Below are 72,089 nucleotides of genomic sequence, written 5' to 3' on the forward strand. Positions count from 1 at the left end.
ATAGTGTTCCAGTAGAGATGGTTCCTGGTCCTCTAAGCAGGACTCAGTCCACAGTAGAAATACAGACTGCAGCTGTTATTCATGTGCAGGTGTTTGTTAAAGAGGTAACAGGCTACAGAGAGGAAACACTGCTGCTCTGCCACTGAGAAGAACTGAGTGTCTTTATTAGTATTATTAGTACAGTTCAGACATAAACTCCATCTAAAGTCTCTACAGCTGCTGCTGACATCAGAAACGGACGTCGCTTCACGTGACGCTTCAGAGGAAACGACGTCTCATTTCTCTTAAAACATATTTCCCCAAAAGACGCAAGTGAGGGAAACATGGATACCCAGTACAACCACAGTCCACTGAGCAGCGCCACTGGATGTAGGTTAAGGGCCTTGCTCAATGGCACTTCAGTGGAGGTAATGAGGGATTGAACCGGCGACCTTCCGCGCACAGGCTCGTCTCTCTAACCTTTAGGCCACCACCACTGTCCAAAAAGGCTGAATGAATACTGGGAGATCAGGGAGGATTCATGTGTGACACAGAATGTTTAGGGAGTTTTCCTCATGATGATGGTCATCATATTTTCTGTGCTTAATAGTGCACGATTGCATTTATCATCACAGTGATAACCATCTACAGTACCACAGTAGTGCCATCAATAAACTGAAAGCAATTAATTCAGTCATATTTGACGTGCAACAATAATTTCTGACAATCTGGGAATGAAGATTTTTTCTGCTTAATTGTCATATTGCTAAATAACCGTGATCTCGGTCATGACTGATCAATATAATACTCTTTTGTTTCAGGGAACAAGATATCTAAATTTAACCCGAACAATCTCTATCACATCATCATCATAATGCTCATCACTGTCACACACTCGTCAGGAAGATGATGCGTGGTTGTCAGGTGTTTTTTGGATGGAGACACCGGCTGAAGACTGGCAGGAACAGGTCGGTTCTGAGGGAGTTATTAGCAGGGAGAGGTTTTAACCGATCTACGATTTTTCATGGAACTTTGTGAGTTGTTTATAATGCGTCAGTCTCCAACGTGCCTGTTGCTCTGCAGTAGAAACTGTAGAATAATTAAAGCTAGGGTTGGTAATATTCTTCAAATCATTTTGGGTATATATGTTGAAATTCTCTTCACATGGCGACGAGGCATTCTGCCGTCTTCCACAAGCTGCTAGCTTGACAGCTGTGAGTACTATCATTAGCCATGTTTGTTGTTTAGACGGACTGTCAGTGTTGCCGACTTTGCAACTTTCTTGCTAGATCTAGCGACTTTTGGAGCTAATGCTGCTAGCTACTCTAATTGAAAAAGAGTTGGTTACACCAGGCTGCGTTTTTCAGTTGGATCATTTTTACGGTTGTCAATCGATTAAAATATCAAATCGCGATTAATCGCAAAATAATCACACATTTTTTATCAGTTCAATGTACCTGATAGCCTGGCTCTTCTTTGCTTCTTTGGTGCTCTGACAATATTACCCAACTCTGAGGAGTGTTTTTTCCAGCAGGACAATGCTCCATGCCACACAGCCAGGTCAGTGAAGGTGTGGAAGAAGGACCCCCAGATCAGGACCCTGTCATGGCCAGCCCAATCTCCAGACCTGAATCCCATTGAAAACCTCTGGAATGTGATCAAGAGGAAGATTTATGGTCACAAGCCCTCAAACAAAGCCCAGCTGCTTGAATTTTTGCGCCAGGAGTGGCATAAAGTCACCCAACAGCAATGTGAAAGACTGGTGGAGAGCATGCCAAGACGCATGAAAGCTGTGATTGTAAATCAAGGTTATTCCACCAAATATTGATTTCTGAACTCTTCCTAAGTTAAAACATTAGTATTGTGTTGTTTAAAAATGAATATGAACTTGTTTTCTTTGCATTATTCCAGATCTGAAAACACTGCATCTTTTTTGTTATTTTGACCAGTTGTCATTTTCTGCAAATAAATGCTCTAAATGACAATATTTTTATTTGAAATTTGGGAGAAATGTTGTCAGTAGTTTATTGAATAAAACAGAAATTTTAATTTGACTCAAACACATAGCAATAAATAGTAAAACCAGAGAAACTGATAATTTTGAAGTGGTCTCTTAATTTTTTTCCAGAGCTGTATATATAACCCTATTCACCTGGGGTGTCTCCCCTTAAATAATTGATGAAATGATGAAATAAGAAATATGTGGAATAGTCATTGAACATGAAGCTTGAGGGACTTTTTCTTTCCATGTGAACAAAACTGAATGTGTGTGGGCCTGAATGAACGTAGAGTGTTAGTACTGTGTGCTGTGTGGCAGGGCTGTGTAAGTAGCACCCAGGACCATCTTACCGTGGGGAATCATACAGAGAGATATTATGCTTGTGTTTTTTTTAACGTAAACTGTAAACCCACAAAATATAGTTAGCAAGCACAACTAGCTTACTGTAGATAGCTAACAATTGCAGCTTTAGAGCAGACAACACTTTTTCTCTTGTTATTGGTTTTGTAAAGGGGATATAAAAAAAAAAGACAACCATCCAAACTATTCACAGAGTATTGGTCTTCCTACCACCCCGTACACACTGCTTCAACATGTGGCCCCTGCTGTTACCTGGGCCAGAGGCCTGTACTACGAAGCGAGTTCAACATACCCAGGGTATCTTCTCGTTATCTGGCTTCACTAACCCTAACAAACGAGATCTCGCTAAACTGTACTACGAAGCTGGTTATCAACTCGGTAAATCAACCCAGGGTTTTCCAATCTCCTTATGAGCGCGTTCACATGAACAAGGAGGTGTTTGCAGCATCTGACCAATCACAGACATGAACAAGTCTACTGACAGGCAGAGCGGCACATTTAACAAAGAGTAAACTATAGTAGACAAATACGAAGAAATTAAACACTTAATCTAGACTAAGAGTAACACAGTTGAAGCTGCCAGATGCAGGAAGAACAGCTGGTAAAAGAAAAAACTCCCGATGTGTGAATGCGTAAATTAACAGACTTATTAATTTAACGGAACACTCAAAAGTCCGATCTAGTCGTCTAAATATAAATAGCTTTAGAAAGTGTAATAGATGAATGGATTACACCTATTTTAACCTTGCATGTACAAATTGGCGTCTATGACTATTTAAACATCCTTTCACTTGCTTCCCCCCTCTCTGACGGTGTGAAACGGACTCAAGAGCAAGTAAAAATAAATAAATATAAAATATAATTCAAAGCGGTAAACACCCACAACATAAATCCAACTGTCCTTCTTGCATCTGTCAGTTTAAACTGTGTTGTTTTTAGCCTGGATTATGACGGTAACTTCTTCATATGTGTGTAATATTATCATACAATCACCGCACTGAGCTCTGATTGGTCAGTAGGAGGTGCTTTTATACGAGTTGATCTCTTATCTGGAACATAACCTGCTCCGGAGCAGGTTAGCCGTTCAGCATAAATTACCATGGAGATCTGCCCCGGTAAGAAGTGAACCAGCTTTGTAGTACCGAAAACCAAGGGTTAACCCTGAAGTTACCTTGATAACCACAAATCCTGCTTCGTAGTACAGACCTCAGGTGTTCCCAGCATTGATTACATGCTGATTGGGCTCACTGGGTCCAGCTGTGTGTTTGGTGATTTGTTTGCCAGGCGTTATTGAGAGATGCACCATGCAGTGGTCCCTTTTCTCCTCTTGTGTCAGATTGTCAGGTACCAAACAGAAGGTAGGTGTTGCTCCCCTGTAATGTTTGTGCACACACTTCCTCTTTGTCTCTCTTGTGTCCTACAACAGCAGAATGCAGCTCCGCTCGGCTCTACACAGATCTATATTTGGCTTTAAGCTCATTGTTTCGGTTTGGTCTGGCTTGCACCTTTTCTGCTTTGTATTTGTTACCTACACATATTCTACAGTGCACACTTATCTTCAGTTCTGGCTGTCAATCATTAACAGTTTTTGATTGTAGGATTCTTCTGTTGCTTTTATCCTGTATACTCTGGCCCAATTCTAATCTGGTCCCTCCAGCCTCCCACTCCGTGACGGAGTGAACTCTGTTTGTAGTCACACTCGCAGCTCAATGAAGCACCCTTCTTTAAGGTGGAGGGTAGAAATACAGCAGCCTCTTCGGGACGAACTTCCCTCTCCGGCAAGGAAATAAATAAAAATCAGAAATACTTTATTGATCCCCACGGGATGTCTGTCTGTCTGTCGGTCTGTCTGTCTGTAATATGAAATATGTTTAACAACACTGCAAATAATAATGTTGAAAAATAGGATCTATCATTAAGTGTGTAAAAATGCAAGAATAGTATAAATAAATATGAATATTAGTTTAAATGTTCTGTATAAATGAATGCGGTTAATGCCAGAGTTTTTGTTTTTTTTGATATTATTTTTAATGACAAAATTGACAAAACACATACATCAAACAAAAATCAAAACCCGCAACCAAACCCGAAAGTTCACACACTCACACACACACACTTTTACACCCGGGGAGGAGTAATACAAATCCCTAAGAGAGAATTATCTAAACCGCATGTCAAGGACAAAACATTATCATTACATACAGTGTCATCCATGTGATAGTTAAATGCAGGCCATCCATAGTGGGAGTATTCAACAGCAGAACAGAGAAAAGGAAAACAAAACAATCAATATGAATGGAATATTGTCAAACTGAGTCCAAATATTGCAAAAAGGGGCCCCAAGATTCTTCCCATTTATATTGACATTTTAAATTATTGGCTCGCAATTTCTCCATGTGGATAACTGAGACCAATTAATGCAACCAGTTTCTGAAGCACGGTGGAGTTGGTGTCTTCCAGTCTTTGAGAATAAGTTTTTTTGCTACTACCATGCCCATCAATAGAGCTGTTTGAATATGTAAAGGGAGAGTTGAGGAGTCCACTGAAGATCCAAAAAGAGCCAAATCTCTGTCAGGAGAGAGAGTCCTTCGATAAACCCCAGAAAAAAAGAAGATTCTTGACCAAAACTGATAAATTAATGGACAGTCCCAAAATAAATGCAGCAATGTACCATTATTTGATTTACATTTATCACAAATTGGAGACATAGAGGGGTAAAATGTATGTAACATGACTTTAGAATAATGAAAACGGTGAATCACTTTGAACTGAATTAACCTATGCCTGCTATTTATTGAACAACTATGAATACGGGAGAGTGCAGTCTTCCATAGTTTATCAGGCAACACGTCATTAATTTCCCTTTCCCAAGCCTTCTTAATACAGTTAACAGATTCAGAATCTTTGGAGAAATAATTCACAAATTTGGAGATAAGCTTCTTACTCTCTGGTGAAAGAGAAAGCAATTCTAGAAAAGCATTTCTCTCGCAAGTAGATTCAAAATTTTGAATATTTTCCCTCACAAAGTGCCTAAGTTGCATATAACGGAAAAGATTGGAATGTGGTAAATTATACTTTGAGCTTAATTGACCGAAAGATGCAAACTTGTTGTCTAAATAAAAGTCCTTTATGCACTTCAGCCCTTTTACACACCATACAGCAAATGTATTGTCCAGTAATGCTGGGGTAAAGGCATGGTTGTGGCAAAATGGTGTATATATCGAAATACTAGGGACTTTGTAGATATGTTTAATTTGACTAAGAATTTTCAGTGAATTTCTGACAACAAAACTATGACTTACTGATTTAATAGCAGATACAAGATTAGTGTAGAGTAAGGAGGATAATGAGGAATATGGTTTTATTAAAGACATAAGCTCCAGTTTTAGCCAGAGGGGGGCAGAAGTGAGTGATTCGTGGTCTGGAGAGCCCCATTGCCAGTATGCCAGTGCCCTAGCATTGGCTGCCCAGTAGTAGTCTTTAACTACTGGAAGACCCAGACCACCATCCAAAGTGGGCCTGAATAGATGTTTTTTTAGATAGTCTGTGTTTTTTATAACCCCAGATAAAATCTAAAATAATTGTCTCTAGTTCCTTAAAAAAATCAGCTGAGATCCATATTGGCAAATTTTGAAAGAGATATAAAAATCTTGGTACCATCTTAATGGCATTTACTCTGCCAATCATAGATACGGGCAGAGTCCTCCAGTTTCAATTTTAACACGCGACGCACATTGAAAAAGGAAAGCCTGCCTGGGATAAAGCCCACTTGATCTGAGTGGATAATTGTTGCTATATGTTTATCTAATCTGGTGGCCAATACTTTTGTTAAAATGTTATGATCTAGATTGAGCAAAGAAATGGGCCGGTAATTAGCAGGATCCATGGGATCTTTTCCCTTTTTCAATAACAGACATATATTTGCCTCATAGAGGGACCGTGGAAGCGTTTTTCTTGCAATTGAATCATTTATCATTCTAAGTAAGAAAGGTGTTAATATCTCATGAAATGCTTGGTAAAACTCAGCACCAAACCCATCCGGTCCAGGGCATTTACTGATGGGGAATGCCTTAATTGCTTCCACCAACTCGGCAACAGAAAACATTTCATCCAAAGAGCGCTGATTGCTCTCATTTAGATGTGGCAGAGTTAAAGGACTAAAGAACTGGGAATAATCTGTCTCTGTTGCTGTGGACGTAGAGGTATAGAGATCAGAGTAGAATTCTTTAAAACATTTGTTAATATCTTGTTGGTCAGTGAGTACTTCACCGGTTTTGGACTGTATTTTATGAATAGCAGTCTTTGCCTGCTCTCCTTTAAGTTGTCTTGACAGTAATTTTTGTGGTTTATCACTCAATTCAAAATGTTTTTGTCTCGTCTTCAGTAGTAGATTACTTATTTCCCCTCTAAGGACAGAGCTATATTCTGATTTTAATTTCAGGATCTTGTTATAGTCAGACTGTAAAAGAGATGTTTTATATATTTGTTCTATATGAGTAATTTCTTGTTTGATTTCTTTCAGTCTCTTACATTTTTCCTTTTTCCTTGAGGTCTCAAAAGAAATAATAAATCCTCTCATTGTAACTTTAAGTGCTTCCCACAGAGTAGAGTCTGAAACTTCTCCGTTATCATTGATCTCTAAAAAGTGAGTTTATTGGCCATGTATTCTTTAAATCCTGGTGATGACAGTACACTGAAAAAAATGGTACTTTGGATTAACTTAAAAAAATTACATACTAATTTGTTACATACGTTTTTCGCAAATTGTATTTATGATTTGGTTGAAACCGTAAATTATGATTTAATATAAATCAAAATATTTGTTTGGCCAAAGTCAAAACCTACCATTCAAACAAAGTAAAAAGATTATTCATTATGAAGACCATACACTATTTTTTTTACTTTGTTACAACTTAATTTTTCATTTTGGAAAAACCTAATATTTACTATTACATCCAAGTAGAGTTTTTACTTTGGAATAAACTAATTAAAATACTCTAATTTGTTACATGCAATTTTATTAAGTTTTCTCAAGTCAAATTTCTGATTCAGTACAAACAAACTAGAATTTTAATGATACCTTAATCAATATATTTTTTTTTAGTTGCAAGCCAAAATGTTACTTTATGTGTGTCAATATAATAGCATTTTTTGCTCTTTTACAACTTAAATTTTCCCATAAACCAAAGCTAGTAGAATTTTCACATAAGATCAAATTAAAAACATTTTGTTATAGACAATGTTTAGTTTAGTTTACTATTAATAAAGACAGGAATATTCTCTTTAAATACCTAAATGTTTATTGTGATGTCTTTTTAAAATATGCATCACCTTTTCTGTTATGTACTAAAAAAAGAGAAAAAACACCAAAAAAAAAGGAAACCTACAATGAATTGTGCGGCCAGTAAAGCTAGCAAGTATACTCAACACTTGAGGAAAAATACATAGTAAGTATAAAATCAAATAAATCATGGTCTTTTCAATGTTTTTTTAAACCTTATGCAACCTTTCTGTAACCTTAACCACAGATATCTTAACATGTAAACGGGTTTGTACATCTCTCCTTTAAAGGTCCCATATTATGCTCATTTCCAGGTTCATAGATGTATTTTAATGTTGCACTAGAACATTTTTACATGCTGCAATGTTCAAAAAACCCTTTATTCTTCTCGTACTGCAGCCTGAGTCTGCCTGCCTCAGAGCCTAATTCAGCCTCTGTCTGAAAACCCCTGATTCACAGCCTGTCTCCTCCCACTCTGCTCTGATTGGTCAGCGTTTTCTGTCAATCAAACATCCTCAATAACACACCCTCCCCGCCCCCCTCACGGTCTGAGAGCAGGGAGGTAGAAGCAGAAGAGTAAAATAAACTACTTTAAAGTTTATAAACCAGAAACTTCACCCAGCGCACGTTACCGGAGGAATCTGATCAGAAATCAGCGACACATGATGAACATCTGCGGTCCAGACTCCAGGTTTTCCTGACGGTTTTTCTCAGGTAAATAATGCTATTTATAGCTCTGTTAGTTAGCTCAGTGTTTACCTCATGCATCAACTCTGTAAACCGTAAACATACACTCTGCTTTACGTCTGTCTTTACAGATCCATCTGTGAGAAATGACCGACAGAATCATCCCAGAGGAGAGCAGACAGCTGAGAGCAGATGGCTCTGTTTACATGGAGATACAGAGCTAACCCGTTAGCATGTAGCTACATGCTAACGGGTTAGCTACATGCTACCGCTATGAGACGGTGTGTAAACACAGCGACCATCAGGGTGGAAAATAGAAGATGTGAAACAGTAGTCAGTTCATTATTTCTGGTAAAAGACACCTGCTAAATGTATGGAAGATGAGTAATGGTGTATTAGTTACTGTAGGAGCTGTCTCTGTGCTACCATGACTACTGACCACCGGAGCTTAGTTTACTGTAGTTTACCGGAGCTGAAAGACTTTCTCCTGTACAATGTCATCATAACTAACTAACAGGTGGGATGATTACAAATGCTGTGAATAATTAATATTGTCATCTGTCTACTCAAATAAAGTTTGACTGTGAAACAGAGATGTGTTGTGTTGCTTACAGTCACTACTACCTGTACTCTTCTACATGCATGACATCAAATATGTATAATATATAAATATCATCTGTTTAAACAGTGTAATTACATAAAGCCTTTGTGAATGAACATGTTATATTTAGATGATGGGAGTACATGAAGACGGTTCTGCTGGTTCTTGGAGACTAACAGTAGGAGCTACTTTGCTCAAGTTCGGTTGAGGAGGAGAGACAGTGACGCGCTGTGGGGCGGGGTCATCTACTGAAGGTTCTCTCTGGTTCGACCAGGAAACCCTTACGTGGCTTGCAATTCTCTAATGACGTCAGAAGAGAAGGAAAAAAAGAGAAGTGATTTTCTACACCCATTTCCAGACAAACGGAGCAGGAGAAAAAGAGAGAGGATGGTCTTTTATGATACTATGGTGACTTGTAGACACACTGGGGACAGATATTGATGTTTAAAAGACATGGAAAAGTGCATTTTGCATAATAGGTGACCTTTAAAACCTGAGATATGTAATGTAATAGCCATTAAGAAGTGTAAAATTAGTTTCCAACAGTGTTAAAACTTGACTATCCTTTGATAAAATGACCAGAATATATGAATGTCACATTATTTTGAACCATTACAAATGTGAGATCAAGAGACCCAAAAACATAATCAAGGAAAAGTGAAGTTCAATTGCTGGGGGTGATATCTATGAACAGAGCTTGGTCTTTTGTGCATAAGTCAGTTTAAGAACATTACCATTACTAGTACTGAATTGCTGGTCATTGTGAATTTAGCATTATTCACATTTTCAGTGTTAATACCAGTGCCACAATATTTATACCACAGAAAGAATTCTGTCAACAGAGAAAATCAGAAATTAAGGCCATCTATCTTTCAACTCTTCCACTCCTGATTCCTTTCCCATAATGTCCTGTCTTTGCAGTGAAAAAGTCTTGTCCATTTTGTCCTTTATCACTGCACAGTTGTTTCACTTCTTCACATCACTTAAAAGTGACAGTATCTGTTAGGTATTTTGTTGGCCTTTCCATTTTTTTTTTGCTGGCAATGCATCCTCTGGAGCCAGTTTTGAATTAAAGTCTGTTTCTCTCTCTTATTTACAATTAACAATGAAACTCTTCCATCATCTTGGAATGTATTTGAATACAAGCTATAAAACAGAACAAAAACATGCTGTACCCAAATGTCTTTCTTCCTTGAACCTGCCATTAAATGTTCATAATGTCATGTGCCATTTCCATTGCATTACTAATTCAACTGAAATTATTGAAATTGCATTTATATACTACATTAGTAAGTTGGCCTATACATCTGTGGTAACTTATTCTCTAAAGTGCTGTATTTCTATTTTGGGTTTGTCATTCCTATTTAAACATACATGAAAATGATGTTCACTGTTGTTCATTTTGGGACTTACCAAATTCAGCAATGTGGCTAAACTGTGACCTTTTCATGAAACAACAGCAAACCTGTAAACACAAAGCAAAAGGTGAGATTTCACATTCAGTTTTTTGTTGGGATAGTTAACATTGTCCATAATTGTCACTACAGACTCTAATTTAATAATTAGGCCTTAGACATACTGGTGGTATTACAGTATACTGCATTAACATTGACAAATGAGAGAATGTGATATGAATTCTTCCTCTTTAATCGATACTCACTGTCTAGTACTTAATCCATTCTCATCATTTTTGATTATGCTTAAAAAGAGTAAACGTAATATTCATATGAGTTCACAATATTTATATTACAAGATGTTGTTCCAAGAGCAAAAAGAGCAAAGTAACCATATAAACTAACATATTCCTCTTAGCAAAACGGTTACTCTGGATTAAAAAATGTGTAGGGCACAGAAAATTGTCAATCACCTGTCGTACTATCAATCCCTCCCTGTGTTGCTAATCTGAGTGGATTCACTGCTTTGAGGGTACCCTGATAGAGGGAGGTGGGGGTCTGGAGGGTACCCTGATAGAGGGAGGTGGGGGTCTGGAGGGAGCTGCATGGTTTTTCTGGCCTTTTTCAGACATGGGATACGTCACTTTAAGGATAAAATGACCAGGGTACATTTCATCAGACATGAAGCTGATAAACAAGGGGTGCATACAGCGGGTAAAATAAGTATTGAACCGTCACCATTTTTCTCAGTAAATATATTTCCAAAGGTGCTATTGACATGACATTTTCACCAGATGTTGGTAACAACCCAAGTGATCTATACATACAAAGAAACCAAAACAAATAAGTTCAGAAATTAAGTGATGTGTAATAATGTGAAATGACACAGGGAAAAAGTATTGAACACATGAAGAAAGGGAGGTGCAAAAAGGCATGGAAAGCCAAGAAAACAGCTGAAATCTATCAGTAATTAGAAAGCAATCCGGCCCCTTGTCAGTGCAAATTAATATCAGCTGGTTCAGTCCCAACTGATGGCCTATGAAAAGGTGTCTCATTACCAAGGTGTCACACAAGAAACATCTCATGATGGGTAAAAGCAAAGAGCTCTCAAGACCGTCGCAACCTTATTGTTGCAAAACATACTGATGACATTGGTTACAGACGCATTTCTAAACTTCTGAATGTTCCAGTGAACACTGTTGGGGCCATAATCCGGAAGTGGAAAGAACATCATTCCATGGTACATTTCATCAGACATGAAGCTGATAAACGAGGGGTGCATGTCTGAGATGTCTCTAAACTCAACGGTTGTCAATTTAGAATTCTTACCTTGTTTAAAAGAGTTTTCTTGAACAACAGTCGGTCCTCTCTGTTGAAGCGAGGTAATGGCGGACAGTAAACTTCACGAAGGAGCGAGCTGATGTGACGTCATGTGGTCACGTGACATGAAAATCTCTGGTTTGAAGTGAAAATACTATTTGAGCAAAATTATTGCTTTTACTTTACTCCAGGGGGAGTATTATTTGCTTTTAGGCAAAGTGAACAAAACAGGTTTAAACCGGAAACCATGATTTTCAGATAGACCAATATAAAAATGCACTTTAAATGAATGACACAGTCGTTGCACTTTTTTCAGTGTATATTTCGTTTTGCTTACTTTTTGATAGAGTAGCCTATTGGTGTGTGAGAGATTGTAAACGTATGTTTTGATATGAATTTACTTCAATTCATCAAGAATTTTCTCACGTTTTTCTATTCTCCGTTAAGCGTGAAGGCATGAGAGAAAAACTAATTTTTTACTAAATTTCATCATAAAACATCAAGTCAAACAGCAAAAGGAGCAAGTCTCTTCAGAGATATAGTTAACAAAATTATACTTATGTATACTTAGCTTATACCGACAAGTATACAGAAAAGTCCAAGTATACTTGGCTTTTACTGAAAGGTTTGCAGAAAAGTAGATTTGTTAAAGTACTATAAGTTCAATTTAAGAAAACTTGCATGTATACTTGCAGTAAAAACTATTAAACTAGTAGTTTACTGAGAGTATACTTTAAAGTGTACTTTCATAAACTAAAACGTGGGCTAAACATATATAACTAGTAATCTAACAGTATACCTATAAGTTCACTTGAAGTATAGTTCACATTATAGTATAACATGCTTTACAAAATACAACTTAGATGTAAACTAGTTGTGCACTCAAAGAATACTATTCTTACACTTAAAGTACACTTAAAAGTATGGAAAAACATAAGAGGCGGTGCAGAGCAGCTCAGGTGGACGGCCTGGGGGCAGGGCAGAGAAAAGCAGGGAAAATGGACTTGGGGCTGCTGCAGTCACAAAATGACAAAATGTACAATGAATGGCTAAAATAATGTGTTGTAGTTTTGAATCACTTTAACCGTCTTTGAAATGAAGGTGAATGTTTTCTGATTGTCTCAGTTAATTTATTTCTGATCCTTTTTCTCCATAAAAGCAATACCATGACAACCAATACTCTCCTATTTTAAGTTTAAAAGAAGTACACTAATGGCACACTTGAATAAACGTACAAATTGATTTTGTGTGATGTGTATGAATTATTACTTTTTGTAGGTATAGCTACGAATGGTGTATGAGACCAGCATGCCCAGAGTTGTGTACTGCATGTTTTTTTTTATGTTTGCACTGATGTGTGTGTTGTACCGTCACAGACATTCTGTCTGTCTGCAGATTAAGTTAAGACACTTCCCGTAAACCAGTCAAATAGTTCAACTAGCTTGTGCAAGAACATAAACAAATTCATTTGCCAGTATGACATTTCTCACTAACCACAAATTTCTAAGGTACGGAAGGCGAGTAACAACACATAAGCCTCGATCGAACAACATAAAAGCAGCCACAGGGATCCAACGAATCACAGCTTTGGAGACGGAGTTAAGTTCAGTGAATACCAACTGGAGGGAAAAGGTAAAATTAAACTTTCTCATTTAAGACTTTAATAAATGTATTAAGGAGCAACTTTTAGGTCGTACGTCTCTGTTAATTAATTAGTGGGAAAAATATGTAGAAACTGGATTTGAAAAAGAGGCATTAGCATTAGCGCAACTTGGGATTTTAGGTTGTAGCCGGCTCAGTTTTAAAGCTAGAGTGGTATCATATGAAACTAGAAAACCTGTTGAATCCATCGGTACCAACCATGTCATACTAGCTTGTCATGAAGGAGGTTAAATAACGCTCCAAACTTGCGTTCAATTTTGGCGAGGAAAAACTGTCATGTTCATTTTCAAAGGGGTCCCTTGACCTCTGACCTCCAGATATGTGAATGAAAATGGGTTCTATGGGTACCCACGAGTCTCCCCTTTACAGACATGCCCACTTTATGATAATCGCATGCAGTTTGGGGCAAGTCATAGTCAAGTCAGCACACTGACACACTGACAGCTGTTGTTCCATTATATTGTACATTACATTATGTATATTGATTACACGGTGTTGTTGAATACTCGATTCTGATTGGTCAATCACGGCGTTCTGTGGTCTGTTATTTCTTTATAGTAGACCGTTGCTATGTATAACAGACCATTGCTATGTATAACAGACCGTTGCTATGGGCGCAGCTCTGATGTCAGACTCTGGCGGACCGTTTTTGTGTCAAATTATTGATTAACTAAGTAAGAAGCCATGTAATAAGCGGGATAATGTACAGCTAGCGGGTCATTGTTGTGAAAGAAACCCCTTCAGGGCGATGAGAGACCCCTCCGCTTCACATCAAAGTACAATAGTATTAGCATCAAAATATCTCTCATGAAAAAGTAGTATACTTCAAGTTTATTTCATAAATTATACATAAGTAAAGTTCAAGTATATATTTCCCATCTATACTTTATGTTGTAGGTGTACTAATTTCAATGTACTAGTTGTAAAAAGAGCAAAGTCATCATATAAACTAACATATTCCTCTTAGCAAAACGGTTACTCTGGATTAAAAAATGTGTAGGGCACAGAAAATTGTCAATCACCTGTCGTACTATCAATCCCTCCCTGTGTTGCTAATCTGAGCGGATTCACTGCTTGGAGGGTACCCTGATAGAGGGAGGTAGGGGTCTGGAGGGTACCCTGATAGAGGGAGGTGGGGGTCTGGAGGGAGCTGCATGGTTTTCTGGCCTTTTTCAGACATGGGATACGTCACTTTAAGGATAAAATGACTAGGGGCCTCATGTATAAACGGTGCGCACGTACTAAAATGTTGCGTACGCTGTGTTTCACGCTCACACCGGGATGTATAAAAATCAACGTGGCGTGAGAATGTGCGTACCGTGCCGCAAACTCTAGACCAGTCGTGAGAATGTGCGGGCCGTCCTACAAACTCTGTCATTTGGCAGCGTCAAACTACAAAGTGCTGAAACTCGCCAAATGTGTAAATATAATTTTTCCACTCAACTTACTGAGCTTTATTTATGATGTTGGATAAAAAAAAACCCCACATATTTCTTAACTAGTTTGCGCATAATGTTTAACATCAGAAAGGCACAACAAAAACACATTTAAACTAATTTCCCAGAGATGACATGTCTTAACCACCGTGCCAAAAACAAAATCGCATGCTGCACAATGTGGCAAACCACCGTGGTGAGCCTGTGTCCCCTGGAGCTACAGATGGATGAACCGGACCCTGGCACACCTAACAATGAGCCAAATGCAGCAGCTATACGGCGCCGTTTAGATGAGATACACAGAATGTAAAGCAACGAGGTGAGTTGAGACAAACATTTATTTTTCAACAAGGTCTTTTAATATATGACTTATCCCACCAAGAACGTCATTCATTCTTTTTAATTCGTTGCATATATATATATATATATATATATATCCTTCATTGTATTGACAATCTCTCTCTGTGACTCCAGCACAGCGTATAGTATATATTTAGTGAGGACGCGGCCAGACCGGCGCCCCTCAGCAGCCGAGGCACGGGGCGCAGCTGACCGTGCGCCTTCGGAAGCCTTCGGGAGCCTTCGGGAGCGCACGGTCAGCTGCTGTGGAGACGTTGCGTTTGTTACTGGTTCCTGATGAAAGACCATCAAATAAAATATGTTTTCTAGCATCCACCTCAGTAACAAACATTTCAATTTCACACTCTGTGAAATTCTTCTTTTTTTGTTCCTTTTCCAGCGTGATTTGCCGTTGTTATTTGGACAATAAGTGACAGCATGGCGCGTGTTTATAGTCATTTGCATAGTTATTAATGGGAGGAGACAAGGCGGACCAAGTGGCACGTGCAGCTGCGCTCAATTTCACGTCAATTGGGATGTATAAAGGAAAGGTGCGCAGGAACAGGCGTACGCACGGTTTTATACATGTGAACATTTCTGTGCGTACGTACTTTTCCAATTTTGTGAGTACGCCATCTTCCAGTGTGAAAGCTGCGCAGTCTTTTATACATGAGGCCCCAGGGGTCTCATTTATAAAACAGTGCGTAGGATCCATACTAAAAATGTACGTGCGCACAAAAGCCGAAAATGGCGTACGCCAAAAAAAAATCTGATTTATAAACCGTGCGTACGCACATCTGCACGCAATGTTCCCTTTATAAATCACACTCCACCTGGAAATGTGCGCACGTGGATCCGCCTCATATTCCGCCCTCTACACGCCCACATTCAACCATAAATGGTCCATGCAAAACACCTAATTAATGTTTCTGCATGTGAATGAGCCTGTTTGATCTTTACGGTAAATCACGGCAACTACCGAGAGGAAGACCGAGAAAAGGACTTTTTCTGACAAAGAGATCAAGGGTGCTTGTAGTTGAGGAGGTCTCCGAACACTCGTTCCCTCTTAATTCTGTTATACACGTCATTTAGTCCTCAGTGCCGGTATATCCACCAGCACCATGCAGCATGTTACCAGTGTCACTGCAGTGTTTATATCTTTACAGCAATCGATTTCATCGATTCATAACTTGCCAAAATGATCAAGACAATCAGTAAAATCCACCACGCTGGATATCATTAGAAAAAAGAAGTTTAACAGGTGAACACAATTTATTTATTATTTAAGTTTTTATAGTGAACTTGTCCTGTATTATGATTAGGACTGATAATGATAATGAGGATATGGAGAGTAACGATTGTGTGAGAGCTGTCACTGGCTTTATTTCCACACTTTATTAATTTACACAATCCATACTGGTGAAGATGTGCCGGGTGGAGGTGACTGGTGGAGATGTGCCGGGTGGAGGTGACTGGAGGAGGCAGAGTGGCGCACCGCGGTGGCGCACTGGAGACAGTCTGATAGTTGCATCGGATAGCCGTTTTTTTCATTTTGTCTATATGTATACTGTATCTGTCCCTATCTAATAAAACATAAATAAATTAATAAGTCATGTCATCACTGCAGCGATTTTACACAACAACTTTATGAAAACGAATATGGTACTTGATGATATCTGCACACTATTAGAAGATCTTATTAAAACTATTGGCGCTCTGTTCTGCCATTCTTTAATGCTATTTGATATAATCTTGGATTTCTACAACCCATGATGATGATTTCATCAGCTGCTCCACAGCTGACTGCGAGTGTCGGTAGTCCGATCCTCTCCTCTGCGCTCTGGAGGTGGAGGGACAGTGACACAGCGCTGATGAGATATTGAGCAGAATTTGATTTGAGTTGGCTGATATATTTTACATTTGTAAGGTGCTTGTAGAATAGTTATGGCTCAATAGCACAAATAACACTGCTTTTAAATGTTTATGATGAAGTGGATAGGGCCTATAAGTATGAAGTGAAGTTAAATGTGTGAGAGGCATCATTATACGTATAATGACATTTAATGTCTACAGTCTGGCTTCAATTCACCACCTCACCATCTGCGTCTCCAGTTTCCTCTACCTCGGTGCCTCCATAATGTGCGTACGCACGGGTCAAAGTTTCCGTACCGGTGCGCACATTCTCCCGTCAAGTTTGTTTTTATAGATCACAACTATTGCGTGGGAAGTGGCGTACGCACATTTCAGGCCCCGTTTTGTGCGTACGCAACGGTTATAAATGAGACCCCAGGGTACATTTCATCAGACATGAAGCTGATAAACGAGGGGTGCATACAGCGGGTAAAATAAGTATTGAACCGTCACCATTTTTCTCAGTAAATATATTTCCAAAGGTGCTATTGACATGACATTTTCACCAGATGTTGGTAACAACCCAAGTGATCTATACATACAAAGAAACCAAAACAAATAAGTTCAGAAATTAAGTGATGTGTAATAATGTGAAATGACACAGGGAAAAAGTATTGAACACATGAAGAAAGGGAGGTGCAAAAAGGCATGGAAAGCCAAGAAAACAGCTGAAATCTATCAGTAATTAGAAAGCAATCCGGCCCCTTGTCAGTGCAAATTAATATCAGCTGGTTCAGTCCCAACTGATGGCTTATGAAAAGGTGTCTCATTACCAAGGTGTCACACAAGAAACATCTCATGATGGGTAAAAGCAAAGAGCTCTCTCAAGACCTTCGCAACCTTAGTGTTGCAAAACATACTGATGACATTGGTTACAGACGCATTTCTAAACTTCTGAATGTTCTAGTGAGCACTGTTGGGGCCATAATCCGGAAGTGGAAAGAACATCATTTCACCATAAACTGGCCACAATCAGGTGCTCCTCGCAAGATTTCTGACAGAGGAGTGAAAATAATTATCAGAAGAGTTGTCCAAGAGCCAAGGACCACTTGTGGAGAGCTTCAGAAAGACCTGGAATTAGCAGGTACAATTGTTTCAAAGAAATCAATAAGTAATGCACTCAACCGCCATGGCCTGTATGCACGCTCACCACGCAAGACACCATTGCTGAAGAAAAAGCATGTTGAAGCTCGTTTAAAGTTTGCTGCACAACATTTGGACAAGCCTGTGAAAACTCGGACAATATACTCTGGTCAGATGAGAGCAAAATTGAACTCTTTGGATGCCATAATACACACCATGTTTGGAGGACAAATGGCACTGCACATCACCCTAAAAGTGGTCCTTGGCTCTTGGACAACTCTTCTGATAATTATTTTCACTCCTCTGTCAGAAATCTTGCGAGGAGAACCTGGTCGTGGCCAGTTAATGATGAAATTATGTTCTTTCCACTTCCGGATTATGGTCCCAAAAGTGTTCACTGGAACATTCAGAAGTTTAGAAATGCGTCTGTAACCAATGTTATCAGTATGTTTTGCAACAATAAGGTTGCGAAGGTCTTGAGAGAGCTCTTTGCTTTTACCCATCATGAGATGTTTCTTGTGTGACACCTTGGTCATGAGACACCTTTTCATAGGCCATCAGTTGGGACTGAACCAGCTGATATTAATTTGCACTGACAAGAGGTCGGATTGCTTTCTAATTACTGATAGATTTCAGCTGTTGTCTTGGTTTTCCATGCCTTTTTGCACCTCCCTTTCTTCATGTGTTCAATACTTTTTCCCTGTGTCATTTCACATTATTACACATCACTTAATTTCTGAACTTATTTGTTTTGGTTTCTTTGTATGTATAGATCACTTGGGTTGTTACCAACATCTGGTGAAGATTTCATGTCAATAGCACCTTTGGAAATATATTTACTGAGAAAAATGGTGACGTGTTCAATACTTATTTTACCCGCTGTATCTGGGATGTCTCTAAACTCAACGGTTCCATGCAATAACCAGACAGAGAGCTGAGGCTGTAAACAGACCGGCTGTGGATGAGAGACGGCCGGTGAACGTGCGTCACCTCCGTCAAATTACGTTTTCTTTGTTAAACACAAGTTTTAATAAATTGCTTTCGTTTTTACTCCAAAGGTTTATGATACTTACAGTAACGTTCATTTCGGTCGTCAATTCAATAACGTTAAAGTGTCCGGAGTTTCACCTTGTCCTCCTCACCTGGCTCTGCTGCTGCAGCTCTCTGTGTGTCTCTGTGTGTGTCTCTGTGTGAGAGCGGCGGAGGAGCCCAGCCCCGCCCTAGTAGAAACATGTTCAGACCCGCCGGCCCTCTACCCTTCTCCCGGTCTCCCGTTATAACACAGCCATGCCTCTCCCGAGCCCTTTTCTCATGTGAAGAAAATAACTTTAGCTAACAACATTAGCTTTAACATTAGCTACAGTATTGACTTTGCACTTGTCAAACGTTGGTAAAGAAAGCATCCCTCTTTGCATGAGAAATTAAAACAACACAATTTAGAATTTTTACCTTGTTTAAAAGAGTTTTCTTGAACAACAGTCGGTCCTCTCTGTTGAAGCGAGGTAATAGCGGACAGTAAACTTCACGAAGGAGCGAGCTGATGTGACGTCATGTGGTCACGTGACATGAAAATCTCTGGTTTGAAGTGAAAATACTATTTGAGCAAAATTATTGCTTTTACTTTACTCCAGGGGGAGTATTATTTGCTTTTAGGCAAAGTGAACAAAACAGGTTTAAACCGGAAACCATGATTTTCAATTAGACCAATATAAAAATGCACTTTAAATGAATGACACAGTCGTTGCACTTTTTTCAGTGTAGTAGAGGGTTAAATCTCCAATTATATTTTGGTTTGGAAAGGGAAGACTGTAGCTGCAGCGTAACAGGACTGTGATCAGAAATCCATATATTGTGATAAAGTGTGTTGCTAATATTGGGGATTGAACCAGCCTCCACTATTAAATAGTCAATTCTAGTATATGACTGGTGCACCGGTGAGTAAAATGAAGATTCTTTTTTGTCAGGGTGTTGTATTCTCCAAATATCCACCATATTTCTTGATTTTATCAGATTGTTTAGTGTTTGAACAGAGTTAATAGTTGGAGGAGATTTAATGGATGATCTGTCCAGGGATGAATCCAAATAACAATTAAAATCGCCACCGATGAAGACATTGGACGATCCATCCTCTGGAAGTAATTCAAAAACGTTATGAAAAAACGTAGGGTCATCGGAATTCGGGCCGTATATATTTAACAAGGTAATTGGGAATGAGTTAATACAACCAGAAATCAAACTAAATCTCCCATTTGGATCAGTAATCTTGGATTTAAGTAAAAAAGGAATATTATTACGAAACAGGATAGCTCCGCCCCTTGCTCGAGATGTAAAGGGTGCTTGGTACACCTGTGAGATCCAATTAGGTTTTAATTTATATCCAGTAACTTTAGTAGTGTGAGTCTCTTGTAGAAATAATATATCAGCTTTCAGTGAATTCAAGTGAGAAAAAACCTTCCCGCATTTAACATCAGTTCCAAGACCCCTAACATTCCACGAGGTTAGTGTGATTTTATCATTTAGAATTGGGGACATACTTACAAACAAGTCAGATAATCAGAAATCAAATGCCCATTCAAACCTTTGATACATGGCATGGATGATATGAAATAAAACAAAGTAGTAACTGAGTATGCAGACATATTTATGTAGTGAGCTGAAACGCCAAACAGCACACCTCTCCCCGTAACACATCCACACTCGCACACACACGCATACCCCCAAACCCTCCCCCCACAGAAAAAGAAAAAAGAAAAAAAGGGAAAAAGAAAAAGGAAAAATTCCCCATAGTATTGGGGAAACGCATGGCAAATGGCCAGCAGCCGAGAGTCCCTCTCAGAAAAATATTAAATGCGGACAATGGGCTACACCACAAATCCAGTCCCTCCGCAGTGGAAAAAAATACAAAGAATAATATAGCACTTAATCCGCCGTCTTGTTCGTTTTTAACTTAGATGGAGTAGAATATAGGCATAACAAAGTTAATGTTCTCAAAGTTCCCAGTTCGCAAGCCTACTTTTTCAACTCAGATTCTATGAAGGACTTGATGTCTCCTGGGGAGGTAAGCACCTTTACCTGGTCGTTGTGCTGGACATAAAGCTTAGCTGGAAAACGCAGAGTATTTTACCTCCCTCTCCCTGAGCGCTTGGGTTATCTCACGGAATCCTCTTCTCTGTGCCATCACCTCTGCAGTATAATCAGGATAAACGTAGACCCGATGGCCGTTGTAGATCATCTGTTGTTGCCGACTCAGTCGTAGAATCAATTCTTTCTCCTGGTAGAAGTGAATCCTGGCTATGATGCTCCTTGGTCTTTTTACATCCGTAGGTTTTGGCACAGGTATGCGGTGCGCTCGATCCACTACCACGGGCTTTGCAAAGCTGGTCACCCCGAGTAACTTCGGTATTAATCCAGCGATGAACTCCGTAGGTCTGCCTTTCTCTTCATCCTCGGGGATCCCCACAATCGTAATATTGTTACGTCTCGAGCGCCCCTCAATGTCGTCAATCTTCGTCAGAAGCCTTTCATTTGACTTTTTCATATCTGTCAGGCACAGCTCCAGCGTCTGAATACGCCGCTCGTGGTCAGAGCCCTGTTCCTCTGCAGCAACAATTCTTTCAGTCAGAGCCAGATGAGTGTTCATAAGAGTTTCAAATTTGTGGTCTAGGAGGTCGAATCACTTATTGATTGATTCCAGAATTTTGTCGGATATCTTTTCCCACAAATGCGTCGATTCTTCCTCCGCATCAGGCCCATCATGCGCAACAGCTGTGCCAGATTGTTTGGCGTTCTTTGTTTGACGCGTGTCAGGCATTTTCACTGATTTCAAAGTTGGTATGGGTGAAAATCACACAATGACTGTTAAAGTGGTCAAAACTATAAACACCACTGACTTCTTCAGGCAATTTTTAAACTAGACGGCAGGATTAATAAAGAAATAACTATTTTTCCACCCGGAGCTCTGAGAGACCCGACTACTCCATATGCGCCTCTCTCTGTTAATGCCAGAGTTAACCAGATTATTGAACAGCTGAATTATTGCACTAAATTATTGTACTGTTAAATCAGTATTGCACTGCTGATAGGGGTAACACAATAATAAATATACAGTAGGTTTTTATATATATATATATATACTACAACGAGTACTTTAGAGATCTAAATCATATCTGCGTCATTAGTGAAACGGGGAAGGAGAAGTACAAGGCATGAAAAGCACGTTGGAGCAATTTTTCAATGTATGGTTGAATCGTCTCCTTTTGCTGTCCATTTGATCTTTTAGCACTTCATATTCATGTTGTAAAATTACTCGGCCTGCTCATGATCCCTGGGGATCATACACTGCTAGAGTGATAATCCTGACGGTTGCCTGTTTTAGCCGCCACCACACACACACACACAGACACACGCGCACACACACACTAGATTCAACTTTGGAGAAAATCAATTGTCTTAGATAGAACTACGTCTGGGTTAAACAGCATGGAGCCCAGCTTCACCTAAAATTAGTATTCTGCTTCTATGCCCCCCACAATAATCTTTTTTTAATTGATGGAATAATTTATTTGACAACCTCCTATGAAATGGAATATTTTTTTTATTGCAATTCTACTTTTACCTTGAATTATCAATAGCTATTTTATGGGCACTCTTAAGGACGGATGATTTTTTTTTTTATCTAAAAACATAAGAGAATGCGACTTGCTAACACAGTTTACAAAATTAACGGGCACAATGAGAACATAAAAATCAAAAAGATTAAAAATACTCTCCTTCCCTTAAACATTCAAGCCAACTGCAAACATTTAGGTATGCATTCAAAATCATTCCACACAAGTTTACACATAGAGATGTCATTCTAACATCCATGAAAATGATTGTTTTTCCATGCTAATCGATGATTACATCCTTGGCTTTGATGTGGATGAGTTGAGATTAAAATGTAATGATCCGGAAAATTTGATTCAGAGGTTCACGCTCCAGCTAAGAGGTTATATATATACGTTACCGTTTTCTAGACTGGACAAGGGTATATCTGATCCTAAATATAATCAATGATAATGTCTGTATGACAATAAAGTAGAATAAATAAACATTTTAAATGTTTGTACAAGTAGCCGCAAGGAACTGACACTGGATCCTGTTCCATGATGAGCACACAAGGGCGTTGCACGTCGTCGGTAAGGTTGGCAGATTAAGTCGGCATCGATGCAGGCTCGCTGTTGGAGAGTTTTATAAACCTGTTAACATGTGATGTTTAGCGTTGAGGTCCCATTTCAGGTTATTGCTGATGTGTGTGTGCCAAGGAACTTGAAGGATTCTGTTACTGTGATTGGTTGGCTGTTGATGATGATGATAAGGTGCTTTTATTGACTCATGAGTCACCTGAAGGAAAGGACTTTGCCCCCTCATAAAATGTCCCAACTGCCATCTGTTAGCTTCACTCATTGGAAAGCAGGTTGGTCAACATCCCCGCAGACTTCTTCACATTTCGCTCATCGTGGTAAAGGTTACTTATTTGTGTTGCATGAACGGAACGAGGGGAAACCCCGGTGGGCGCAAACGGTGAGAGCTGTAGTATTTCCATAATATTACCATAACCTATAATGTTTTGGTTCTCATGCAGAGATTCTTTGACATGAACGTTCAAAGCAGTATTTGTGCTATAATGAAAAATACTCCTGTTCCTTGCCTTCTGTGTATTTTATAATGTGTACGAGGTTAGGTTTTGTTCATAGGAATCAACTGGTCCTGAACAACTAGTATGGCCCATTGTTGTATTTTTTTCTTTCTAAAATTCATCAATTTATCTTTTAACATTACATTTAAATAAAAAATGTTGCTTCTTCCTGATGGTTGAACAACAGCAACCATATGGATTTTGAAAAATCATATTTTGAAGCCCTTTAAGGTCCCATATTGTAAAAAGTGAGATTTTCATGTCTTTTATATTATAAAGCAGGTTTAAGTGCTATATAAATACTGTTAAACTATAAAAACGCTCAATATACGGAGAAATACACATAGCCCGTATTCAGAAATTGTGCGTTTGTAACAAGCCGTTAGGATTTCTGTCCATTTGTGATGTCACAAATATACAATATTTAGACCATTACACAGTTTTAAACATAAACATTCTAAATGTTTCCCAGTTTATTTCCTGTTGCAGTGGATGTAACTGACATCAGCTGACAGGAAGTAAACATGGACCCAAGCTGTTGCCTAGCAACGCAATTCCGTTGAAATGCACTAAAACGGAGCATTTCAAACAGAGGGTAAATACAGGTATATTCAGACAGACAGTATGAGGAAAATAAAGTTTTTTTTTAACATTACAGCATGTTAACATGTTCTAGTAGAAACACAAAATACACGTATGAACCTGAAAATAAGAACGATATGGGACCTTTAACTCATGTAAGATCTTTATGAATACCCCAAAATTGAAGCATTATAAATATAAATTATATAAGATTCCCTTCTTCATGTTTCAATATATTGAAGCATGTATATTATGTTGTTCAGAAAACATGTTGGGTCTCAATCATGACGAGGTGAGCATAATGACTGATGTGATGCAGCGTTTTAATCCTAATTGTAGTCCTAAACTCCAACAGTGCTGCCAACACTGGAGACTTTGCTGAAGGCGACTCAGAAGCTTTGTATAAAGTTGTTGTAGTAACGTCCTACTTTTTACTCACAGCTGCTACAAGTAAACTTTTACTGGCAAATTTAGGAAAGAAAGACATTTACTACATTTCTCACCACTTCAAATCATTGGTCATGCTGAATAATATATTAGCTGAAACAATAATTCAGAAAAGAGTCGTTTTGGCACATTTCCATTTGACCCTTGTCGACCAGCATCAGGATATCTTTCCTGCTCTTTTTATTTCAACTTTCTTATTGCCTCATCACCTTCTAGATATACAGTATGTACACATTATAAATATATTCAGCACTTTGCTGAGTATGACGCTTGATAAGTTTGTCATATTACTCAAACTCAACGAAGAACATTTTTAATGCTTAACTGGAGTCTTTCGAACATTCTTAAAGCTGTAGTAGGCGTAATTGGAGCAAATATGATTTAAAAAAGTTATTTTTATAAAACGGTTGCTATATCCTGACAGTAGTACATGAAACAGGTAACCTGAAAAAAATCATGTGCCTCTGTGTCCTCCGGTGTCCTCCGGTGCTCCTAACGGCATCTGCAAGATTTCACAGACCGGAGGAAAACAAGCAGTAAGAGCTGATCTGAGGTCTGCTGTCCTGTTCCCAGTCTGATAGTCTGTAGATATGTAGCCTATAAACAAGATGTATTTTTAATAAAATACAGTTGTACCGACAGGATACAGTAGAGCACAGAGACCGTTTCCATGCTGAGAATCGCCTGTGTCTGCCTGTTTATTCATCTGAGGGACGCGGTTATCCCAGCTGGACATCAGATGAGCAGGCGGTCCTTAATGTGGCCAAGGATGCATTCACTACACACTGCTAAAAGAATGTGTTCATATGTGGCCCAGACCACCTCTGAATGTGGTCTGAAAGATCCGATCTCAATGCGTCCTGAGTGTGTTCACACCTGTACTTAAAGCTGTTCACTTGTGATCGCATCACTGAGGACGCATGTTAATACCAGGTCTGAACAGGGCCTAGGATTTAGAAAGACCATGTATCACACACTGTCATCTGATTAACAAGCTTTAATCTGAAATCAACTGAAATACAAAAGATTACTTTTTACATTGTCGTTGTCATTCCACATGGTATTAGTTATGTTTACACTATAACAGTTTGTTCTACCTAGAACTGTTATATTTCCTTCAAACGAATGAACGAATGAAACAAAAGCCGAAATTAATTTCAAACAGCAGAGAGGTGACCGAGCTCTGGTCTCACAATTTAGTTGAGGAGGTTAAAGAAAATGCGATCATCCAGAATTCATTGCAAGACAGTTACATCTAAAACAGTCATCCTCACATTTCATATTAAAGGGGGCATATCATGGAAAACAGTGTTTGTGGACATACATTTGGGTATCTGGAGAGCCCACCAACCCACAGACTGTGAAATAAGACAACCCATTACTACCCATGTTTTTCTCACAAGCCAATCAGAGCAGACTTTGCTTTTTCGGGAGGTGCTCTTAAAGGTCCCATATCATGCTCATTTTCAGGTTCATACTTGTATTTTGTGTTTCTACTAGAACATGTTTACATGCTGTAATGTTAAAAAAAACGTTATTTTCCTCATATTGTCGGTCTCAATATACCTGTATTCACCCTTTGTCTGACACGCTCCGTTTTAGTGCATTGCAACGGAATTGCAATGGAATTGCGTTGCTAGGCAACAGCTTGGGTCCATGTTTACTTCCTGTCAGCTGATGTTATTTACATACACTGCAACAGGAAATAAACTGGGACACATTTAGAATGTTTATGTTTAAAACCATGTCATGGTCTAAATATTGTATTAGACAAATGGACAGAAATCCTAACGGCTTGTTTCAAACGCACAATTTCTGAATACAGGCTGTGTGTATTTCTTCGTATATTGAGGGTTTTGATAGTTTAACAGTATTTATATAGCACTTAAACCTGCTTTATAATATAAAAGACATGAAAATCTCACTTTTTACAATATGGGACCTTTAAAGAGACAGGCGCTAAAACGGAGCGTTTCAGTCAGAGAGTGAATACAGATATATTCAGACAGACAGTATGAGGAAAATAATGTGCTTTTGAACATTACAGCATGTAAACATGTTCTAGTAGAAATACAAGTATGAACCTGAAAATGAGCATGATGTGTCTATTTTAAACTTCAATAGATCTGCACATTTGATAACGAGATTCATGTCTCATGAAGTGCCATCTGACGCCACCCCTACCGATAAGCTTTCACTGGTACCAAATTGTACAAACTTTTTTCAATTTTTTATCATAGTACAGTACTCTAGCAATAAACCCCTCAACTTGAGAATGAATTGTTTCAGATTTAACTATCTAAAAACAAACTGTACATCATTCAGGAGATACTGCACCCTTTCTCTGGCCCAATCCCAATGTGCCCCCTCTAAGGCCTTAAGACCTGAACCCTCCGGGACTTGACTGACTTCACCTGGTAAACGGTCGATTGTGAGAGGCGGCAAGGGCTTGAATTGGTATAAATACGAAAGGGACAGCACTTTGCAGCGACATTATCACGTTACCGTTTTTATTTTACGTATTTTACTGCCCATTTGAACGTCTTCCAGGCTCTTGCCTTACGAGACTAGAGGTAACTTTACGATTTACTTGTTTTTGTCAAACTTTACTAAGCAAAATTAAAAGATCTGTTTGAAACCAGGTGAGGTAGTCTAATACCGCATTCCTCTGATTTCATGTGTTTTTTATGTACCATCTTAAATCCTTAATGGTTCTGTGTAAATGTAATATGCCAGACTGAACACCCATGTGCCGTCCTCTTTGTTTACTTTTTTTTTACGCCTTGGGGCTTCCCCTGGTAACCCTGTGTTTAACGTCACAACACTATGAATTGTGGGTAATTCCCTCAGGCAAATTCTGCAGAAACGCCGACTTACGGAAAGTGTTCATACACTGTCAGAAATAATGTGCTAAGTTTGTACCTTTAGGGGTCCAACAGCTCGTCACTGGGGACCACCCATTGTACCCCTTAACAAGGGTGCATTTTAGTACCCTTACCGTTATGTAAATATGTACCCCATGGCACAAAAATTGACTTAAATGTACTCTTGGAAATGGTACAAATTTGGCCTTTAAGAGGGTGCTGCCCCAGTGACAAGCACTTTGTACCTTATGATGGCAAATCTGTACTCAGTACAACATGAGAAACAGTCAAAAATAATGTTTGCCACATTTATTAACCTGAATCATTACATCGTTAATCAATGACATTTTTTTACACTATTCATATTTAAATCATAAAAGTCATACAATTTATGTTAAAACTGATATAAAAACATCACAAACATATTTTATATCAATACAGAATTTCAAAAATCAGTAAATTCTTTTCTGAATAATGTTAACTATCAATGCAACACAATACAATCTAGCATAACACATTTCATTGAACAATAGCTTTCCCCCCCTTTTTTCTTTCAAAGTTTTTCAGCCACAACTCCCTTCAAAATTTCATTTTTTATTTCTAAGGGTAACATATAACTTATCAACACTTTACAGTACACATTGAGGGACTGAAAGTCTACTTCTTGTCCTGGTTTAATTACACTCCACTGAGGATCAACTGTGACTGTGTATGCATGCAGGGGGGAATCAACGCTGGGACAAGAAGCTTTCAGCATAGAAGCCACAGTGTGTTAATAAGCAAAACAAATATTTGATTAAGAAAATAAGAGGAAGATTCTTTGCATGCAAGTAATCAACAATGAATAGTGTCATTGTATCAGGTAGCACACGCGCCCCATGTTTACGATACACATGACACCTGAAAGATTTGTATAATGTCAAAGTTGACTTCCTGTCATTTAGTCCACAAGTTATACATTTATTAAAGTTAGATTCGTGGGCATTAATTAGACCAATATGTGGGAGCAATTTCATTAAGGTGAAGGTGGTTCTTCTACACCTTGTACGTCTATGCGGTCGTGTCATTTTTAGTAGAGGAGATTGATCATTCGGGTCACGGTGACTGGTAGGGGCTTTTCACCCACCACAGTAAGGTTTGGTACAGTACATTGGAGAAAGGGTAGTGTATTCTTCATGTAGGGTGGGTAAGCCAAGTCAAAATCAAAGGAGGCACAGAAGGCTGCAATTACCCCATCTTCAACTCCTATTCCTCTGCACAGGTCCACAATGTCCACTTTGATCGAAACCGGAACCTTCCCGGTAAAGGCCATCTTCCAGTCAGTGTCATACCAGCTGTGCAGTTGGGTGGGACTTGGAGTGTCATGCTGTTCAAGAAAATAAAAATGTCAGAACAATGGTGAAGATAGCAAGTTATTAAAACAGATCCAGCTTCATGATGAAGACTCCAGACCGTCATTATAGTTTTGCAAATATAGTGTGAAACTGTATGGCAATTTTCTAGTTACAAAAACAAGTGTTTTACCCCAAACCCCTTTCCAGTGGATAATAAGAAGTAACTCCATACCTGTCCCAATGTAACAAACTGGTCGGCCTTCTCTTTAAAGATGTGGGGCAGCAGGATCAGCGCAGCACGGAAGTCAACATCTGTAGGACACAATGACATAAGATTTCAAAGTTTTACAAGATATAGCATCCTGTCAACTTCATTGCACAACTGAAAAGAGTTGATAGAAAGGGGAAATTCATTAATCATTTAACCACATCATCTCAATATTGAAGGACCTGTTAAAACTGTTCTAAAACTTCTTCTTTTCAGTTAAATGAACTGTTACTGTTCCAAGTGCTATTGACTCCTTACATTGACTATGTGCTTTGAACAACTGAAAATTGACTGAACGTACTGTAATTCATATAATTTACCCCCGAGGGTGGTCCTCCACTGTCATACCATTCGTAATCTCTTTTCGCCGCCATAAAAACATCCGCTGCATGACGTCTTTGACCATGGAGGTGTCTGGCTGCATCTTCTCATCCTGTATTTGTAGGACGTGCACATGCCTCTCGATGACGACACGTCCTCACCAATTACAGCAGGCACCTGTTGGGAGTGTCATGCTGGCACCTGTTGGAAATGAAAAATGAGCATGAAAATAGTTCAAACTCACAATGGAAAACATTTTATTCTCATCTGAACTACACTTTTGCAACTACACAGAATTACTGTACGCAGACACTTCCTGTTAAATATCATCATGCACAATAACTTATCTAATAAATGTATGCAGCTAAATAAATCCACTCACTCCTGACACAGATCTGCAAGAGCTTCTTGCAAGAGCTTCTTGCAGCTCCCATAGACTCCATGGCTCTCTTGTGCCCAAACTTCTCCTTTTTACTTCATCTTCATGAATCAAAGGTGCACGCTCTGCTTTGAATTTGTGTACTCTGTTTCTCCATCCACTTGATTGTCTGAAGATAATGCTCTCACACACACACACACACACACACACACACTCTGAGAGAGAGGGAGAGAGAGAGAGGGAAAAGAGTCATTTTTCAAAACCAACAAATATACATTAAGAGAGCAAATAGAACCCATCTTGTACAAAAAGCAAAGTTACTTTACAATGCACCGGTGAGCTAAGAATTAAAAGGATTCAGTGTATATCTTTACATCAATAGCTACCGTGAGAGCAGATTTTTAAAATAATATTTATTTATACTATTCTTGATTTTTACTAAGTTAATGATCGATCCTATCTTTCAGCATTATTAATTGCACTGTTCTACATATTTCTTATTTATTGTCACGGTCTGGAGCTGGGCCCAGAGGCCATTGGACTTTTTTTCTTTTATGAAGAAGATCTTATGTTCATCTTTTTAGTGGTTTATTAGTTCTGTAATTGTGACTTTGGTTTCTTGGATTGGTGTTTTCTTTTCTATTCATTCATTCTAGTGTTTTCTGTTATATTTTGAAATTCACACCTCTTGTGTCTTGTCTGGTTTTACTTCCAGCCTTTGTTTGTTCTCTTCCATTTTAATGCCTGTCTGCCCCACCCTTGATCTGTCACACCTTCAATCACCCTGCTTCCCTGGTGTATTCAGTTTCTGTGCAACCTTTGTTTCTCTGTCAGTTTGTCGTTGTTCCTCATGTGTGTGGTGTTACACCTTAGAGAGTCTGTTTTTCCAGTGTTTTGTTTTCCTAGACAATCTTTTGTCACTTTACTTTGCGGATTGTTTTTTTTGTTACCTATTTGCCTGGATCAGCATCTGTAAGTTTTTCCTTTATTAAAATAATTTGAACTCCCTGCGTTTCCCGGCTGTGCTGTGCTCTGCTCTGCTCTGCTCTGCTCTGCTCTGCAACCCCGGCCCTCTGCCGGAGTTTCCCGGCTCTGTCTCTGCTCTGCCCCCCGGGGCCTTTTTTTTCCAGTGTTTTATTTTCCTAGACAGTCTTTTGTCACTTTACTTTGTGGATAGGTTTTTTGTTACCTGCTTGTCTGTAAGTGCTTGTCTTCACTGCTTTGCTCCCCGCTTTGCTTTAATTTTTTCGTTGCAATGCTTGTCTTTCCCTACAACATTTTTGGAAAGCGGGTCCTGGATACTTAGAAATCACTGCGAGTTTAATTTATGAAAGAAACTGAAGGCTACCACTATCTTAAAAAACAACCTGTTTTACTTTGTGAGCGTGGCCTATCAGCAGCACAAGCCTGTACAGGTGCTTGGCTGAAGCTAATCAGCAGCAACATTCCTCCCTTCACCACAGATGACTAGCACAAACTTCTACAGAAGACTGCAGTGCTGGAAACAAAAAATCACTAAGTGAATGTGGAGGTGAATGGACTATGCGGAAATGAAACCACTATACTGACTCAAAACAGTAAACAGGAACAGGCTAACAGAAAACTAATTAGCACCACCAAGAATCAAGAGGGCTGTGTACAGGGCAATAAATCAACTAGTAGTCCTTCCTGGAACTCTCTTGGTGCAAAGCCAAAGCGTAAAATCATGTCATGGAAATGGGAGGAACCCAGCACCCTCAGATATGTGATGCGACCGGCTGGCCTGCATTAGCATCCGGGCATAGTGACTCATCAACCCCTGTACAAAGTAAGGTCCAACCGTGGACAACTGTGAAAGGAAGGATGCGTAATAAACCTCCCCAACAAACAAGTTTGCAACTGGAGAAAAGATTTGCGAATTTCAGAATCAGAAATACTTTATTGATCACTGGGGGGAAATTACGTTAGAAATATAAATATAACCTAGAGATATTAAAAGAAAATATAAATGTCACGGTCTGGCGCTGTGCCCAGGAGTCATTGGACCTTTTTCTTTGTTAAGAAGATCTACTGTCAGATTATTGCAGGAAAACAGGTTGGACCGAAACACAGGTAGTGATGAGGAGATGGCCGAAGGAGGGTTAAAATATACAATTATTTTTAATTATAGGCAGCTTTTTTTTTATAGCATTATCAACACGGCAATCCAAAGTGCTTTACACAAACACTCAAGAACATTGCAACAAAGTGCAAAAGAACATTAAAGGTCCCATATCGTGCTCATTTTCAGGTTCATACTTTTTTATTTTATGTCTACTAGAACATGTTTACATGCTGTAATGTTCAAAAAACCTTTTAATTTCCTCATACGGTCTGCCTGAATATACCTGTATTTACACTCCGTCTGAAACGTTTGTTTTAGCGCATTTCAACGGAATTGCAATGGAATTGCGTTGCTAGGCAACAGTGTGGGTCCATGTTTACTTCCTGTCAGCTGATGTTATTTACATACACTGCAACAGGGAATAAACTGGGACACATTTAGAATGTTCACTTTTAAAACCGTGTGATGATCTCTATATTGTATATTTGTGACATCACAAATGGACAGAAATCCTGATGGCTTGTTTCAAACGCACAATTTCTGAATACGGGCTGTGTGGATTTCTCCATGTGTTGAGCGTTTCCATAGTTTAACAGTATTTATATAGCACTTAAACCTGCTTTATAATATAAAAGACATGACAATCTCACTTTTTACAATATGGGACCTTTACGACATAATTAAAACAGTCATAAAAGCATAAAAACGTTACAGATTAAAAATTAAAAACAAAATATTGTGCAGTCACAATATCAAGGATTCTTTCTGCCAGATCAGATACCATATCTTTGGGAAAACAGAGTACTTTGGTGTCTTTACTCCCAATGCTTTTCACATCTTTAACAGCATCACCATCCACAATCAGAGTTTGAGGCCCAGTTGTTAGCTTTCCCCTGCAGCCTTTTACCTTCAGAGTTGCATTTGGTTCTTACCCTGTGTGACCGTTGAGATTATCCAGGGCATCAGATCGAGATCCAGGGTCCTGCAACATTATTTTCTGTATTTATTCATTTCCTTGCAGGAGGAGTGGGAGGGCATAGGGGCTGGATTGGAATTAGTTACTTATTTTAGTTATTCAGTCTTGGATCAGTGTCGCACCCAAATGATTTATGTACACAGTTTAGAAAAGAGTTGATGAAATGTGGAGGACTGGTTGCTTCACCATATCATGGTGGAGGAATTATGAGTCAAACATTAAAGAGTGTGTCTTGTCTCTACAGATGGCCGTGTTTGGCAGAGCACTACTTCAGATGGTGGCTGTTGTCGGTGTGATCAGCCTGCTGACATTCTATTTTATGATATTCCACAACTGTCCTGGAGAGCTAACCCAAGAGGTTCCCGCTACACAAAAACTGAGGTAAAGCCCACTTTGTGTGCTATCCCCTCCTTATTTATACCTTAAACAGTCTGACAGTGTTTTACACGGCATTTCCAGTGAGTTGTAGTTGGTTCTGTGAACGTGGAAAGCGGAGGCTTGTTTCTCAGTGGATTTGACATCTATGAAGGTTAAAAAAAAATAGCTCATGCTGAGTTGAGTTATGAACAGTAAAACTACAAGTACATTTCAGAGGTCAAAAATGTCTGTGCTTGTAGTTGATGAGAAACAAACCTTCGCTCTCCATGGTCACTCATTTCTAAATCAATTCAATTGAATGATGGTGTTTATTGGAATACACAGGCATACATTTGTACTAACTAACTAATACATTGTAGTTGTTCACAAAGCAGAGAATAGAATTGTTCCTTCACGACTTCCCATATCACCCCCAGTCTTTCCAGGTTGCAACCCCCAAGTCAGCTTCCTCCACCTGGTCCGTGCACCTGTCCTAAGGGCGCAGTGCTCCTCAAAGATCAATTCCCTAAGGATCAGTACGAGGAGCTGGTGAAACGCAGAGCCAAGGAGTTCCAACAACACAAAACCAGGTAGCGGAAGGACGGATTGATGAACGCTAGAAGCTTTCGTTGAAGTCGGGAAGTTAGAACTAATCAATACTTGTCCAGGGAAACAGAGAAGGGATTTTATATGAAAAAAAACTTTGGAAGATATCCAATTGATTTGATTAATTTTAGATAGACTACATACTAGGGCTGTCAATCGATTAAAATATTTAATAGTGATTAATCGCCAAAGGGAGATTTGTGAAGTATGTAATACTCTTATCAACATGGGAGTGGGCAAATACGCTGATTTATGCAAATGTATGTATATATTTATTATTGGAAATCAATTAACAACAAAAAATGACAGATATTGTCCAGAAGCCCTCACAGGTACTGCATTTAGCATAAAACAATATGCTCTAATCATAACATGTCAAACTGCAGCCCAACAGGCAACAACAGCTGTCAGTGTGTCAGTGTGCTGACTTGACTATGACTTGCCCCAAACTGCATGTGATTATCATAAAGTGGGCATGTCTGTAAAGGGGAGACTCGTGGGTACCCATAGAACCCATTTACATTCACTGATCTGGAGGTCAGAGGTCAAGGGACCTCTTTGAAAATGGACATGCCAGGGTTTTTCTCGCCAAAATTTGGCGTTCCTTCGCGACAAGCTAGTATGACACCAATGGATTCCTTATGTTTTCTAGTTTTTTCAAAAATATGTAACCTGACTTAACTTTGGCTTTACTCCATTGCAATGTCCTCCAACTGTGGAAGGCCAATAAAATATGCACAAGCGCACGTACCCGCTAAGTAAGTTTTTAATGTGACTCATCTCTAGCTCTACCTGTTGTTTGCACCTGTTGGTTATAAACCGTAAACCTTTGGCATCTGATAAGCATTCAAACTTTTTTTTATGAGTTACTCGAGCCCTCTTCCTGGATCATATTTCATTGTCTCTCTGGTATGTGAAGCAACATGCCCCCACCAACACAGCCCTCTTGCTTGCTTTGTAGGTCAAGCAGCTCTTTGTTACTTCTTTGAGAATACTGTATATGAGTTTAACTACCATGGTGATACCTGTCTGCACAACCCCCCCAACCCAACCCCATCCCATCTCCCCAACAGGACGACGTCTGCATTATCCAGACTGCTGTTTGCTTCACCTAACTCTCCACTGCAGTATCCTATCCAGGGCTTTAAAGTACGGCCTTTGACCTCCACTCTAATACCAGGTATGCTGCACTCTATCTATATATATATATATATACACATATATATACATATATGTATATATGTATATATGTGTGTATATATATATATGTATATGTGTATATATATATACATATATATATATATGTATATATGTGTGTATATATATATAAATGTATATATATATGTATATGTGTATATATATATATATATATACACATATATACATTGTAGTGTAATGTAAAAACTTCAAATAAAAATGCTTTCTGAGCTATATATATATATATATATATACAATATGACACAGTAGTACATTGGAGAAGGTTGGGTTCATATGGGAACATACCATGGAAAATAATGCTGTATCATTCAGGGAGATAACATTCCAAAACTAGAACGGCATTCGTAGAGCGCAGACCTCCAGCAAGGTGCACGACTTTAAAAACAGATCACAGCTCCCAGCTGGCGGTACCGTGAGTTGGCCGGCTTATTATCAACATGGTGTGTTTCCGTGTAACGTATCGGCGGATGCCTCTCTCATTCAGCAGCCTTGTTATGTCTGTATAACGTTACACTACGTTGTCTCTCATCCCGTCATCTACCGCCTTTTTTCTTTTTCACCGCGGGCGGCCAGCGGCTCCACACACATCCACTCACGTATCTCTCTGCTCGAAGAAGGAGGAAAAAGGCGGGGTCATGCGTCATCAACACGTCATCAGTTACACTGCGCACGTGTCATACCCTGTGGTCTTAATGCTAAGGCTGATCGGAATTCTTAAAAAAATTCCTGAATCTGGATCATGATCTGAATCGCCACCAAAATGTAATGGATTATTCATTGTGCTACACCCCACCCCTCCAAAAAATGTCATTCAAATCCAACGCAATCTTTTGGAGTAATCCCGCTGAAGGAAGGAAGGAAGGAAGGTTTTCTTTTTGTCTTATTAGTGCAGGTTTAAGCCGATCTTTTCCAAAGCCTAACTAAATAGTTTTGTTGTCTCAGCCTAACCACGCCAATCTTTTCCAAAACCTAACTAAGTAGTTTTATTTTAAAAAGACCAGTGCAGAAATTGACACGTGCGTCACGTGTTGCTGAACATTCGTAGGAAAACACACGGAAAATTTGTTGTTGAAAGTCGTGCTGTGTCATGAAAAAAAAGGAAAATTCATGTCTATGTACACGAATCAAATAGATAAAATGTCAAGACTATTTCACGAACTGCCGTGAGACTGTGTGGAAACAGCACAGGAGCTAAGCACCAAGACCCTTTTTGCTTGGCAGCACAGTTAGGGGTGTATTTCACCCTTTGAGGGTGCTTTGAGAATTACACTTTTTTATATTCTTTGTTTTCTTTTCGTCTTTTTCGTGCAGGATTAGCGGCCACAAAAGCCACGCAATCCTTTTATGAATTTGCCCCTGAGAGGGCAGAATCAGGGTAGAGTGACCGGAGACGGGACGCTGGATGGGGATTTTTTTAGCAGTTTAACAGGAGGAAGTGTCCTGTTGTAAAAGTAAACAAAGCCATGTATGTCCTTTTTATAAAAGTATGAATGCAAGAGGTCATTTTGATTTCAGGTTTAGCCTTGCATGCGGGACAAAGAAGCAGCTACAAGGTTGGTGTAATCTCATAGATGCAAATGGATGTACTGGTCACCCAGATCAACCTGGTAGGATGGTGGTGTTTAATTGGTGCATACAAGATGGCTGCATTCACAACACAGTATATTGGACATACTACATATAAATTATAATAAACTTAAAGGAAAATCACTGTGTATTCCAAGCGGGCATATTTTCCATAATAGTGGAGCTGATACTGGAAAAATCATGCAAATAGTGATACAAGCACCAAATTTGGAATGATGATTCCAGAGGGGACACTTAGCATGAACGACTGGCCACTTGAAAATCCCAGATGGCCGCCATTTTTCACGATGGCCGCCAAATTGACCTGTCGATAATGGTTTCTCTCATAGAAATTCATCTACTTGGTCTAGTAGGGGATCAGTAGTCCAAAGTTTCCTTCCCTGAAAGACCGGATAAGCAGGAATATGACAAAGCTCCATATCCAACACCAGGTGCTAGAACTGGAACTGTGGACTCTCAAGCCGCAAAAACCCCAAAGCAAACTCAGCAGACAGCCAGAAAGTAAGAAAAAACTTATTGGACGATGTTAAAGCTGTAAAAATTAGATCAAGCATACCAGAAAACGTATAACTCTACATCACACATTCAAATTGACCAAGTACATGCATTTCCTTAAGAAAAACATTCTCCGCGAGTAAATTTCACAGCCGTCTTGAAAAATGGCTGCCATATTGAAGTTAAAAATGTTAAAAACCATCAAAATTACATCCAGCATGCCAGAAAACATATAATTTGACACCAAGATCACTCAAATCGATCAAGTAGATGAATTTCTATGAGAGAAATCATTATCAGCAGGTTAATTTGGTGGCCATTTTGAAAAATGGCCGCTATCTTGGATTTTCAAGTGGCCAAACGTTTATATTTGCTTAGTGACCCCTCGGCAATCATCATGCCAAATTTGGTGCTTGTATCACTATTTTCACGATTTGATTGAAAAATGGATGTTATCCGCTCCACTAATAAATGTAACCACTGTGGGTCATGCAAACTTTGCACCCGCTACCTTCGTTGTAGAGATTCAGGGAAACGAGGACTTGTGCAAAACAACGTATGTCAGGGAAAGCTGCATGAGCTTCCTACAGCTCTCTTTATAAACAAAATTTTTTCATGAATTAACTGTTGTCTGACTGAGTGTTAGTATAAAGTTAGTGTAAATGGTCACATTTATGGGAAATATGCCAGGTTGAAATAGATTAGGTATTTTCCTTTAGTGAAGATAACACATTTGAAGACGGAATGTCAGAATTAAAGAGTTTATATTCATGTTTTCATAGAAATAATGCCTCAGTTTATGCTAATATTGCAAAGGCTGATGCTTGATTTTCTATCAATGTACAGCAGCCATCTTTGTGTAAAACCTCACTGAAACGAGTTCAGGGCCTGAAACTGCTTCAAAAGATGCACATGAGTTTGATTTTAAAAGCCATGTGAGTTTTATTTTGAATTTCATCATCCAAATATTTTTTGGTATGATATTTTCCAATAATATTTATCTCCCCAATACTTTTATAATTGCCAAAATGTTACATCTTTTTCCGATTGTCCAAATTTAAAGTTGATTAATACTATGGCAGAACGGGACTATGAATAAGACTACTTAATCGGCATTGGCTCGGTCACACCAGCATTTAAAGCGGCAACATTTTGCATGTAGTCCTGGCTCCACCCACATCCAGCGCATCAAACGTGCTACATTCAGGACAAGTGGGAACTTTGGGTGCTTGCCAATGTCCTATGTATTTAACTTGCTGCATTTAAGACCCTAGCATGCATTTCCTATTCATTCATTAAAAAAAAAAAAAATGCACAAAACTGGCAGATCTGACTGCAGACGCCAGGGTGTGAAGCTGGGTGTGAATTATCTGAGTAAAGTTCTTGCAGCTCCACTTGTCTCCCTTTTCCTGAATAGCCTGTTGGTGGTTCTTCTTCTTCTTCTTCTTCTTCTTTTGACCCCTTTTCAGTAAAACTTTTTTTGAATGAAATGATGACTAAAATGCCAAGCGGGGGAGGGGTGGGGGAGTCAAAGGCACAATAAAAAGCAAAAAGAAGAAGAAGTTTGGGGAGCTATTGTTTAGGCATATGACTAGTGCTAGCCATGGGTGGATTATGAGACAATGGGCCCTTCTGCACAGACACGCAAAAGGCCCCACCACCCCTCCTACAAAGGAGCAAGACACTCAGTTTTTTAGCCACTTTTTGTAGTAGTTTTGTGTCTCTTTATTATGCATCTCTCTGTGGGTTTGTGTGTGTTTGTGGTCGTTTTGTGTCTCTTTGTAGTAGTTTTGTGTTTCTGTGTAATAGTGTTTTGTCTCTTTGTGGTTGTTTTGCCTCATCTCATAGTCATGAGACTCTTTGTGTCTCTTTGTAGTAGTTTTGTGTCTCTTTGTAGTAGTTTTGTGTCTCTTTGTGGTTGTTTTGTGTTTCTTTGTAATAGTGTTTTGTGTCTTTGTGGTTGTTTTGCCTCTTCTCATAGTCATCTGTCTCTTTGTGTCTCTTTTTAGCAGTTGTGTGTCTCTTTGTGGTTGATTTTTCCCCTAATTTAGCGGTTAGCTTGCCAGCAAGACCTGCCAGTGTTCACTGTATCAAGCTTCTAGAACCAAATATTTCACAAAAACATCCAAATGAATTTTTTGCTGTACCATTCTCTGGTGTGGCCGAGCCTTTCAGCGTAACCTGACCGTAAGGGCAGTGTTGTAGCTCTCCCTGTTCTTGCAGACTTTGCTAGCTGCAAACACCGAGCCCTACGCAGTGACCCTTCTGCTCTTTCCTGCACAGACAGAAGAGCCTGACCTTGCTTTCTCAGATACTTTGATCTGATTTTGTTGCTGTGGTGTGGGGATCGCTTTCTTTTATCTTGGGAAGTGAAAAAATAATAATAAAAAAAAACAACAACAATAAAATGATCATTGACAGATTCCTTATAGAAAGAAACAAATGGATACTAATAGCCTAGTGTCTAAAACAAACTGTTTTGCTTTGCTTGTCATTGTGCAGGTATGTGTACTTCGAGTGCTCTGTAGTTTATTCAGGTGTGTCTACTCTAGGTGTCCTTGAATGTGTCCAAAGGGGTCCTGACCACAGAGGTTCCAGCTGAAGGAGTGAAGGTCCAAGGTGAGACTCCGATATCAGAATGTAGTCGTGGTTCTTGACTGAATATGTCTGATTTGTGAAAGCCTATAAGCAAACAATAGCTGATGATAGTTGGTGTTGTGCTGTTTGTTAATGGTCGACTTGGCCAGGTTAAAAATGAGAACATATGTGTCATTCCTAAAATGTATTCATTAGAGCAGGGGTCAGCAACCTGCGGCTCCGGAGCCACATGCAGCTCTCTAGGCCCTCTCCAGTGGCTCACTGTGGATTTTTTAAAAATGGAAATGAATAACTGTTTTTTGTTTACATTTTCATTTTTCATTTTTATTTATCATTGTTGTAGGTCTATGGTACGACGATGCGATGGAGTATTAGGGCCACATTGAGGAAAAACAATTAATCGGAGATTTTGAGAATAAAGTAATAAGTTCACGAGAAAAAAAGTCGTAATATTATGAGAATAAAGTCATAATATTATAAAGTATTAATTTATAATGTTATAAATGTGTATGTGTATGTATATGTTCTCGTAAAGTTTCGACTTTAGTCTTGTAATATTACGACTTTTTTCTCGTAAAGTTATGACTTTAGTCTCGTAATGTTACGAATTTCTTTCTCGTAAAGTTTCGACTTTAGTCTCGTAATATTACGACTTTTTTTCTCGTAAAGTTATGACTTTATTCTCGTAATATTACGACTTTTTTCTCGTAAAGTTATGACTTTAGTCTCGTAATATTAGGACTTTATTCTGGAAATCTCAGACTTTTTTTCCCCTCATTGTGGCCCTCATACTCCGTAGTACATTTGCATTTTGGGCCTCACTGCATTAGACTTATATACTATATACTTAGATTATAAGCTGTGTTACCTACATCACAATGCTCAAATGTTTTGCGACGCCAGACACATTTTTATTTATTTATTTTTGCCTAAAATGGCTCTTTTGATAGTAAAGATTGCTGACCCCTGCATTAGAGTGAAAAAATGGGGTCGGAACCCAGCCCATACCCACACCTTTAAATGTAATATGAAACAGTCAAACGAATGTCATGTGGAGGTGTTTGGAAGTTGATGATTAAACAGCTGTTGTTTGACTATTGTGACAATCTTGTTGATGTCAGGTGATGGTGAGACCAGACTGATTATTGAGTCAAGCAGCCCGGTGATCCTCAACTACCTGCTGACTAAAGTGTCCTATACCAGCACTGTTTACCATATACACACCGGAGACCTCGGTATGCCTCTAACAAACTGAAACTGAGCTAGAAAACAGAATCTTTATGTACAAAATATCTTCTTGGCAGGAATGAAATGCACAACATTAAGTGCATAAATCATGATACAGTAAATGGAATCAAAAATAATTAGTGCAGTTGTGCAATGTTTTGCACAGCTATGTGTGCATAAATGTGTGTTTCTCTGTGTTTAATTTTCAATGAGAATTAGTGCAGTGAGTTACTGTGGAACATGTTTGTGTATCGTTCTCAGGTCCTGTTGAGACCTGGTATTAACATGCGTCCTCAGTGATCGGATCACAAGTGAACAGCTCTAAGTACGTCTGTTCACACCTGGCATTAGAATGCGTCTCCACATGTGTCTTCAGTGACCACTTGTGATCCGATCTCACTTCCCCGCTCTATATTCAAATAAACACGTAGTAAACACACGGCTAATACAGCAGCCGTTGTGACGTAATACTACATGAGTGTCAGTAGTAATATCCTACATATTTGTGAATTCTGGTACATTGTAATAACATCAAAATAAAAGGTTGTTGTACCGACGGTCCCCGGGGACCTCTGCGCCGCCGGTACCGCTGCTTTTGCCAGACAACAGCGGGTGACAGCGCTCCAGAGAGCCGGGGAGGACAGAGAACAGGCGGGCGGTCGGGTCTCAGCTCCGCACAAAGCAGCGGAAGAAAAACCGACACATCTGCGTTGCGTGGCGGCTGCGGCGTGTGGCACCTGCGTGATTCATACGTTGCATGTTCACACCAGCTGCGTTTCTGCAGCTGCTGGCGTCGGCCCTTTCTTTCTACATAGAGTTTGCCTTTCATAATGGCCATTTCATTTCATTATAAATATCATTTATATTTATTTTAGACGGAGAAAGGTTAAGAAACGTGTGGTAAATTGTAAATAATAGTAATAATCCACAATTAAAAACACGTACTATATTCATTCATGGAGCTCTCCAAGTCACTGCATGTTCTGCAACGCTGTCCGGCACATATTTCAGAATAAAAGCCTCGTGTTGAAGCTGAAGTAGGCGAGATTGGAGCAAATGCGATTAAAAAAAGTTATTTTTATAAAACGGTTGCTATATCGTGACAGTAGTACATGAAACAGGTAACCTGAAAAAAAATCATGTGTCAATCCTCTGTGTCCTCCGGTGCTCCTAACGGCATCTGCAAGATTTCACTTACCAGAGCAAAGCAAGCAGTAAGAGTATGTATTACTAGTATAACACAGTTTAGCTCTCCTTTTCTGCTTTTAGCACACTTCCAGTTTGAGGACCATGAAGCCGTGTTTCCCATTACCATCAAACAGCCCCGCCTGCCAGTCCTGTACGACATGGGAACAGGTAGGAGTGCACTGATCATGGTGGTCTGGGTAAACAGCTTTGAACTAGTTTTATATTGTGGCTTGCAGTCACTGTGGAGTCTATATTGATGTGTTATACGTGGTGATGCTTTATTCTGCTGTTGATTGTGTAAGAAGTGGCAGGCTTTTTAAATTCTGTGGCTTAAAAATGCTCGTTGCACCCTCTGTGGTGTCCATAGACATTTTAGTTATCGTCTGTCATTTTTGTCTGAGTTTTTCTTCTTCTCTGGTTAATTCTCATGAGGTTACACAGATGAAGGTGATTTGTATATTATGTAACTGATAATCCGTTGGATAATGAAAAAACAAAAACAATCACTTTGAATTTCTTTCTTTAAAGGGACTGTTTGTAACTTCTTACACGAATAAATCAATCCGGGTCGGTGTACCATGCGCGCTCACGTGTGGCTACGCTGTTCAGACTCAGACTCCAACACAAACTACAACCAAAACCTCTTGGTTGTATCCAGTGAAGCCCGTCTGTTAAACAGTGTTGGCCAAGGTCGGAGGGGGAGACCGTGGCTTTGGTCTCCAGGACTGGAGTCTCTGCTGTACTCTGCTCCTCTGCCTGCCTTCACTCACACACTGCGCTTGTTCTCGCGCTTTCGCTCCGCTCTCATGTGCAAACGCGCACTTACTACACACTGCAGAAGAGTTAGTGTAGCTCTGAGAATATCTAGTGAATGTACAGTGGACGTTTGTTCAGAAATAACTGCTGCAGCTCCTCCAGACCAACAGAGGTTTCCCGTGTCTTGTGAAATGACGGGGCTCCGCAGAGAGAAACGTTATCGTCTCCGACCAAAACTCCGGTGTCTCCCCTGTTCCTTCCGGCCGCCGTCGGGAGGCTGAGGCAGGAAAAGCCAACACTAGGATCAGCATTGATTCATGGAGAGACCTTCGTCTGGTCAGCTAACATTACTGCCAAGCAGCTGAAATATAGAGTGATATTGTGCTTTTAGCTGACGTGTGTCGCCTCACTGTTTTGACAGATGCTCGTTCATGTCTATGTACAGCGAGGACAAGCTTGAGCAACAGGACGCTGACTTTCGTTGACTTAACGGCCACAGGTGGCGCTGTTAACAAGCAACTTCTGATTCTTACAAATAGTCCCTTTTAAAGTGTCAAAAAAATCCAGTTTAGTTTAGTGTTTTCCATTAGTTAGGCATCACTGAACATTTCCAGAAGTGCAAACTGCTTTAAACAACAGGACTGTTGTTTTGCTCAATACATACAGGTTACTGTGACAAAGTAAAATGTCCTGACCCACATATCCCCTCCAAAATCCTAAAGTAACCCGCTCAATTAACCTGCATATCTGCGACAATAACTTGCCAGCAGCACTCGTGTTGAACTCTGCTGATAATTCATGCTACATTGTGCTTTATCGTCTTTTCTTGAAATAACTCTTTGTTTACCTCTCTGTCCGTCAGATATCAGCTCTCACGTCACCATCGCCACAAAGACATTCCTGCGCTACCCGCAGCTCAATGTGTTGTTGAGTAGCATCCGGCGTTTCTATAGCAACATAGAAGTCGTCATTGCAGATGACACTCCTAAACCAGAGCACGTTACTGGAGAACACATCCGACAATACTTCATGCCTCCAGCACAGGTATATACACACACACACATGTGCACAGATTATAGCCTAATATCAGAAAGATTACATTAACCTGGAGTGGAAGTTACAAATTACATTGACTCCCATAACTGTAACAAAGTTGTTTTTTGTGTACCTGTACTTTTTGAGTATTTTTTTAAATCTGTCATTTTACTTTTACTTGAAGGTCCCATATTGTAAAAAGTGACATTTTCATGGCTTTTATGTTATAAAGCAGGTTTAAGTTCTATATAAATACTGTGAAAGTATCAAAGTGCTAAATATATGGAGAAATACACACAGCCCGTATTCAGAAACTGAGCCTTCGAAAACAAGCCGTTAGGATTTCTGTCCATTTGTGATGTCACAAATCTACAATATTTAGACCATTTCAGTTTTAAACGTAAACATTCTAAATGTGTCCCAGTTTATTTTCCTGTTGCAGTGTATGTGAATGACATCAGCTGACAGGAAGTAAACATGGACCCAAGCTGTTGCCTAGCAATGCAATTCTGTTGCAATTCCATTGAAATGTACTAAAACGGAGCGTTTCAGACAGAGGGTAAATACAGGTATATTCAAGCTGACAGTATGAGGAAAATAAAGTTTTTTTTTAAACATTAAAGCATGTAAACATGTTCTAGTAGAAACATAAAATACAAGTATGAACCTGAAAATGAGCATAATATGGGACCTTTTAAAGCCAAGGCAGGTAAAGTATTCAAAAAGCCTTTTTCTTATGAAAATACTTTAAATCCGACAGCAATCACTAAATCAAATGCTCTGACAAAAAAAGGAAAAAAATCTGCCATTCTTTGGCTGACTCTCAGAATGAAGTTCAGACAGATTCGTGAGACGCAGTCACTGTGGAGTCTATATTGTTATACGTGGTGATGCTTTATTCTGATGTCGATTGTGTAAGAAGTGGCAGGCTATTTAATTCATTCAAAAATGCTTGTTGCACCCTCCGTGGTGTCCATACACATTTTCTTTTATTTATTGTCATTTTTGTCTGAATTTTTCCTCTTTTCTGGATTGTGTAATTGATAATCAGTTGGATAGTGAAAGTGACCACCTTGAATGACTTTCTTTCTTTTAAGTGTTAATTACATTTTCCAGTTTAGTTCATTTTTCAATATTATCATATAGTATGTATAAAAATACTATAAGTACTATATAATAACAAAAACTGAACTAAACTGACAAATGACATTTTTACCACTTTAAAGGTCCCATATTATTAAAAAAAGTGAGATTTTCATGTTTTTTTTTTATTATAAAGCAGGCTTAAGTCCTATATAAATACAGTGGAAGTATCGAAACTCTCAATGCACAGAGAAATACACACAGCCCGTATTCAGAAACTGTGCATTTGAAACAAGCCGTCAGGATTTCTGTCCATTTGTGATGTCACAACTATACAATATTTAGACTCTCTACACAGTTTTAAAAATAAACATTCTAAATGTGTCCCAGTTTATTCCTGGGTGCAGTGTGTGTGAATGTCATCAGCTGACAGGAAGTAAATATGGACCCAAGCTGTTGCCTAGCAACGCAATTCTGTTGCATTTTTGTCGCCATTCCATCAAAATGTGCTAAAACGGAGTGTTTCAGACAGAGGGTAAATACAGGCATATTCAAGCAGACAGTATGAGGAAAATAATTTTTTTTTTTTTTTTAACATTACAGCATGTAAACATGTTCTAGTAGAAACACAAAATACAAGTATGAACCTGAAAATGAGCACGATATGGGACCTTTAAAGAAAGTAATTGAAGGTTATTGCTTTTTTTACACTATCCAACTGATCAATCATTATTTTATACTGTATACATTTATTTTGGAGAATGGTAGAACACAGGGCTGCCCTCTTTCCCCGCTACATTTTGCATTAGTAATAGAGCTGCTTGCAGAACCAATCTGACAAGATCCAAATGCTACAGGTATCTATATAAGTAAGTATATACAGTACAAAGTAAATATAAACTTCATTTATTTTGCAGATGATCTTCTGATGTATTTAAAGTTGCTATTGATAACATTCAGCCACTAGATGTGGCATTCTCCCTCCTCCGTTCCTTTGCATTTACTTCACAACAAGTCGTTGCCAGGCGCTTACCGTCGATCTCTCGCATTTTTTTGTTTTTTCCAAACTAACTGACAACCCAGAGATACCATGTGACACCAACGTTGTTTTACTATTGGCTGGATATCTTCCACAGATATTAACAACAAATTAATTTTGGACCCGCCAAAAGTTTTAAAATGATTAATTCACGATCGTTTTTTTCAGGAAAAGACACTTTTATTCACCATATTTCTAAAGGCTCTGTAGATGTATTATTTTTAAATATTCGTCCACATAAAATGTTATCAATAAGACCTTTAACTACCTTGAAACAATTAATTTTTCCTTTGGTTTAAACTTTTTGCAGAACAAGTTTTATCACATTTAGACATTGCAACAATTTACGAGAAAACGTTATTTCACATAATCTGTTAATGCTCTGCGTTGCATCGTACTTGTCACCTGAAATGAACGTTAAAAAAAGATTTTAAGAGTTTCCAAACGTTTAAACATGTTTCCTCCCTCAGGGCTGGTTTGCTGGCAGGAATCTGGTGGTCTCCCAGGTAACCACCAAGTACTTCCTGTGGGTGGATGACGACTTTCTGTTTACTGAGCAGACGAAGATAGAGAAGCTGGTAGAGGTGATGGAGGCAGTCCCCGAACTGGACGTGGTGAGAATGAAATGGCTGTGGTGTCGGAGGGGTCAGCTTGTATAGATTATTTCAAGTAAAATGTTCATTGTTGTATCTGTAGTCGGGTGTGCTCAGATTTCTTTTGTACTTAATGAGAGAGGAGCTCCAGGTTTCTGCTCGTCACCAAATCGTCACCTCGCCGCACCGTGGACAAAGGGCTCCCTGCGCCCTCTGTCCCCGCCGGGGATGGCCCACTGCTCCCGGGGCGGACTGCTCCCGGGGCGGACTGTCCTCAGTGCGTACCTCTGCGTCGTGCCGCCAGATCGGGGCTCAGCCCACGTTAAAGATGCCAGGGGTCTGTGACGATGTCGGCAACCCAGCCGACCCGTCTTGAATCACGGACCAAAGAGCCAAACGCGCGTGCAAGTTAGAGGGTGCAAGCAAAACCCTGTGGTGCAATGAAAGTGAGGGCCGGTGCACGCCGGCTGAGTTGGGATCCCGGCCCAGCGGGGTCGGGCGCACCACCGTAAAGTGGTATCGGTGCCGTTGTATCGGAGCCTTTCTGAGAGTACGAGTACATGAGCACAGTATCGGTCCCAATACCTGATAATGGTATCGGTGCATCCCTACTCATGGTGTAGTTCGTTTATAGCCTAACGTTAGCTTTTTACTTCCGGCATTGCATTTACGCAAAGACATCATAAAAGTGGTGTTCATTTGTGGAGATTATTTTACAAAACAAAACGTGTGAAGTATCATAAATGTTTGTTTCCCACAGAGCTTATTTTCTGCAATAATCCAAAACCCAATGGAAAAATCCCATTGGCTTTTGTCAAGGGAACCAGGGCGATGCTAACTTCCGAGTTGGCCTACAAAAATACATCATCCCTGCAGCACTTTCATATATATATATATATATTTGTGTTTGGTTATTTTTTTTCTAAATAAGGACTCTCTATCTGAGGTCCACGTCAGTTCTAGTTTTAGACTTGGTTTTTATTTATTACCATCTTTCTCAAACAGCAGTTTATCCTCCTATGCACCTGTATTTTTCAACTGGAGCCTATCCCAGCATGTGTTTGTTGGACAAGAGGCTGGTACAGAATGTACTGGTAGCCAGTTTATAACCAGTTATCTGGTCTTTCTGTTCTCATCAGCTCGGCGGGACAGTACAAGGGAACCAGTTTTACTTCTCTCTTATTTATGATGAAGGAGAGGAAATGGACGGTGGCTGCCTGCACAGGAAGTCTAACGGGAAGTTTCACTCACTTCCCGGTTACCCACAATGCTCTCTTGCCAGTGGGGTGGTCAACTTCTTCCTGGCTCGTACAGATGCTGTACAGAGGGTGGGATTTGACCCTAAGCTCCAGAGAGTAGCACACTCAGGTAAGTCTGGACCCAGACAGAGATTTGGAGTCCAAGTGTCAGTTAGCCCCGGGACACACCAGGAACGTCAGGAGCGCGTGGCGGCTGCGTTACCTGTTGTCTTTTTATTTTGGCGTCCGTGTTCTCGCCTATTTTTGACGCGTGCTGCAGGGTTCACAGCAACAACAAACAGTGAAAGTGATCTATTGACAGTATATTAACATCATATCAGCAACATTACTACAGTTTCGATATCTATCTGTAGAATATGTTACGGATATGAAAAAAAGTTAAGACTTATTTTTAAATCAACACTTCTTGCTTTCATTTCAAAATAAAAGCCCTCAAGTGTTTTTTTACAGAATTCCTTCATTTGTTAACACAAGGCTTTTATTATGAAATATGAGCAGTCAGTGCTGTGGAACATGCAGTCACTTGGAGAGCTCCATGAATTGATAAAGTACGGGGTTTAAATCAACGCTTCCTGCTTTCATTTCAAAATAAAAGCCCTCAAGCGTTTTTTTCTGTTGACAGAATTGCTTTATTTGTTAACACAAGGCTTTTATTCTGAAATATGTGCCGGACAGTGTTCTAGAACAGTGGTTCTCAAACTGAGGTACGCGTAGGTTTGTGGTGCAGCTGCAGAATGATTTTTTTTTTAAATAGGATGTGTATAATCTGAATGTGTATTAACAGCAGTGACTGTTTAAATTTACTACATTTGTTAAAGTAGCTGAAATAAAATCATTAAAAAAAATAAACAAAATGCAAAAATTAAATTCTAACTTCAACCTCTTCAACTATAGTGTGAACAGAAAGAGGACTGAGGCCGCATTAGAGCTGAAGTGGACCAGAAACAGAACTGAGTCCTCTTTTAAATGAACTAACAATGTGAACACAAACAGAACTGAGTCCCTTTTCTGTTGGTCCACTTTTTGGTCCACTTTAAGAGGACTGAGTTCGGTTCATTTAAAAAGGACTATGTGAAAAACACCCACCACCATCCTGCTCACTCATAAATATTAACAGATAATCTACAATGTCAATATGCTCCATCAGTGCAACCAAACACAGCAGGAGTGATAGAGATTGCGCGCTAGCTCGGCGGCTAACAGCTAACTGTAAACACGTGTAAGTTATTTCGTTGAGTTGTGACTGACTTTAGTTCCCTGGTCAGCAGTGATCCAGTGTTCAGTGTCCGGGGAGTTTATTGTGAAGGAACGGAAGACGTAAAGCGGTGATGCGCTGCAGACTTGTACAGACTGTGAGCCTCCGTGTTATTAATTTATTACCCTAATGTTAGCTGCAGCAGATGACAGGAGGACAGGAGGAATGACTGATACTGACTGATGTCTATCATAGGAATATGATTTATTTATTAACATGTTAGATTGTTTCCAGTGAGATATTAAGGAGTTTATATGGTGGCTTTGCTGTTGTAAACTTTACTGTTGCTGCTCTAGAAACAACATTTAGCCTAGTTATATATATTAAATACAGTATATGTATATGTATAGCTAATATGCACACTTCAATATTTGTTTATTTATCGCAAGTCATATCGTCATCGCAATATTGAACAGTGTTATCGCACATGGCAGATATGCTGCAGGCCTAGTGTGGGAGGCTGCTCCTTGCGTAGTATGAGAGTTGTGCGGAAGAGTTGAAGTGCCAGTTCTTGTGCTCCCCCTTTTATTAGGAATAAATTTGCCTCTTGCGTGAACTGTACATTGCTGAATAGGGTAGGCTTACGCTACTGTATTTCAACATCAGTCATAATGGTGGTACTTGGAGTGAATTATTTTCTGAGGTGGTACTTGATGGAAAAAGTTTGAGAACCACTGTTCTAGAACATGCAGTGACTTGGAGAGCTCCATGAATGAATATAGTACGGGGTTTTAATTGTGGATTATTACTATTATTTACAAATTACCACATATTTCTTAACCTTTCTCTGTCTAAAATAAAAATAAATGACATTTATAATGAAATGAAATGGCCATTAAAAGGCAAACTCTATGTAGAAAGAAACTGCAGACAGCAGCAGCTGAAATGCAGCCGGTGTGAACACCCGACGCGTGAATCACGAAGCCACCACGCCACGCAGCCACCACACGCTCCTGACGTTACTGGTGTGTCCCAGGCTTAAGTCAACACTTTCAGTTTTTATTCGCCATGATACAAGCAGGCATTTTTTTCTAAAAGGCAGAATGTCTGTCTCTGACTCTAGAATTCTTTATGGATGGCCTGGGATCCTTGATGGTTGCTACGTGTAACCACGTGTCCATCGGCCATCAACCCAAAACCGGTCACAACAAGGACGAGGCTAGCTACTCCAAATTCAGACACCCTGCAAAGACCGACACAGAGTTCAAACTGCGACTTCACTTCTTCAAAAACCACCTAAAGTGTGTCCTTTATGGGTAGAAGACCACTAAAGGACATCGAGTTACATACTGTACTGTATATCCCTGCATTTATTCAAATAAATGCATTTTATCTTTCTCTTCCTGCTTTGTGTTTGTTGTTTGATCTTTTCTGATTACTTTTTTATTCATTCGTTTTCGGGGTAAGAAAGCGTAAGTTATTCTGAATATTGGGTTCTGATTATACAGTTAGCCGCACAAACAAACACTGGTGTGTCAGGAGACCAGTGTTTGTGTCCCGTGTAAAACTAAAGACTTATTTTGACTCGTGTGTCTATAGTATCGCCAGCCCCTTGAGTCGCTAGTAAGTGAAGTTAACCACGACCGTTTCCTAACCCTACCTAAGTGGTTGTGTTGCCTAAACCTAATTTCCTGTGAAAATGGAAGTTTAAAGGTCCCATATCATGCTCATTTTCAGTTTCATACTTGTATTTTGTGTTTCTACTAGAACATGTTTACATGCTGTAATGTTAAAAAAAACTTTATTTTCCTCATACTGTCAGCCTGAATATACCTGTATTCACCCTCTGTCTGAAACGCTCTTTTTTAGTGCATTTCAACGGAATTGCAACGGAATTGTGTTACTAGGCAACAGTTTGGGCCCATGTTTACTTCCTGTCAGCTGATGTTATTTACAACCACTGCAACAGGAAATAATCTGCGACACATTTAGAATGTTTATGTTTAAAACAGTGTAATGGTCTAAATATTGTATATTTGTGACGTCACAAATGGACAGAAATCCGGCTTGTTTCAAACGCACAATTTCTGAATACGGGCTGTATGTATTTCTCCGTATATTGAGCATTTTAATAGTTTAACAGTATTTATATAGCACTTAAACCTGCTTTATAATATAAAAGACATGAAAATCTCCCTTTTTACGATATGGGACCTTTAATTTGAAAGGATAATATGCATATAACAAGCGTATATTGACACGCCGTCCCCAGTCCGTCCAAAATTAACGCAAGAGGGGTACCCTGTGCGTCTGTCTCCGATGCCGAGGGGCACTGTGACAAAGCGGCGTTATTTGAGGAGTTGGGAGTGAGAATGAGTTTGGCACATGCATAATGTGAGTAGTTGTTAAGTTCGTAATTCAGAGCCGGCGCCTCGCAGCTTTCAGTGCAAACGACGGCAAAAGTGCTGACAGAGCAGTGAACAGTGTTAACCTGAGGAGGAACTGGAGGGTGGGCACTACGCTTCCACGATGACGTCGTTGGGACGGTGTTATCAGTTGTAACCGCCGTATGAGAGCAGTGCCGAGCGGCAGCCATGAGCTAGCCAGGGGGGCACGCTTACATGCACTAACATGCACTAAAAGGCACCTGGCTATGTAAACAGATAAATGAAATTCTGCCTCCCATATGTGTAATCATGGCACTTTGCAGTGATTATACTTTTGGTTCCATTTCGCAGCTCTATGGGTCACTCGTCATAGTCCATCTAGTGCCCTTCTTTCTATACGGAACTCCAGACTAAATGTGTTTTTAAATAATTCAAATGTTTTAGTGTGTGTGTGTTATACTCTATTTTAGCTTCTATCGTGGCTTTTACTTTTTAGCTTGTTTTTATTTTCTAATCTTTAATTGTTTTTATGACTGTTTTAATTATGTCTTAATGTTCTTTTGCACTTTGTTGTAATGTTCTTGAATGTTTGTGTAAAGCACTTTGAATTGCCCTGTTGCTGAAATGTGTTATACAAATAAAGCTGCTTGCCTTGCCTTACCTTGTAGTGCACTGGATATAAACATAGACAGACTAAGGCGTATGGAAAGGAGGCTGGGTCACGGGCGGACATGGGTCTTGAGGTATGGGGTTTAACACATCCGCAGTGTAACTGAAGCTGCGGTCGTGCGTTGTGATTGGCTCAATTTCGACGAGTGCAGACCAGATTTTACTGCTACTGTATTTCAACATCAGTCATAATGGTGGTACTTGGAGAGCCAAATATTTCCTGAGGTGGTACTTGGTGAAAAAAGTTTGAGAACCACTGTTCTAGAACATGCAGTGACTTGAAGAGCTCCATGAATGAATATAGTATGGAGTTTTAATTGTGGATTATTACTGTCTGTTATACCCCCAAAGATATGACGCGTGACCCAGCCTCCTTTCTATAGGCCTTGTGACAGACATGCCATTTCAATTGTGCCAGTACTTTTGACATTTAGTTCTCTTATCATGTTTTTATTAGGGTCAAAGTTAACGTGATAATAATGCAGATTTTTTGCAACGCAAATTTGTTTTAGTACCACTGACTTCTTTAATGCATTAACGCAACTTGTGATTTTTAGGTTGTAGCAGGCTCAGTTTTAAATCTAAATCTATCTACCGATACTGGCATCATATGAAACTACAAAACCTAAAGAATCCATAAATACCATGTCATACTAGCTTGTCGTGAAGGAGGTTAAATTTTACTCCAAACTAAATTTTGGTCGAGGAAAACCTGTCATGGCCATTTTCAAAGGGGTCCCTTGACCTCTGACCTTCAGATATGTGAATGTAAATGGTTTCTATGGGTACCCACGAGTCTCCCCTTTACAGACATGCCCACTTTATGATAATCACATGCAGTTTGGGGTAAGTCATAGGGTGCGTGCCAAAGCTCTTAATTTTCGTTTCCTCGCTCCTCGATCCTCGCTTGAACCGGAAGTTGTTCTGGTGCGCCATCTTGAAGACCGTCCCAAAGCTCTTATTTGTGCATCGAGGAGCGAGGATCGAGGATCGAGGAGTCTTGCCGGAGGAGCTATGAGCGAGGATACACCAGTGTATCCTCCACGGAAGTCTTTTACCGACCGACACGCCCCCTTATTGGATATCAGTTATTGATTGGATGCTGCTGCCGATCAGACTGATCTGATAACTTTACCTCTCAACATCACTGGAGTTTTATACCGGAGTGGAAACAGATCACAGATTAAAGGTTTTATAGTTTAGTTGTCTTCTGATTCACTATCTAGTTATAATCTGTGTTAATTGAAGCTCTGAACAGCAGCAGAAGGACCTGCAGAATCTCTCCTTCACACACCGTCAGTGAAGGAGCTCGACACTGAGAGAGGTTTATAATACCTGACAAACAGAACTAAAATAACTTTCTGAATTCATTAGAAAGATTTTTCTTTTCATGATCTGTTATTAGCCCCGTTAACTTTTATTAATGATTCTATTAAAGTCAGAGAGAGAAGGAGAGTCTGTCTGTCAGCAACAAACACCTTTTACATCATTTATCCTCATTTCCATTCAGTCACATGAGGCTGATAATTCCTGAACGTCTGGTTTGATATGAGTTACATCATTTACATTTTCCCTTTAGCCTAATAAATAATGTCCAGTGTTCAAAAAACACTGTAGTCATATTCTGGGTTATGAAATAATGAGCTCACAATCAGAATATCAATAACTACAGACGCTAATAATGAATAAATAATATAAAGTTATTGTGCCAGTAGAGATGGTTCCTGAGCCTCTAAGCAGGACTCAGTCCACAGTAGAAATACAGACTGCAGCTTGCACTTGTCTTTATTAGTATTAGTACAGTTCAGACACAAACAGCTGTTAAAGCTGACTGACATTTGATCCAGATGTGATCAGCTGCTGCTGTCATCAGAAACGGACGTCGCTTCACGTGACGCTTCAGAGGAAACGACCGTCTCATGTCTCTTAAATCGTATTTCCTCGTTTCCTCTCTCCTCGCATGGTTTCCTTGCGTCTCTCCATGCTTCCCTGGTGGGAGGGACTAAGACGCAAGGAAAAGACGCAAGTGAGGGAAACATGGATGCAATTAAGAGCTTTGGGATGCAGCTATAGGGCCTTTCCCATTAGTGCTTTTATACGGCTTGACTCCTCGACTCGCGTCTTAGTCCCGCCCCCGGGAGATGCGAGCGGAGGAGGCGAGGAAAAGACTCGAGGAGAGAGGAAACGAGTAAATATGTTTTTAGAGACATGAGATGTCGTTTCCTCTGAAGCGTCACGTGAAGCGACGTCCGTTTCTGATGACAGCAGCAGCTGATAACAGCTGGATCAGCTGTCAGTTGGCTTCAACAGCTGTTTATGTCTGAACTGATCTAATAGTAATAAAGAAACAGAGTTATCAGAGCAGCAGTGTTTCCTCTCTGTAGCCTGTTACCTGTTTAACAAACACCTGCACATGAATAACAGCTGCAGTCTGTATTTCTACTGTGGACTGAGTCCTGCTTAGAGGACCAGGAACCATCTCTACTGTGGACTGAGTCCTGCTTAGAGGACCAGGAACCATCTCTACTGTGGACTGAGTCCTGCTTAGAGAACCAGGAACCATCTCTACTGGCACAATATCTTTATATTATTTATTCATTATTAGCGTCTGTATTAATTTATATTCTGACAGTAGAAGTTATGTATTAGTCTGAATGTTTGAGGGAAAAGTGAAATGATATAACTCATATCAAACCCGACGCTCAGGAATTATCAGTTTCACATGTGACTGAATGGAAATGAGGATAAATTATGTAAAAGGTATAAAAGACAGACTCCCCTTCTCTCTCTGACTTTAACTGGATACTTAATAAAAGTGAATGATCATAACAGATCATCAAAAGAAAACTCTTTCTAATAAATGAAGAAAGTTATTTTAAGTCTGTTCATTGTCAGCTTTTATAAACCCCTCTCAGTGTCAGACTCCTTCAGTGACGGTGTGTGAAGCAGAGAGACTGCAGGTCCTTCTGCTGCTGGAACACTTCACAATCAACATGATCCGTTTGCTGTTCACACCTACAGTTAACACAGGTTATAACTAGACGGTGAATCAGAAGACAACTAAAATATAAAACTGTTAATCTGTGATCCGTCTTCACTCTGGTATGAAACTCTAGTGATGTTGATGTATCTGATCAGTCTGATCGGGCGCAGCGTCCAATCAATAACTGATATCCAATAAGGGGGCGTGTCGGTCGGTGATAAACTTCCGTGCAGGAAACACTGGAGGATGCACTGGTGTATCCTCGCTCATAGCTCCTCCGGCAAGCCTCCTCGATCCTCGATCCTCGATCCTCGATGCACAAATAAGGGCTTTGGAACGGTCTTCAAAATGGCGCACCAGAACAACTTCCGGTTCAAGCGAGGAGCGAGGAGCGAGGAAACGAAAATTAAGAGCTTTGGAACGCACCCTATGAATTGGGAGGTCCTTCAAGATGGAGGATTGAGATCGATTTCCGGGTCACAGCCGGAGGATCGAGGAGCGAGGAGTCGAGGAGGCGAAAAATGCTGAAATGAGATGCAGCTAGTCAAGTCAGCACACTGACACACTGACAGCTGTTGTTGCCTGTTGGGCTGCAGTTTGCCATGTTATGATTGGAGCATATTGTTTTATGCTAAATGCAGTACCTGTGAGGGTTTCTGGACAATATCTGTCATTGTTGTGTGTTGTTAATTGATCGACAATAATATATATATACATACATTTCCATAAAGCAGCATATTTGTCCACTCCCATGTTGATAAGAGGATTAAATACTTAACAAATCTCCCTTTAAGGTACATTTAGAACAGATAAAAAAGGTGTGATTAATTGCGATTAACTATGGACAATCATGCGATTAATCGCGGTTAAATATTTTAATTGATTGACAGCCCCTAGTATTTATTGTATTTTTTATGGTACCTGTTTGATACATTCAGGAAGTGGGGTGTGATGACCCCTCCACTCCACTAGGTGTCCCAGTGTCCATTTGCTTGTTTTTCTTTGTTTAGCAGGGCGGAGGGTCGTCAGGCTGATGAGCCACACCTGGGTTGCGTTCGAAAAGTCCAAAAATGACGTCCTAACGTCTTTTCCTAACCACTTTTCCTTGACCTCGATGGAAAACGTCATGAGGTCAAGGAAAGATGTGAAGGAGAATTCAGAAGGACTTAGGAAACGACAACCGTGGTGTTCAGAGAATCCGACTGCTCTTTCACTATAAGCTCCGTCATTATGATGCGACGGCGGCGGATGTTAGTGACGTGAGTCTGCTGTGGTGAAACTACAATGTTCTGAAGACGGACTACAAAAGGTGCTGCTTACCCCGTGCGTTTTAAATAGGTCATTCAATGACAAGCTGCTTCACCCGTGGTGTGAGAAAGAGAGATACCACAGCTCCTTCTGCTGCTGGAACACTTTGCATCAACAGATAATAAAGATCATCTGACCTAACGTGGACAACCAGTGAAAAATATCACTTCATTACCAATGAACAAAGGAATATATGATAAATATTGAGTTAATTGTTGGACTTATGGAGAAGGTGTAGGATGATATACTTCTTCTAACTTCTTTTGGGACATGTAATATTTATTTATATTTATTTATTTATTGATTATTTGTTAATTGATTGTTTACTTTTCATTTTATTTCTTATTCTTGTTTTGTTTTTTACTGACGTATTTGTTAGGTATGTTCGAAATAAATAATTAAAAAATAAAGTGAAAAGAAATCCCTGTCCAATTATATTAAACATGAATCCCAATTAGTATATGAAAATAATATGCAAGATAAGCATATCGTTTGTTATCAGGAACGGCCGAATGGTGCGTCGCTTTAAATGCTGCGGCCGGAAGGAATTGTGGGATGTTATTCTCTCTTTTCCTTTAGTAAGGGATGGTCCAGTGTATCCTCTGCTAAAGGAGATAAGAAAGGAAGCATTGAAGCTCCTTTCCTTAGCATTCAGAGAATTCAAACAGCTCTTATCATGGCTCCTCCTGAGGTACTCCTGGGGTCATTTCACTCCTGAGCAAAAATGACTATTCGACCGCAGCCTATATAGTGCAGTTTGTTCTGGTTGTAAATGGCTTGAGAAGAGATCATTGGTAGCCTAGTGGTGCACCTCATTTTGTAAATTGAGGAGTGCAATCTGGTTGTTTGGGGGACATGGACGAGTGGGGAAAGTTGGCTGTTCTGCTGTTTTTGGTGAATGTAAGCAGCTGTAATGGATAACAAGTCGCTAATTTGTTCTGGTGTGTTTGTGTTGCTGAGCTGTGCATGCTGTGATTTTGTGGCACGGAGTTCTGTTGGTGCTGTACAGTCAGTAGTAGCAGTAGTAAATTGCTGTTCTGTCCCTGTTAGGCTAAAGCGCGGATTGGTGATGAAAGTGGTTAGAGCGGTTGTCTCGGGAGCACAACCGAAGTTGCAGGTGAGGTTGCCAGTTTATGGTTGCTTTGCCGGGCTTGCGGGCTGCAGTGTGTAAATACCAAGCCCTCAGGAAGTGTGCCGGTCGTCGATCCCGACTTTCGTAGTGGCCAAACGGCGGTACTGCAACTTCTGTGTCCGTCACGTGATGCATTGGGCCCAAAAAGACTTTTTCCCATAGACTTACATTGGGAAAGAGACGTCTGTAACTCAGCGGATAATTTTTTTTTAGGTGAATTAACTCCCCAGTATGAACACTCTAACAGCCCTTGTTTAAAAAAGTCCATTTTTAAAGTTGTAAAACGCACTAATAGCTGAATCCAGAGTTATTTCCCTTCCTCCGTTCATGTGAATGAGACCCAGACTGAGGCTGGATTGCAAACCGTGACGACGGCGAGACGTTAGGACCGCGTGACCGAGTCATGTGACTGAGCGGACGCTACTCCGCCAATCATCTCAGACGCTACTCCGCCAAGATCCGGGTACTCTTCCAGACGGAAGTCAAGCCATTTAGGTTTCATGCGCCAATGAGCAACTCTCATAGGAATGACCGGGCCCCGCCTCCAACGCTGGATCCAGTTCTTTTAATACATCTATGGTAAATACCAAGCGCAAACAGCACCTGAGGACTAGAGGGGGAGTTTAGCTAGTTTCTGGTTATGCAGGTAGAGGGACGGGAATGCACTGATGGTCGTGCTGTGTATGGGCTGTTTGAGCTCTGGCTGTTGGTGTGTTAAAGTTTGTTTTTAATTCTAAAACAAATGTCTTCTGGTTTTTGTGAGCATGCTTGTGTTCTCAATGTTTCTGGGTAGTTGGACCCAGTTACGCTGAAGGTGTTTCATGTGTGAGAACCTGAAGCTGGCTGCTACACAGGGTGCAGGAAGTTATAGCGGTTCATGTGGTAGGCAAGTAAATAGTTACAGGAGGGATGTCGTGAATTGTCATTGGTTGTGTTGGTGTTTGTGCCGTGACGTGCGAGTCGGTAGCTTGGCCTGTTAGCTTTGGGAACATGAGCGCTGCTGTTCGTGCCTTGGTTGGTGTGAGCTTTGTTGTAGTTTGGTTGCCTCTTTGTGCTGTGCGTCTTGGGACGACGTGGTGGGCTAGTGAGCATTTGATGTAGAGCAGGGGTCAGCAACCTTTACTATCCAAAGAGCCATTTTAGGCAAAAAAAACAAAAACTTTTGCGTAATTCTGGTGAATTTCAAATGGGAAAAATATTCAATAACTTCAGTATTATACAGTGTAGTACCATCAAAATCACTTCAAACATCAATGGTCTCTTCCTGTGGTTATGGTTATACTACAATTGGTTTGGTTTATACGAAAGTTTGCCCATTACAATGGTCTTCATGGCAACAGTACAATGAAAAACAAATTCTAAATAAGTATTGTAGCATAACCAGGAAGAGATCATTAGTGGGTGGAGACATTTTGGTGGCCTACCATTTTATAACAGTGTTATAAAGTTATTGAATATGTTTCCCAATAATAACTCACCAAAATTATACAAAATCACATATATAGTTACATTTTCAAAAAAAGGCTCAATAATGTCCTCAAACAGCCGTGCACTACAACTTTTTGCAAATATTGCTGCAAACACAAGTTAATAGTGCATTTGTTGGGGACTATTTTCAGCTGTGGATTAAGAATTGTTTTTTTTATTCTTGCACCACAAAAAATAGGGACTGGTCAAGCTGAGGCAAAAAATAATTTTATTATAATATACAGTATGTTGGGAGTCACCATCTAGACAACACATCTGTTTTACAATTTTCGAAAAGAGATTATATTTTTTCCCTTAGACAAAAAAACAAAAAAAACATTTTGTTTTGAAGGTGCTCATCCACTGTTAGCTATCTGCTTTCACAGTCATATTGCTACACATACACGCAGAAAAACAAGACAAGATGAGTGAGCGGGAAGACATTTGTTAATCAAATACAATGTTTTGTTTGGTGCTGAAGCGTGGAGGTATTTGAATGTATGGGTGTGTTAGAACTAAACCTTCAAACCTGTGTTGAGGGCAGGTATATAGAGAGGGTAGGTAGGTAGATTAAAAAAAACGATTCCAGTCATTTTAAGAGAATAATAACACGAAAAACAAAAAACATAATAAATATGTGCGTAACACATTATAAAAAATGACCAGTGCATATCTGCACACTCATTTTCAGAGAGAACTTAATAAACCTAATTTCACTCACCTGTACCAAGGAGAACACATTTTATAAAAAAAAAGCAGTGATAACAGAAGATTTCCATGTGATCTCCTTTTTGCCACGCTGGCGATGGGGCTCTTGGGGTGACGATGTCGGTCTGTTGGGCATCCAACACTTTGGTCCAGACTGAAATATCTCAGCAACTATGGAATGGATTAACCCAGGGGTCAGCAACCTTTACTATCAAAAGAGCCATCTGAGGCAAAAAAACAAACAAAAAATCTGTCTGGAGCCGCAAAACATTTGATCATTGAGATGAAGGTAACACAGTTTATAGTCTAAGTATATAGTATACAAGTCTAATGCAGTGAGGACCAAAGAGACAATGTACTACGGAGTATTAGGGCCACATTGAGGGAAAAAGCATCTGATATTTACAGAATAAAGTTGTAATATTACAAGAAAAAATTCATAACTTAATGAGAAAAAAAGTCATATTACGAGAATAAAGTCATAACTTAACGAGGAAAAAAGTTGTAATATTACGAGAATAAAGTCATAACTTAATGAGAAAAAAAGTCTTAATATTATGAAAATAAAGTCATAAGTAAACGAGAAAAAAAAGTTGTATTACTAGAAAAAAAGTCATATTACGAGAATAAAGTCATAACTTTACGAGAAAAAGTCGTAATATTACGAGAATAAAGTCATAACTTAACTTATACAGTATAAGTTCTGTGTGTTTTCGGTAGCTGGGGCTTATTCAAAGTGAAAAGCCACCAAGTCTCCCTCCGTATGAATCTCTTTACAATGTCGCCCCCTTTAGTATAGGGAGAAACTATACAATACCAGTAAATCAGAGAGTTGCTGCTTTAAGTTAAATTTAGCAGGAATGGCATTTGAATATATATATATATATATATATATATACATATATACATATATACATAGATAGATATTTATTTGAGTACTTTTTTCTTCTCTCTTTTCCTTCCGGAATTCATTTAATTTTATATTTTTGTTAAAGTTTTTTTTTTAAGGTGGGTATCAACCCAGGGTGCTTTATATAATGTTCTCTCATATTAAAAATTAGGGCTGTCAATCGATTAAAATAGTTAATCACATATTTTATGTGTTCAAAATGTACCTTAAAGGGAGATTTTTCAATTTAATATTTAATACTCTTATCAACATGGGAGTGGACAAATATGCTGATTTATGCAAATTTATGTATATATCTATTATTGGAAATTAATTAACAAAACAAAACAATGACAGATATTGTCCAGAAACCCTCACAGGTACTGCATTTAGCATAAAACAATATGCTGAAATCACAACATGGCAAACTGTAGCCCAACAGGCAACAACAGCTGTCAGTGTGTCAGTGTGCTGACTTGACTATGACTTGCCCCAAACTGCATGTGATTATCATAAAGTGGGCATGTCTGTAAAGGGGAGACTCGTGGGTACCCATAGAACCCATTTGCATTCACATATCTGGAGGCCAGAGGTCAAGGGACCCCTTTGAAGATGGCCATACCGTTTTTTCCTCGCCAAAATTTAGAGCAAGTTTGGAGCGTTATTTAACCTCCTTTGCGACAAGCTAATGTTTCTATCCAAGCTTGTTTTACTAATGTATCATTAAGTAATGTATGAGCTGCTGGGCTATTTTGGCTTATTACCCCCAACACAAACCTTTGTTCATGTTAATAAAATATTCTAGATCATATACTTTTTGTGTACAAGGCACCCTTGAGCGTCGGTATGAAACGCACCGGGCATTCCGTTAACTATAATGCAAACCCATACGCGGGAGCAGTAAATCGGAGTGTGGTGATGTAGTTTGAAGAGTGAAAAGACACCACTTCATTACCATTGTACAGTACATGTTGGGTTTTAAGGAAGTCTGAAGAAATGAAAAGCCAATAGCAGATAACTCATTTAAGCAATATCCTCACATCTGAGCCAAATGTCACCCTCACTTGACTCAGCAAGCATCACAACTACTTTAAAGGTCCCATATCATGCTCATTTTCAGGTTCATACTTGTAGTCTGTGTTTCTACTAGAACATGTTTACATGCTGTTATGTTAAAAAAAAACGTTATTTTCCTCATACTGTCTGTCTGAATATACCTGTATTTACCCTCTCTCTGAAATGCTCCGTTTTAGTGCATTTCAACGGAATTGCAACAGAATTGCGTTACTAGGCAACAGTTTGGGTCCATGTTTACTTCCTGTCAGCTGATGTCATTCACATCCACTGCAACAGGAAATGAACTGGGACACATTTAGAATGTTTACGTTTAAAACTGTGTAACGGTCTAAATATTGTAGATTTGTGACATCACAAATGAACAGAAATCCTAACGGCTTCTTTCAAAGGCACAATTTCTGAATACGGGCTGTGTGTATTTCTCCGTATATTGAGCGCTTCCATACTTCACAGTATTTATATAGCACCTAAACCTGCTTTATAATATAAAAGACGTGAAAATCTCACTTTTTACAATATGGGACCTTCAATTAAGTACGTTTTAAGAAGCACAAAACCCCCACGTTGATTTTCTAGTTCATAAACAAACCCTCACGATATAATATATATATATGAATACTGTATGTGACTATGAATTTGGATTTTTAATTCAAAGTAATCCCAATTGAGGAACAGCAGCAGTGGATTCAGCAGTAGCCTACTATACAGTATAAGACAGCAATCAACCAAATAAATTATTTTTAAAATGTTTATTTTGTCTAGAAAACCCATATAATATAAGCGTACTGTAGTACAAATACAATATGAACAGCTTTCAGTTTACAGACAATATATAAAAGAGTAGCCTATACAAACGAGTGCAAACATTTAAATATCAAACAGCCACAGGAGACCAGGTCAGTGTATCTTTTAGTCATTTGAGTTTCCTTTCACAAACGGACATTAAAAAACAAAAAAAATGTGGTTATTTGATTTTCGTTTTAAAATACAAATATTAAAATTGAAATACAGGGTGTTTTTCTTTCTCAGGGTCAAAAAGGGATGAACTAAACTTAAAAAAACAGGTTGAATTTTATTTTCTATTTCTAAAAACAATGTTTTTAGAAACAATGTGAATGTGAGCGATGCTCGCTCACATTCACGTAGCGCGTGCACACGGGCGAGCGCGAGCAACAGAACGCTGACTTTCCTTGACTTAACGGCCACAGGTATCGCTGTTACAACCAATTTCTGATTCTTACAAACGATCCCTTTAAAAAAATAAAAATAAAAAATAAAATACGTAGACAGAAACGAAAAAACTTTGGTAAAGTTGGAAATATATTGACAGATTCGAACTTCCCGGATCAATAACTCATAAAAGAAACTTTGTTAAAACACATACGACGGCTCTTTCTAACGGTAGTAAGGTAAACAACGAGCTACAACCTCATCTTAACAGTGAAGTTATTGAATATTTTTCCCGTTGAAATTTAACCAAAATTATGAAAAAGTATATGTGTCCAAACTACGTGTTGTAGTACAACCATGAGGAGACCATTGATGTGTGAAGTAATTTTGATGGCACTACACTGTATAATACTGAAGTTATTGGATATTTTTATTGCATCTATTTTCGGCGTAGCACTTTGTAGACAGTCCCTGACCAGTCGTCTCACAGCCGGCTGCACATAGAGATCGATGTTATGTGTCCAGCTCGGAGGACGGTCAGTGTATCTTTTGGTCATTCGATTTTCCATTCACAAACAGATATTAAAAAAGAAAAAATTGTGATTATTTGATTTTCGTTTTAAAATGCAAACATTAAAATTGAAATACAAGGCGTTTTTCTTTCTCAGGGTCAACAAGGGATGATCTAAACTTTAAAAAATGGGTTGATTTTCATACACATCACCGTCCTCATTATGCGCTCTTACTTTGTAAATGGCAACTTCCGGTCAAAGAATATGAAAAAACAGGCGTTTTTTTCGTTTCTGTCTTCTAGTGATTTTATTTTTTTAGAAATAGAAAATGAAAATCAACCCGTTTTTTAAGTTTAATTCATCCCTTTTGTACCCTTATAAATAAAAACGCCTAGTATTTCAATTTCAATTTTTATATTTTAACATGAAAATAGAATAACCACTCGTTTTTTTGTATTTTAAAATCCTTTTTTCAAAGGAAAATCTAATGACCAAAAGATACACTGACCCGGAAGGCTGACCTGATTGAGTCGGATATCATTTTGAAATTAATACTTTTAACTTACCATCAGATCATTGAACATTGTACTGACTCCGCTGCAGCAGGTGGCGGCATGCTCTCTCTCTCTTTCTCTCTCTCTCTCTCTCTCTCTTTAAAGAAGAGGAATTCTTCCGGTGAATGCGACTTCAAGCAGCTGATCATCCACAGAAGCCATGGCGGAGAGAGGAGCAGAAGGATCCGCTAAAGCTGCACTAACAGCGGCAGAGAGAGAGCTCCTCCGCCGCCGACAGGAGCTCGACTACTTGAAGAGAAGCGCAGCGCGGCTCCGCAGCAGGAACCTGCTGACCGGCCTGGGCATCGGAGCGTTTGTGGTCGGCATGTGTATCCTTCACTGTGTCCTGCTCAGATAGATGGCAACATAAGCTATTATTACACCGAATATACCAACTGTGTCCTTCACTCAAGGGCTTGAAGGATATAAGAAATGTTCAAATCTCCCAGTGGAGCTGGAAGACCCAGTACTCTCTTATTCACATGCTGGAATATAACAGGAGACTACCTGGATCTACTCATTATTTCTTTAAGCATGTTATACTGTGTCAGTCATAATCAGCTGTGATTTTATTGCTATATTATTATACTGGAGTTATGCATCTTCTATAGTAGGCCTATAATAATCCAGTAATATTCACACTGGAACATTATAGGGTTCAGGTGGTGTATTTGTATGTAGTGTTACTTAAAGGTCCCATATCGTTCTTATTTTCAGGTTCATACTTGTATTTCGTGTTTCTACTAGAACATGTTTACATGCTGTAATGATAAAAAAACCACTTTATTTTCCTCATAATGTCTGCCTGAATATACCTGTATTTACCCTCTGTCTGAAACGCTCTTGGGTCCATGTTTACTTCCTGTCAGCTGATGTTATTAACATACACTGCAACAGGAAATAAACTGGGACCCATTTAGAATGTTTATGTTAACAACCATGTAATGATCTAAATATTGTATATTTGTGACATCACAAATGGACAGAAATCCTAACGGCTTATTTCAGACGCACAGTTTCTGAATACGGGCTGTGTGTATTTCTCCGTATATTGAGCGCTTTTTATAGTTTAACAGTATTTATATAGCACTTAAACCTGCTTTATAATATAAAAGATCTGAAAATCTCACTTTTTACAATATGGGACCTTTACGTTGCTTTCCTGTGTTATTTGTAGTATTACTCTATAATATATCATAGGATGTGTTTAGGCTGGAATCAACAGCAGCCAGACAGACAGACAGGTATGCATGCAGAGCTGAGCTGAGGTGTGTGAGCTCTTCATTCAGGTTTTAGGAGCAGTGGTCCATTCAGGATGCTTCTACATATTATAGCCTAGAGCAGGATAAAGAGATACTTTATTACAGTTCACTAATTATTTTACAAAAAAGATGTAAACATTGTATTGATAAACTACAGTGCCTTCATTCTTTCTCATTTAGCTCTCCTCAATGTGCTGTGCATACTTGAACAAAATCTGATCTATAATTAACATTTTTTGTTGTTATTTTTGAAAGTGAGTCAACTGAAATGCGTTATGCGGTCCAATTCAAACATTGAATTGTTCCATTTCTTGCATTATAACTGTTTGTCACCAGAGGGTGCCAACGTATAGCCCATGCCGATAACAATATATGAAGCACAGAGAATCTTATATAATACAATAACCAATTCTGCTCTGTAAAATATTGTAAAAACAAGCACCTTGTTTATGGAGGACGGAACCTGCTAAAATAAAAATAAATAAATGACTTGATAAATAAATAATATGTCATTAAATGTAGCAAAAATAATATTGAAAATAAAGCCAGTAAATTAATTGATACAATGTGACATGAATTTAAATTTTTCTTTCAATTTGATTATGTATTTTTGTATTATTTCCCTTATTTATTTACTCTTGTTTAATTTTCCCTTCTATTTATTTATGTACTGTTATTAATTTTTAAATTAAATTAAATTATTTTTTATTTATTCATACATTTTTTGGCATTTACTTTCTCTTAATTTTCAAAAGAGGCTCAAAAATGTCCTCAGACAGCTGAGTAGCAAATGTTGCTCAAACAGGAGTAAATAATGCGTTCGTTGGGGGACTATTTTCAGCTGAGGATTTATCCACATTTGGTGCAGAGTGAATTCCTGTGGCAGCAGGACAGTGTGTTGGACTGAGTCAAAAGAAACTGTGTTTTCATGGTAATGAAGGAACATTTCAAGCCAGTGCAACAGCGTGGCTCACTAATGTGTCTTTAATAGTTTTTGGACAACAATGGAGCTCTGTGGCACAGGGGAAGAAGATACATCAGGCTTTGGATACACTGTACAACACTTGTAACTAGGGATGCACCGATACCAGTATCGGGTCCGATACTGTGCTCATGTACTCGTATTCCCAAAACGGCTCCGATACAACGACAACGATACCACTTTACAGCAGCGTGACGTTAACCTCTCGTCACCATCTTTTGGGTCCTCACGCTCCACCTCCCCGATGGTGCAGGTGAAACGGGCCGGTGGTGCGCCCGACCCCGTTAGGTCGCCATCCTACCTCAGACGGCGCTCGCCGGCCCTCACTGTCATTGCGCCACGGGGTTTTGCTTGCACCCTCTGACTCACGCGTGCGTTAGACTCCTTGGTCCGTGTTTCAAAACGGGTCGGGTGGGTTGGAGACATCGCCGCAGACCCCTGGAGCCTTTCACGTGGGCCGAGCCCCGATCTGGCGGCACGACGCGGTTGGGACGCACTGAGGACAGTCTGCCTCGGTCGACAGTCGCACCGGGAGCAGGGGTCCCCGTCAGAGAGGGCACAGCGAGCACTTTGTCCACGGTGTGGTGAGGTCCGGGCGGGGGGCGCTGTAAAGCTGCAGCCAGCTTCACCCCGAGCCTTTCCAAGCCGACCTAGAGCCGGTCGTGGCGCACCCCAGCCTGCGGGACTCCCCAGCCTGCCGTGTCGCTCACACCCTCCAGCTGGCTGTTAACGAGGGTCTTTTGGCACAGAGAAGTACTCGTATCGATGAATGTAAGTACTTGTACTTGTACTCAGTCAGAAAAAAGTGGTATCGGTGCATCCCTACTTGTAACAGAGTATAGAAGCAAAGAGACGAAACATCCGCTGCCGCAATTTTGGACTGAAAATGCATATTATATTTATAATACTTTATTGTTCAACACAGGCCATTTCGGTAGAATATGACAATAGAATAGAAAATAATTTAGTTTTTACTTTTGTATGGCACCTTTTAGGCGGACGTTTAACTGGCGTCCGGTAGTCACTTTCAGTCCAAAATGGCAGAAGCGTAGCTCTGCTGCTGGGAGGCTGATTTTGCAATTGAACGAACAATTGGCTTTCACTTCTTGGCGTATACGTTCTGTGCTTGTAAGGAGGATCAAGTCAGTCAGTTGATTTTGGTCTTTTCATGGGTTTTGTTGACAGATTTTGAAACACAGAATATCACCAGACATCCCTTTAAAATCAGACTAGGGGACATGACGACTGCTTTATAAAGGCCCATATTAAGTCTTCATAATGTCTTTTTTCCAAAAGAGAATTAGGAACACAATCTGTAAAAAAATGTTCAAGTCCAATAATGTTTCAATGAATTAAATAAAAAAAAAAAAGTAACATCTACACGCCCTACAAAGTGTTAACGTGGTTTCCTTTGACCTGTAGTCGTCCAGTTAGCTACACCATCCTGTCCGTCAAACAGGAGAGAATCATGGAGGAGCTGGATGATGAAGCCAAGGTCCACATCCTCAGAGGGCCACGGACCGGCGCCAACTCCTGATGACGCTGACTATGAACTGTCCTGGACTTGCTGTTCCCTGCAGGGCCCTCATGGGGGCGGTGGGGCCTTGCGTGTGCCATCCATAGACTGTATGGTGACATCACACTGGCATGTGGCATGTGATGACTCACACTTACATAATAGTGTTTCCATTGCTTCTTTTCTGTTTATAAATACATAAATTATATTGTTTGAATTGTTGAATTCTGAACTATTTTCTGCATTAATATAAATCTACTTTGAGTGTAAGCGTAGCCTCGACATACTACATTACTAATAGAGTGCTGCAGGAATGAGCCCTCAAACCTGGAAATGATTTGGCATTTTAGCACTTCCAGTTCCCTTGTCTGAAAGTCAATGTTTTTTTTTGAATGGGCTTTTATCAGGGCTGTCCATGTTAACGCGATAATAATGTGTTAAGGCAAATTAGTTTTAACACCACTAATTTCTTGAACACATTAAAGCAATCGATATTCCCGAGGTTGTGGCGGGGTTTTAAAGCTAGGTAGGTAGTTAGGTAGGAAGGTATTTTATTAATCCCTGAGGGGAAATTTCTGAGTTACAGCAGCAAGGGATAGATCAACCACACAACAAGAATAAGAGTAGAACTAGAATGGCACTCGGAGAGTGCAGACCTCCCCCCCCCCTCTCTGTTCAGCTTGCGCCATCATCCACGTGTGTTTTTGTTTATGTTGAGATCAGCTGTACGTAGCGGAGCATCGTAAAACACTTCATTCAAACTGGAGAGAAACAAAATAAAACTCACCTAAATCGTCGTCGTTACTCTTTCCAGCAATCACCAAGTGTGCTTTGGTCCAACTCAACTTTAATTTCACTGAGTTTAACGTGAAAAAACGCTGAATCTACAGTCGTCCCCCCCAAACCCCCGCTATCTCTCTGTCTCTCTCTCTGAAGGAAGAAGGCGGGGTCATGCGTCATCAATTTGTCATCAGCTACACTGCGCATGTATTATACCCAGAGGTCTTAATGCTGATTGGAATTCTTAAGAATATTCATGAATCCGGATCATGATCTGGATCGCCACCAAAATCTAATGGATAGTTCATTGTGCCACACCCCACCCCTCTAAGAAATTTCATTCAAATCCATTACGGACTTTTGGAGTAATCCGGCTAACGGACAAACCAACAAACCAATGTCGGTAAACATAACCTCCTTCAGCCTTGGTGGAAGTAATAAGAATAAATAAGATTAAAAATAGGCACTAGTAATAAATACTGTTAAAGGCTGGTTAGCAAGTGCCAGTACTAATGTCCAATTGTGATGTATGTCTGACTGCACTGGTGTGTGTGTGTGTGTGTGTGTGTGTGTGTGTGTGTGTGTGTGTGTGTGTGTGTGTGTGTGTGTGTGGTGTGTGCGTGCGTGCGTGCGTGCGTGCGTGCGTGCGTGCGTGCGTGTTATTCAGTTAGTCCAGAGATGAGTAGTATAGTCTGATGGCAGTGGATTAGAAGGACCTTCTGTTCCGCTCCATGGTACACCGAGGTAAGATAAGAAGTCTTTTGCTGAATGTGCTCCTCTGTCTGTCCAAAGTGTGGTGAAAAGAGAAGACGCTGTCATCATATGAAACTAGAAAACCTGAGGAATCCATCGGTAAACCATGTCATACTAGCTTGTTGGGAAGGAGGTTAAATACCAACCGAGGAAAAGCTGGCATGGCCATCTTCAAAGGGGTCCCCTTGACCTCTGACCTCCAGATCAGTGAATGTAAATGGGTTCTATTGGTACCCACGAGTCTCCCCTTTACAGACATGCCCACTTTATGATAATCACATGCAGTTTGGGGCAAGTCATAGTCAAGTCAGCACACTGACACACTGACAGCTGTTGTGATTTGAGCCTATTCTTAATGCTAAATGCAGTACCTTTGAGGGTTTCTGGACAATATTTGCCATTGTTTTGTGTTAACTGATTTCCAATAATAAATAGATATACATATATTTGCATAAAGAAAGCATATTTACCCACTTAAATACTTGACAAATCTCTATTTAAGGTACATTTTGAAAAAAATCAAAAATGTCATTAATTTGCAGTTAATCGTGATTAACTATGGACAATCTTGTGATTAATCACAATTAAATATTTTAAGCGGTTGACAGCCCTATGTGTTAGTCCAAACCTGAATACTTTCCGTCTCTCAGCCCAAAGTCCATTCATTCCCACTGAAGACAATTTTACGGAGCCCCCCTAGACCCCTAGGAGAACATTTTATTAATTTGTTCCCTCAAGTTAGTAACTTGTTCCCTCAAGTTACTAATTTGAGGGCACGAGTTACTTCATAGTGCACTTCCTCCAATCATTCCTGACAGTCAAGTCATTGACTTCGTTATAGTTGGAAAGATATTGACAGATTCAAACTTCCTGGATCAATAACTCATAACTTAAACATTGTTGAAACACAAAAGAGGGCTCTTTCTAACCGTAGTGAGGTAGACAACGAGCTACAACCTCATTATAATCACAACGAGCCATCCTCTGAGCTGGACACATAACATCGGTCTCTATGTAGAGTGGTCAGGGACCGTCTACAAAGTGCAACGCCGAAAAGAGATACTATAAAAATATTCAATAACTTATATAGTGTGGTACCACCAAAATTACTTCATACATTAATGGTCTCCTCATAGTTGTACTACAACACTTAGTTTAGAAAAATATACTTTTGCATAATTCTGGTGAATTTAAAATGGGAAAAATATTCAATAACTTCAGTATTATAATACTCTCAGTGTAGTACCATCAAAATCACTTCAAACACCAATGGTCTCTTCCTGTGGTTCTGGTTATACTACAATTGGTTTGGTTTATACAAAAGTTTGCCCATTACAATGGTCTTCATGGCAACAGTACAATGAAAACAGAAATTCTAAATTAAGTATTGTAGCATAACTAGGAAGAGATCATTAGTGGGTGGAGACATTTTTGGTGGCCTACGATTTTATAACAGTGAAGTTATTGAATATTTTTCCCAATAATAATTCACCAAAATTATACAAAATCACATATATAGTTACATTTTCAAAAAAAGGCTCAATAATGTCCTCAAACAGCCGTGCACTACAACTTTTAGCAAATATTGCTGCAAACACAAGTTAATAGTGCATTTGTTGGGGACTATTTTCATTAAGAATTGTTTTTTTTATTCTTGCACCACAAAAAATAGAGACTGGTCAAGCTGAGGCAAAAAATAATTTTATTATAATATACAGTATACTGGGAGTCAACATCTAGATCAAATTCTAGACAACACATCTGTTTTACAATTTTCGAAAAGAGATTATATTTTTTCCCTTCAACAAAAAAACAAAAAAACATTTTGTTTGAAGGTGCTCATCCACTGTTAGCTTTCTGCTTTCACAGCCATATTGCTACACATACACACAGAAAAACAACACCAGATGAGTGAGCGGGAAGACATTTGTTAATCAAATACAATGTTTTGTTTGGTGCTGAAGCGTGGAGGTATTTGAATGTATGGGTGTGTTAGAACTAAACCTTCAAACCTGTGTTGAGGGCAGGTATATAGAGAGGGTAGGTAGGTAGATTAAAAAAAACAATTCCAGTCATTTTAAGAGAATAATAACACGAAAAACAAAAAACATAATAAATATGTGCATAACACATTATAAAAAATGACCAGTGCATATCTGCACCCTCATTTTCAGAGAGAACTTAATAAACCTAATTTCACACACCTGTCCCAAGGTGAAAACATTTTATAAAAAAAAAGCAGTGATAACAGAAGATTTCCATGTGATCTTCTTTTTGCCACGCTGGCGATGGGGCTCTTGGGGTGACGATGTCGGTCTGTTGGGCATCCAACAAACACACAAACATCTGAGATTTCCAGAATAAATTCAGAATATTACGAGAAAAAAGTCATATTACGAATGACATAACTTAACGAGAAAAAAAGTCGTAATATTATGAGAATAAAGTCATAATATTACGAGAACAAACTCGTAATATTACGAGAACAAAGTCATAACTTTACGAGAAAAAAAGTTGTAATATAACGAGCCTAAAATCATAAAATAAAAAATAAAATAACACATCAAATTACTATTTTATAATATTGTGACTTTATTCTCGTAAACCTTTGACTTTATTCTGGTAATATTATGACTTTATTCTCGAAATCTAAGATTTATTTTATTTTCGTCAATGTGGTCCTAATACTCCGTCGTGCCGTCGTACCATAGACCTACAACA

General features: G+C 39.4%; 2 protein-coding genes across 3 annotated transcripts; both read left to right on the forward strand.

Moving 5' to 3' along the window:
• Positions 1–3,249: 3,249 nt before the first annotated feature.
• Positions 3,250–52,265, forward strand: LOC141781497 (beta-1,4 N-acetylgalactosaminyltransferase 2-like). 2 transcript variants are annotated; one of them, XM_074657302.1, is made up of 12 exons: positions 3,250–3,696; positions 33,228–33,364; positions 33,778–33,930; positions 35,020–35,126; positions 36,680–36,717; positions 39,799–39,865; positions 40,966–41,079; positions 42,341–42,427; positions 43,878–44,059; positions 46,643–46,786; positions 47,905–48,133; positions 50,343–52,265. In XM_074657302.1, exons 1-12 carry the CDS (start codon positions 3,643–3,645, stop codon positions 50,537–50,539), a joined length of 1,509 nt encoding a protein of 502 aa, XP_074513403.1. In that variant the 5' UTR covers positions 3,250–3,642; the 3' UTR covers positions 50,540–52,265. The 2 variants fall into 2 exon arrangements, with proteins under 2 accessions (XP_074513403.1, XP_074513404.1); XM_074657303.1 differs by lacking the exon at positions 3,250–3,696 and adding an exon at positions 30,735–30,896.
• Positions 52,266–64,187: 11,922 nt separating this feature from the next.
• coa3b (cytochrome C oxidase assembly factor 3b) lies at positions 64,188–68,043 on the forward strand. Its single transcript, XM_074657341.1, has 2 exons — positions 64,188–64,404; positions 67,750–68,043. The coding sequence occupies exons 1-2, from the start codon at positions 64,236–64,238 to the stop codon at positions 67,854–67,856; spliced, it is 276 nt and encodes a 91-aa protein (XP_074513442.1). The 5' UTR covers positions 64,188–64,235; the 3' UTR covers positions 67,857–68,043.
• The last annotated feature ends 4,046 nt before the right edge of the window (positions 68,044–72,089 follow it).

This window comes from Sebastes fasciatus, chromosome 13 (assembly GCF_043250625.1).
Source record: "Sebastes fasciatus isolate fSebFas1 chromosome 13, fSebFas1.pri, whole genome shotgun sequence".
NCBI classification, from domain to species: Eukaryota; Metazoa; Chordata; class Actinopteri; order Perciformes; family Sebastidae; genus Sebastes; species Sebastes fasciatus.

Coding starts and splice junctions, on each gene's coding strand:
- LOC141781497 (XM_074657302.1), top strand. CDS start 3,643: ATGCAGTGGTCCCTTTTCTCCTCTTGTGTCAGATTGTCAGGTACCAAA. Junction 3,697..33,227: donor TGTCAGGTACCAAACAGAAG/GTAGGTGTTGCT, acceptor TTGTCTCTACAG/ATGGCCGTGTTTGGCAGAGC. Junction 33,931..35,019: donor TTCCAACAACACAAAACCAG/GTAGCGGAAGGA, acceptor TCTCCCCAACAG/GACGACGTCTGCATTATCCA.
- coa3b (XM_074657341.1), top strand. CDS start 64,236: ATGGCGGAGAGAGGAGCAGAAGGATCCGCTAAAGCTGCACTAACAGCG. Junction 64,405..67,749: donor AGCGTTTGTGGTCGGCATGT/GTATCCTTCACT, acceptor GTAGTCGTCCAG/TTAGCTACACCATCCTGTCC.